This window comes from Hyperolius riggenbachi, chromosome 6 (assembly GCF_040937935.1).
Source record: "Hyperolius riggenbachi isolate aHypRig1 chromosome 6, aHypRig1.pri, whole genome shotgun sequence".
In the NCBI taxonomy this organism is placed as follows: Eukaryota; Metazoa; Chordata; class Amphibia; order Anura; family Hyperoliidae; genus Hyperolius; species Hyperolius riggenbachi.
This window is the reverse complement of record NC_090651.1, coordinates 316,825,392-316,897,480: the sequence shown is the minus strand read 5'-3', so window position 1 is coordinate 316,897,480 and position 72,089 is coordinate 316,825,392. Positions and strand designations below refer to the sequence as shown.

General features: G+C 44.6%; 1 protein-coding gene across 1 annotated transcript; it reads right to left on the bottom strand.

The window, feature by feature from the left end:
- Positions 1–17,429: 17,429 nt before the first annotated feature.
- BAX (BCL2 associated X, apoptosis regulator) lies at positions 17,430–70,965 on the bottom strand. Its single transcript, XM_068241347.1, has 6 exons — positions 70,785–70,965; positions 42,977–43,025; positions 40,827–40,988; positions 37,351–37,486; positions 25,008–25,112; positions 17,430–19,713 (listed from the first exon to the last, which is right to left on the bottom strand). The coding sequence occupies exons 1-6, from the start codon at positions 70,900–70,902 to the stop codon at positions 19,612–19,614; spliced, it is 672 nt and encodes a 223-aa protein (XP_068097448.1). The 5' UTR covers positions 70,903–70,965; the 3' UTR covers positions 17,430–19,611.
- Between the last annotated feature and the right edge of the window lie 1,124 nt (positions 70,966–72,089).

Here is a 72,089-nt window from a genome sequence, read left to right as displayed (position 1 = left end):
GCCCTGCACCCAGCTCATTGGCGTCATACTTATACATACACAGCAACCCCTGCGACTGCAGGGAGGGCCCTGAGCTGTAAGAGGGCACCAACTGCTACTTCACTCCCTCTGATAAAAGGGATCCATCCTTCAATCCAGGTGTTTTTGTGGCTGCATTTGTTATGGGTGGAGGTGGGAAGATTACAATACACACTTGTTTTATGACCCTTGCAAGATGGGCCCCAGGCTGTGGTTCACAAGCCAGGGATAGGCAAGGAAAAGGGTGGGAACATTGGGGGCCTCCATGATTTGCAGTTATGCCATTGATAAGTACACACAACTAGACCACACATTACCCAACCCACATATTAGCCAAGTCCTCCGCTGTGTACATAGACCAGAAGACACCAACACCATTTAATGCAATATTCCTGATTTTATTTCATTAGGACTGAAGAAACATTGAAATCACAATTGAAAGACAATTTTTTAAAAAGTGACATTGTCTTATAGAGTCCTCGTAACACAACTCAGTACAGATAACAGGCTTTGCATAGGCCCCTCCCCTTCTCAACACAAATGAATACATCACTTGCATCCAGGAAGTCTCATATGAAGTAAAGCTTCCTGCAACAGAAGTACAATGCCATACACAGGCTCTGATTGTAGCCATTAGAGTGTGACGCAGATGATGCTGGCTGAAGATTACCTATCACCCAACCTGCTTTTGTCATGTCACAAAATGCCAGTTACAGGCGGCATGTCTTCAGAACCCAGCAGTGATCATGTAGAGGAGGCAGAACAGGCTCAATTTGCTTCTGCTGTGTGATTTCTGCACTGCTCTATATCTAAAAGTGTGGTGATTTAGTTAGAAGTACAGTTCAGGCAGATTTTTCAAAGATCCTCATGAACCTACAACTGCCTGTTCACTTTTTCAGTTACACAGACATGCAAGAGGCAGAATGATTGTTCTTTTCAGTCAGGGGAACTACACCTCACCTAATAGCCTATTGTGGCATAATGCTGGGTACACACCATGCAATTTCCCATCCGATCTATGGCCTAGTGCACACCAGAGCGGTTCTGCTGCGGTTTGCGATCCGCTTGCGGGTGCAGATCCGCTAGGGTAATGTATTTCAATGGGCTGGTGCACACCAGAGCGGGAGGCGTTTTGCAGAAACGCATACTCCCGGGCTGCTGCAGATTTTGGATTGCGGATGCGTTTCTGCCTCAATGTTAAGTATAGGAAAACCGCAAACCGCTCTGAAAAATGGCACTTCAGAGCAGTTTGCCAGGCGTTTTTTGTTACAGTAGCTGTTCAGTAACACAATACATGAAATCTACTACACCAAAAACGCTTCCCAAAACCGCAAAATGCTAGCTGAAACGCTACAGAAAAAGAAGAAAAAGCGTTTCAAAATCTGCTAGCATTTTGCGGATCTGCTAGCGGTTTTTGGTGTGCACCAGGCCTATGAGTGTAATGATCCGCTCAGCGGTCTGCCTGTCTGCTTGACCATTCCTTAAGTCTGAGGGCTGCAGGTCTCTGGAATAGAGACCTGTCTTTACTTTGCAAGTTTCAGACTTGCTCTGTCACTGAGGAATTTGCATACACTTGTCATGCAAATTGCCTAGCAGCCTCCTTTGAAGGCTTGCAGTATAAATACCATGTTCTCCCAGGATCCTTTGCTGGTCATGATGGTTTGTTACTGCTAAAACATTCCTGGAGTGTCAGCCTTGCTATTGTTTGCTAAAGATTATCTTAGAGTATTCCTGGGGACTGCACTAGGCATCCCTCTAGTGCAGTTAGGTTGTATTATCTGTATTGCCTGTTCTGTCTTGTCTTGTCCTTGCGATTGCACTGTCGCCATCAGTTGGCAATGGTGAATCGTTTGGTCCAGAACCTGGATCGCACTTGACCTAGCGTTAGTGGCAGTGGATCTCTTTAGTCTATGTCTTAGAGTTTTACCGTAGCGGTGGTTGCTACTGGTTCCTCCTGTCTGTCTTGTCGTGTGGATCGCACTTGCTCTGGAGGAAAAGAGCAGTGGATCCTGCTAGCTCTGTTTTCTGTACTTGGATCACACTTGCTCTGGTGGAAAAGAGCAGTGGATCCTGCTAGCTCTGTTTCTGTACTTGGTTCACACTCGCTCTGGCGGAAAGAGTAGTGGATCCTTCCTGTCCTGTCCCTGAACCCGGATCGCACTCGCTCTGGCGGAAGGGCGGTGGATCTTATCTGACCTATTCCTGTTTTCCGTTCATCTGTCTGTCTGGAGCGAACGCTTGCGGTTGCCTGAGGTAAGACAGCCGTTTAGCAAGCGTTCCTGTTATTTGTTCATTTGTGTTCATTCGTTAGTCAGAATGGCGTGCTTGTCTGTAGCGCTTATCGTGCGGAGACCGCGCCGTAAACGCGCGGTGACCGCGTTTAGGTATTGCGTTTATTTTCATAGACATTCTCATTGCATGATTTGCTGTGCCTTTCTCTCTGCTTCTGTGTTTAACCTTTACTCTGTCTTGTGTCACTGTTGGCAATCGCCACTATTGCGATTGCAGTCACACTTTGGTCTTCACTGTTGTATGTTGACCGTCGCCGGGCGGCGACTAGATTGGTATACATACAGACATTCTGTCTCTGTGCTCTCTCCGACGAGAGAAATTATCCTGCTCTGTATTGCCCCATTACGTACAATCCTTAACTGGCATCTGTGGCTGGGCAGAGGATCTGTTCCTCTGCACTCTACAGCTCCATCTGCCGGTTGGAATTCCTCTCTACGGGTGCATCTGCACCTTAGCTGGGTTCTCTTATCCATACGCTTGTGGAGGATTTCCGTGGTGTCGGTGCACAGGTTGTGCGCTGACCACGGAGATAGTTCCATAATTGTTACAATGTGCTAATGAATAATTAACAACATGTCTGATCTGCTCCCGATTGATAATGCCATCGACTTTGTGCTGTACTGACCTGAAAACCAATCCCACTATCAATTGAGAGCAGATCAGACATGTCAGAAATGATCGTTTTGACTCATCGATCAGACAGGAAACTGCATGGTGTATACCAGGGATAAACCTTTAGTAGAGATGCAAGTTTACACAAGGATTGGGAGTTTGGGGCGAAGGGAGAGAGAATTGTGCCTGAACATGTGATGCAAGCAGTCAAATCTGCATTTATTCTATACAATGAAGGCTGGGTTACAGAAACCTTCCTGCCACTTGCAACACAACCATCAACATAACATATTTGAAATTGCTGTCAGAGAGGTTACTGTAGGTCAGGGGCGTCAAACTCAAATACTAAGTGGGCCGAAATTGAGCTCTGGGACCAAGTCGCAGGCCAACCTCAATGACTAGTGGCCACCTCCCCTCCCTTATAAAGTTCCCTTGTGTCTAATAGCCTCCATCCCCTATCCAGTTCCCTTGTGTCTAGTGCCCCCCTCCTTTCCCTATACAGTTCCCTGGTGTCTAGTGGCCCTCATCTATATAGTTCCCTGGTATACCATTCCCATATAGCTTCCCTGGTGATCTCGAGCTTACCCTCCCATATAGCTTCTCTGGTGGTCCTATGTGGGCCAAACATAATGCAAAGTGGGGAAACCACCTGAGGGCCAAATTTGATGGCTCCAGGGGCCAGATTTGGCCTACGGGCCGGAGTTTGACATGTATGCTGTAGGTGAAGTGTCTTCTAGAGGAGTCCATGTTATCTTGCTTGTTATAATTATACTTCTAAGTAAGCCAAACTAGCATGCTGACTGGGAAACATATTTTTGGATACCACCTTTTTATTTTTTGTTTTTCTTAAAGTACCCCTGAATTGGGGGGGGGGGGGGGGAATAATTACTGAATGAAGCCCTTAATGCGTCTTGCCACCTCATCCAGATGCTGCTCGTTGTCCTTGGAGTCCCACTCAGTCCTCATACCCAGTTCTCTTACCTCCCGAGCCTTCCGGAAATTCCTCTAAGTGGCATAGAGCGATTCTGAAATGCGCATGCAGTGAAAGAAAGCACCTGTGGATAACCTGAACCGTTCTGAATCACACAGCACCGATTCAGGGGAACTTCCGCAAAAGTATTCAGCGGAAGGATCAGCAGGCCGGGCACAACAGGAGGATTTCAGCCAAAATCAGGCAAATTTGGGCACAGAGTAAAACCAATAGACGGCTCACACTGCTTTACCCAAATACTATTGTCACTCTGAGTTGAAGCAACTTAGGGGAGACATAAATCAGGCACCAGCTAGTCAAATTACCTAGCTAATTTGAGCTCTGGCTATTGCTGGTACCCAAATTAGCCACAGAGCTGCTATTGCTGTAACTCCCATTACTGCCTATGGCGGTGCCCAAATCATCAGCCCAGCGTTGCGCCAATATTAGCCATCTCGAATGGGAGGAACACCAAGCACAACGATGCAGGACTTTAAAGCAGCCCCCCAACAGCTACAGGGGAACTTTCAGGCATCCTCCAACAGTTGCTGTGTAATTTTAAAAGATGTTAACTAAAAAAAAAAAAAATCTGGGCAGCCGCTCCACAACTGTTCCCTGATCAATACTGGAACAGCCAATTAGAGTACCCCTCTGACCCCCCCCCCCCCCTCCCCTTTTCACTGCCTCTCAACTGCTTGTGGAAAAGGGCCCTTAAAGGGAAGGTTCAGGGACTAACTAAAAAAAATAAAAATCCATTTCCACTTACCTGGGGCTTCCTCCAGCCCGTGGCAGGCAGGAGGTGCCCTCGGCGCCGCTCCGCAGGCTCCCGGTGGTCTCCGGTGGCCGACCCGACCTAGCCAGGCCGGCGGCCAGGTCGGGCTTCTTCTGCGCTCCATGGTGCGTTTCACGCCGGCGCGATGACGTCATCGGACGTCCTCCGGGCAGTACTGCGCAGGCTCAGAACTACTGAGCCTGCGCAGTACAGCTCGGAGGACGTCCGATGACGTCAGCGCGCCGGCGTGAAACGCACCATGGAGCGCAGAAGAAGCCCGACCTGGCCGCCGGCCTGGCTAGGTCGGGTCGGCCACCGGAGACCACCGGGAGCCTGCGGAGCGGCGCCGAGGGCACCTCCTGCCTGCCACGGGCTGGAGGAAGCCCCAGGTAAGTGGAAATGGATTTTTATTTTTTTTAGTTAGTCCCTGAACCTTACCTTTAAAGGATTCCTGAGGTGACATGAGGAGATAGGCACTGTACATCCACATATCTAGCACACATAAGTATGCTTGCTCCTTTTTTTTCTTTCCCAGCTTGAAAGAATTAATCATCAGGTAAGCAAGTGGCAGTTCCCGTCAGGACTGGTTAAGACTAAATTTAGGCCCCGTACTGATAAAGAGATTACAACTATAAAACACTCTCAGCAGAAAATGGCTTCTGAGAGCAGGAAAGAGATAAAGAGTAAATAGTTTATAGATTTTAGCTCTAGCAACAAATATCTCCTTGAGGGGAAAGAAAAAAAAAAAAAAAGTAGATTTAAATATAACTTAAGATAGTCCACAGTTTTATTTTATATTTAGGAGAAGGAGGATAGATACAATTGTTTATTTTCCCCACGGGTGTCCCTTAACCTCCCTGGCGGTAAGCCCGTGCTGAGCACGGGCTATGCCGCCGGGAGGCACCGCTCAGGCCCCGCTGGGCCGATTTGCAGCAGCCGCCCCCCCGTGCGCTGCCTGGCCAATCAGTGCCAGGCAGCGCTGTGGGGTGGATCGGAGTCCCCTTTGACGTCACGACGTCGGTGACGTCATCCCGCCCCGTCGCCCCGTCGCGGCTATCATGTAGCGAGACCTCGTCTCGCTACATGAAAAAAAAAAAAATTAAAAAAACGTATTTGCTGCCCCCTGGCGGATTTTGACAAACCGCCAGGAGGGTTAAGCAGCCTGCGAAGTTTTAGTAGCGGTTAGCATACAAAAGAAAAAAAGTAATTGTTACAACATTCTAATCACAGCCATGTCACAAACATAAAACTGGGGACATTAGAGTCAGGGCCGGTTCACACTCGGGTGCTCTTCAGCGCTTCGCTGATCGCTGGCTGCTGCTATGTATCCCTATGGTAACATTCTCACTGCAGCGTTTGCGATTTTCATAAAATGTAAACTTGCTGCATGCAGCGATTTCGATGAGATTCTCATTCTACTAAATGGGAATCCTTAGCAAATTGCAGCAAAATCGCAATGCAGAAATCACTATTTGCTTTAGGAGGGTGAACTGGCCCTCCCAAGATTGTCTGTTCTTCAAATGACAACTCTAGAAAGAGTCAATGAATTGAGCAAACAAAAAATGAATATATGCAATGTAACCCTTTATTAAATGTTTGTCCTTCAAAGGTTATGAGCTACAATCTCTATAACCAGCTAGCAGACCCATCTACTGGGAGAGAATCTGAGGGTCCAGTTATTTGCATTACAGCTTCAAGGACAATAGTGTAATGTTTAAAAGGAACCTAAACTGAAAAGTACATAAGATTTTTCCTTTTAAAATAATACCAGTTGCCCACCTCTCCTGCTGATCCTGTGTACTTTTAATCACAGCCCCTGAACAAGCATGCAGATCAGGTGCTCTGACTGAAGTCAGACTGGATTAGCTTCATGCTCGTTTCAGGTGTGTGATTCAACCACTACTGCAGCCAAAGAGATCAGCAGGACTGCCGGGTGACTGGCATGGTTTAAATGGAAACATCCATATACCTCTAAGTTAAGGTTCCCTTTAAATGCCTGGGGTCTATCTAAATAAATACTCCAATTGATTATTGGCTCAGAATGTGCATAAAAGAGCTTATTGTAATTTAAACTAACCCCGTGATACAGTTTTCAGTAACAGGAATGTTGCTCTCAGCAATATGCAGCAAGAGAAAATATTATTCAGCAATTACAATAACTGACAAGTATGGATATACCCTCATTCAGCACATCCCGTAGCTCTCCTTTAAAACAGTTATAAAAAGACCAATACACAAGACCAAAGCTGCTATACAGGCACGGAAGTAAAAAAAAATAAAAAAGCCCATAGCTGTAAGTAAAACGTCGGCAGAAGGTGTGGCTGAGGTATTGTGGTGTCAAGTATCTGTCCAGTATAAATTCATCATTGCACAGAAACCTCCATCTACATCTCAAATGCAATAAATTAAACAATACACAAATTCCTAAGAAACTATGCAATGCCACAAAAGAAAGACGGGTGGCATCGGACCTTCACAAAACTGGAGCTTTGCACAAATCAGTCCAATTTAAAATCTAAATGTGATGAGGGAATTTTCTCCAGCCTTTATTTTTTTCACCAACTCAGGTTTGCTTTAGATACTTGCATAGGAAGAGAGAAGCTTCTGGATTCTGCCATACCCTCAAATCAGCACCACTGCTAAGTACCCATTTAGGGCTCAGACACACTATAAGCTCTTTTCTGAGCGCTTTTTGGCCATCGGAGCTTTGAGAGCTTTTTTAAAAAAATGCTCACATTGACTTGCATTAAACTCGCGCAATTTTAATATACGTATATTTTGGCGTATAAGACTACTTTTTAACACTTAATCTTCAGAAAAGTCAGGGGTCGTCTTATACGCCGGGTGTCATTGATGCCGGGTGATACGCCTTATCCTGTTACCGCCTCTCAGATCTCGCTGCTGAGGACTGTAGTGAAGTGACGCAGGCACACATGTGCAAGATCTGAGAGGCAGAGAAGGAGGTAAATAGGATAAAAGGGTGGGCCAAAAGGTTAAAGAGTCGAGTTTTATGGGCACAGCGTAATCTATTCTTCCATATCGCTGATAAACGGGGAGAGCTGACCAATCCAACCAGTCAACCACCTATATACTGTTATATACTGGGTACCACATACAGTACAGCACCAGTATCTGTTCATACTTAGCACCAGCATATATTTTTTTTTTTTAATCTGTATTTTGTGAGCATTGGAAGAGGGGTAGTCTTATACGACGATTATATCTCAAACTCTATATTGTAACTGGAAAAGTTGGCGGGGGGGGGGGGGGGGGTGGCGCGTCGTCTTTTAGGCCGGAATATACGGTAAGTCAATGGGAGTGTTTTTTAAAAAGCTCTCAGAAAACTCAGAATCCAAAAAGCGCCCAGAAAAGCGCTTGTAGTGTGTCAGAGCCCTTACAGATTGCGGCCGCACTCTGCTCACAAGCGCAGCGGTGCTTGTGAGGTAGCAGTGAGCCGCTGGACGACTAGCGGCTTTGTCTTACTGCACAGACACGGCCATTTTCATGCAGGCACATGGCAATATCAGACAAGCTCCTGTTGGATATGTTCAGAGGGTCCGTGCATGGCAACGGTGGGGTTGAGGAGATGGGAAGCTTCTGGACTATTCAGAGGCTTCCCTCAGTATGTAACTTTTTTTAGGCTGCCTCCAGTTCATGTTAAAGGGAGTGAAATCTAACTGAAATCGGTGTGCAGTGTGTGGGCAGGTAATAGATCCCTCTATGATAAGATTTGCGGGATCTGATAATCGGTCTGGTAGCCATCACGCAATGTATGGCCACCTTTATACTGCTTTATACTCCGACAAAAGTGTACATTTTATATGCATGTACAATAGTGCTCCTTTAACTCTGTAGAACATTTACCTGACGGCAAATCACTTTCTTAAATATATTTACTCTGGGATAAGCTAACCCCACATTTTACCCTCCAGAACTGTGGGAAAGGCAAGGACACTCTCAAAGTTTGTGTATTCAACTATGAATTGGAAGGTATCTGGATCATAGCTTTATCCATCCATCCTGCTATACATGAAAATTGACAAGAATCTTATTTTTAAGCAATTACTATAGATGTGTATTTGCTATAGCAAAACCATGAAATCTCTGCAGATTGAGTAATTAAAGGGAACCTAAACTGAGAAGGATATGGATTTTTCCTTTTAAAATAATGCCAGTTGCCTGACTTTCCTGCTGATCCAGTGTCTCTAATACTTTTAGCCACAGCCCCTGAACAAGCATGCAGATCAGGTGCTCTGACTGAAGTCAGACTGGATTAGCTGCATGCTTGTTTCAGGTGTGTGATTCAGCCACTACTACAACCAAAGAGATCAGCAGGGCTGCCAAGCAACTGGTATTAACCCTATTTTGGTTCCTGGACGTAGAAACTATGCCCAGGAACCATGCGCACTACCGCGCATGCACGCGCACTCCCGGCCACGGATTCGGTAGCCACGGAATCAATGTATCGGGCTATGGTGCCCGATCACTGATTCCTCTCCCCCGCTGAAAAAGCGACAGCTTCTCTCGGAAGCTGTGCTTTTTCTGGCCGTTGCCTCCCCCTGCGTCACTTTAAGCGTGTGTTACGCTTAGAGTGACGTCATGTAAACAAACTCATGGCTGCCATCTTGTGGCCAAAAAGTAAAACTACAACTAAAAGTAAAAAAAATTAAAAACACACAATTACATTATAAAACTATAGTTTACATCCCACCCTCCCAAAAATACCCAAATAAAATGTTTAATATAAAAAAAAAAATTACAATAAAAAAATGTAAATATTTACCTAAGGGTCTAAACTTTTTAAATATCAATGTAAAGATGAAATATTTCTATTTTTTTTATTTTAAACTTGTAAATAGTGATAGATGCAAAACGGAAAAAATGCACCTTTATTTCCAAATAACATATTGTCGCCATACATTGTGATAGGGACATAAATTTAATGGTGTAATAACCGGGACATATGGACAAATACAATACAAGAGTTTTAATTATGGAGGCATGTATTATTTTAAAACTATAATGGCTGAAGACTGAGAAATAATGATTTTTTCAGTTTTTTTCTTATTCTTCCTGTTAAAATGCATTTACAGTAAAGTGGCTCTTAGCAAAATGTACCCCCCAAAGAAAGCCTAATTGGTGGCGGAAAAAACAAGATATAGATCAGTTCATTGTGATAAGTAGTGATAAAGTTATAGGCTAATGAATGGGAGGTGAACATTTCTCAAGTGAAAACGACAGAACGCGAATGGGTTAAGGAAACCTCCATATCCCTCTCAGTTTAGGTTCCCTTTAAAGGGACTCCAAGCACCTATCATGGGTATGCCTTTAAGACTCCGACCAGTACTGCAAAGTACTTAAAGAGACATACCTTTCTGTAGCTTGTGCTCGCCCCCTTTCATTTGATGCCTGAATCACCGTTCTACACCAAATAGTTTGATTTCAATTTAAAAATCACGGCTACCATCTTGGCTATGTTATAACTTCCGGGTCACCCGTCTTCTCTGTTAGAGAAGTGCATCACTAAATGAAGCAGGAAGAGGAAGTGACACACATGGCCATGGCAAGAGGCTCCTCCAGAGGGGTCATAGCACGACTTTGTTGGAAGTTGTCTGGCTTAAAGGCATGCCCATGAGAGGTGCTCGGAGTCCCTTTAAATGACTTGGTAGTTTGCAGACTTCTGTCCCATACAATAGAGAGACTTCTAAGAAGTAGATCTTAAAGAAAAACAAATGTCCTTGCATGCGCAAGATGTATAGAAACAAATAAAGGCACAAGTACAGCTGAAAAATCAACTGTCCAAAGAAAAAAAAAATGGCGTGGTAGTAAATAATCTTTAACAAGCAAAGCAGCGGGTCAGCGAGATGTAAATTCCATATTGCACTCAAATTACATGAAAAAAAAAGTTTAAAAAACAGTTATTTTGATTGATCCAGTTTCTAGCTTTAAATTGGTAAAATTAAAAATACAACAGCTCCCCCTACAGGTAATTTGGGCACCACCATGTGAATTACAGCTCTAGTAGCACTCAGAGTAATTTGGGAGGCAGTAATAGCATTTGGGTAAGCCAACATTGCCATATAAACTGTAATTCAGCCACTAGCAATGCATACATGCAAAAACGGTGCTGGGAAATGAGTGCAGGGCAAAGCCATAAAAACAGCTCTTACAAAAGTCCTGACAGTGTTAAAGGGAACCAGAGAGGATGATATACATACCTGGGGCTTCTTCCAGCCCCATAAGCCACCGGGTCCCGTCACTGCCGCAAGTCGGCCAGTCGGCCGCGGCCAATTCTCCGCATCACGGGGTGCTCTCCCCATACAGATACGCATGTGGCTGCCTACTGCGCAGCCGCATGCGTACATGTATGGAGGGAGCCCCTGTGATGCGGACAATTGGCCGCATCGCCGGAAGTGACGGGCCCGGTACCGGCGGATCCAGGAAGCGGAGGACGGCGGCGTGGGAGCGATTCAGGCTTATGGAGCTGGAAGAAGCCCCAGGTATGTATAAAATCCTTTCCTTTTTTCACCCCCCATTCCTCTCTGGTTCCCTTTAATTACCATTCCCCCTCCAAGCCACCATGGACTCCGAGGGTAAGATGAAAGGTGTTGGCAGCTGAATTATAGTAATTCGGGCTCAGTCTTTTGACAGCACCCAAATTACTGACAGAGCTACAGTATAGCTGTAATTCACATTACGGCCTATAGCGGTGCATGATGCACCCAAATTTCCCTGCACTATTTGTGCCTGTCACAATAGCTGGAGCCCGAAGTATCGCTCCCTCTAATCAATGAGATTATCCGTAGGGGAATGGTTTTAAAAATAGCTGGGAAATTTGCAAGAGCAGGGGGAGGTGTCTTTCAGCTGCACCCATATTCCTCAGCGCCTTTTGTACATGCACACATCTTCCCTCATATGAACAGCCGATGCGCTGTAGCCTTGCATGAAGGGCCTGCAGATATGTGCCACTGATCTGTTTTAAGTTCTGTCTAGAGCTGGGTTACCGGTTACATTTTCTGAAGATAACTGAATCATATAAAATTCTGGGTGGGACTATGCAGCACAAACTCTTCCACTTTAGTAATTCTCCATGTGCTTCTGACATTTACATGATATCTCAGGCGTGAAGGTACAGAAGCCCCAGAGCCTCCCCCCCTTCACCGACCCAGAGGCCAGTATATCTTGTCAACAGGGAGGGAAATTTGTGATGTGAAGCGCCACACATTAAGTATCCTCCCCCATTTTATTTAAAACTATTGCAGATTTCCTTTAAAAGCTATATTTAAAATGTATTTTCATATTAGTTTAGTTGCTTTATTAGGTTTAGTAGTTAAAGTGGGCTTAAAGGGAACCAGAGACGAAGCACCCTTGTGTATTTTACCATGTATATCAGTAAGAACATTAGAGAAAACACTTACCATGCTCTCTGTTTCACCCTCACTGCTAAAAGTGTCTGTTATCAGAAGTCACAAGAATCCCAGACTGAGCAATTAAATCTGGCTTTGCTGGGAATGATTATTGCTGAGTCATTATAGCAAAGCCACAAGGGGGCAGGCTTGGGCTTGAAATAACACCACAGAAGACAGACTTAGCTATAATCTTTCTGTAGCAAAGCTAGACGGAGCAGCCTGACTTCTCAGTCGAGGATTCTTATCAGAGGTGATAACAGTCAGATTACACAGAGAACAATGAAACAAAGGGCAGATTAGGTGTTTACTGTCATGTTCCCACTGATTTATAAGGTAAAATACAAGAGGGTGCTTCATCTCTGGTTCTCTTTAAGCATTTCTGTTCTGAAAATAAAAATCACAAGTTAAAAATGTAATATAGGTTTACAGCCCCACCTACTGGTCTGACTTCCAATCTGCAAGAACAAGAAAGGCCAGAACGGTTTTACAGTACAGATAAAGACCAGGGAAGTCATTACCAAATCTAGGGAGTTTGCTTGTAATGTTAGAGACGTGTTAAATGGAACAATGCTCTCCTCCAGTCAAACATTACCAGGTGGGACACCAAACAATATTGAATTGTAATATTTTGTTTCCAGAATTAATATATAAATAGCTAAATAAGTCTCCTAAAAAATTGAATTCTGTTATACCAGATCTCACCAGCAGGTGGCACTGCATGACGTATGATGGAAGCCTGTGTCCTCAGATGACCCAGCATGAGGGAAGCCTCTATCCCAAGATGACCCAGTATATAGTATGACGGAAGCCTATGTCCTCAGATGACCCAGCATGAGGGAAGCCTCTGTCCTCAGATGACCCAGTATATAGTATGACAGAAGCCTATGTCCTCAGATGACCCTGAGATGACCCAATATATAGTATGACGGAAGCCTATGCCCTCAGATGACTCATTATGAGGGAAGCCTGTGTCCTGAGATGACCCAGTGTATAGTATGACGGAAGCCTATGTCCTCAGATGACCCAGTATATAGTATGACGGAAGCCTATGTCCTCAGATGACCCAGCATGAGAGAAGCCTCCATCCCGAGATGACCCAGTATATAGTATGACAGAAGCCTATGTCCTCAGATGACCCAGCATGAGGGAAGCCTCTGTCCTCAGATGACCCAGTATATAGTATGACGGAAGCCTATGTCCTCAGATGACCCAGCATGAGAGAAGCCTCTGTCCCGAGATGACCCATTATATAGTATGACAGAAGCCTATGTCCTCAGATGACCCAGCATGAGGGAAGCCTATGTCCTCAGATGACCCAGTATATAGTATGACAGAAGCCTTTGTCCTCAGATGACTCAGCATGAGGGAAGCCTATGTCTTGAGATGACCCAGTAAATAGTATGACGGAAGCCTATGTCCTCAGATGACTCAGTATGAGGGAAGCCTGTGTCCTGAGATGACCTAGTATATAGTATGACAGAAGCCTATGTCCTCAGATGACCCAGCATGAGGGAAGCCTGTGTCCTGAGATGACGCATTGCCTTCACTGGGGGAGGCATTGTATACAATACAATAGCTGCACACAGATGGTACCTATTCAGCATCTTGGAAATTCCCTTTATAAACTCAAGTTTTAAGTTCACACAATTTAAAGCCATATAAAAAGGTGCAATATATTCCAGCCTACATAAACCCATAACACATAAAACCAAGCTCTTACAAAGACTGCAGGCCAATGTGGCCATTTGATGGATGAGAAGAAAGTTAACATACAGAAATAAAAAAAACAAGTTCCCCACAAGGGTACTTACCTCTGAGGGATAATCCAGAAGGCTCCCCCATGCCTCCAACAGTCCAGCTCTCAGACACCCTAAACCGCTTGGACAAGGTCTGTGAACGAGCTTGGCCGCACTGCCTAAGACATCGCTCACCTGCACAGCAGCACGGAACCGATGGAGCTCTACTTTTTCTGCCGAGTGTTCTCAGTGTTACTGTGCAGGACCACGCCCATTCAAAGACAGCAGTGCAGCCATCCAGTGGTTGTTGGGAGGGCGGGGGAACCCTTTAGAGGATCCAGAGGCTTCCCTCTACCGCAGGGGTGTCAAACGCAAATACAAAGTGGGCCAAATTTAAACACAGGGACCTAATCACAGGCCAACCTCAATGTCTACTGACCACCTTCCTCCCTACAAAGTTCCCTGGTGTCTTATAGCTCCCCTCCAACCCCTATACAGTCCCCTGGTGTCTAGAGGCCGTACCCTCCCCTATACAGTTCCATTGTGACAAGTGGTCCTTGCCTATACAGTTCCCTAGTGCTTTCCCCCTACCTCCCCCATATTGCTTCCCGGGTGTTCTAGAGCTTACCCTCCAATATAGCTTCCCAGGTGGTCCTGAGTGGGCCACACAATGCAAAATGCGAAACCACTTGGGGGCCAAATTTAAGGTCTCTGAGGGCCAGAGTTTGATATATATGCTCTACCGAGTTAAGTATCTGACTTTTTCTCCTAATGATCTGACGGATCTTCACATAGGTCAATATGCTCCTTCTTGCATGATAGAAGGAACAAAGCAAAACACTATTAAAGAATATCTCCAGCTAAACTGCCGGTAGTTTGAGGGAAAGATTAGACTCGCTCAGGTTTTCAGGCTGTGTGTCACCACTGGGCAACTGTCTGTTCATTTCCAGTGTCATCAGGACACAAAACAAGGGAAATCTCAAGTGGAACACCGACAATACAAACCTAATCACGGTTTATCATGTTCCCCTGATGGACAGTTCTTGCTGCCTGTGCCCCAACTTCCTTCTCTTACTGGAGCAGAGAACTATGGGAAATATTACTAATCAGTAACCACAATCTGACCTGCTCAAACCAGCTTCCACTATCAAAAACTGAAATTTGCTAGACTCCGGTACACCCAAATCCTAACCACTGTCACTCTCCTCCTCTCCATTCTGTTAGATTTCCTGTCCCTGTGACCACCGAATTCCCAGTCTTTCAGTGTTCTCTTTTTAGGGCAGGTTCACACATGGCAAAGTACCATTTTCAGGATAGGAGAGATACAGATAAATGAAAATGGTTCATGGTAATGCAGGAAATCTTTTCTAAAACAGGGCTGTGAAAGATCCGTTCCAGCGAACGCAAAGTCCCGACCTGTAACATTTTCCCAACTTAAACACTATCCAGATACCAGCGTATGTAGTGCATTTCAGTGGAAACTGACAGTAGCCGTTCCCACTATCCATTTTGCAAGTGAAATATCTGCAATTTTACTTCTATTCCACTACTGACGTTCCCCATCACCTTTTTAAAAAAAAATGTACACGCATACAGCAGGTAACATCTGACAGATGTTCTAGTCCTTCATAATCATGAGACGAAAAATGTAACAGTTGTAGGAATGTCACACAGCACTACCTTTAAGACGCTCCAGTTCGCATTGATCTTTACAGCAAAATACAACACGATCCCTGCAGAACAAAGCATTCTACTGAACAGGATAATCACAGGATCGCATTTTCAGTGGCTCACATGTACAACACTGGGAGGATCTGGAAAATGATTTAGGCATTCCCTGTATTTGTGTAGAGCTGTGCTGTAGTGGCCGTGTCTGCCTGTCTTTACACAGATGTCTGCATTCCCTCTGAGGCCTAGTTGTAATATGCCTTGTGTTCTGAAGTACGGCTACTGCCTGCCACACTCTGCTGTGCATCTCTGGAGCAATTATATGCGTCTTCTTGACAACTTCCCTCCACGGAGTGCACCTGAGCACTGGATGCAGTATAGAACATTTAAAAAAAAAAAAAAAAAAAAAAAGTTATCTGCATGTTCTCCTTTCATGCAAGATTCTCTACATACCTTCACTTTGCCTCTGCAAAATTCTTTGGGAATTCTAGGCGATCCCAAAACACTGCTAAAAATCCCTCTAGTGGGTCATTGCGCTTAAATCAGAACCACAGCATGGTTACCACCCCAGAGCAGTATGGACAGATTTCCATATCCAAGTTATAGAGCAAAAGATATGCATTCACAAGGGAAGGATATACAGTCAAAGGACTTCTAGAGGCATCACGAAATATTGTGGTGCTGATATTTGGGACTGAATATAAAACAAGTCTGAAAATTATGAACAACAACTATTAAAGGAAACCTCTGCAGAATAAGGGGTTGCCATGGTGACATCTGAAGCCGCAAATCCCAGGTGTTTCAGCTGTGTCCTGATTACTCTGCGATTGGCTGACCAGGAGCAACTACAAAGCGACTGAGGACACAGCATGGCTGCTCCAGATCAGCCAATCTCTCTGTAGTACTGTAGGAGAACCCTGGAACTTGTATTCCACAGAAAAAAAAATAAAATGGAAGCTCCTATTTTGCCATCTTGGAAAGGTGTCAAAGCAAATCTGAAGCAAAAATTTTTTTAATATAATGAACTGTATGTGCAGTACGGATAACGAAAAGAACATTAGTAGCAAAAAACAGTCATTTTTATTTTCAATTATACAGCTATTTTTTTACATTGCATCATTGTCATATTTGCAGTTTAGAAACCACACAGTCTTTAGCTATAATACAAAGCAGAAATAATGACCCTTTGAACTTTCTTGCAGTAAAACCTTATCTCAAGCTGTTTTACCGTTTCTTGGCTGTTTAACCCCCATGACGTTCAATTTCCCCAGGATTTCTGTGCAAAATTGATCCAAATATAAAACTTTTTTTCCTGTAACTTGCCAAAATGTGTCAAGCAAGGGTCTAGTATGCAGTGCAGGAGAGTATTGTTGTGTATGCATGTCGATACTGTTCACAGCAGGCTTTGTATGGACATGTATAACCGTCAATACCGCCAGGGGGGTTAGAGTGGACCTGAATTCTGGCACAGGACAGCAGGAAAATCTAGAGAAAAGCACCCTGTATGTATTTAGAGTTCAGCCTAATACCCCCTCATCTGTCACTAGTCACAAGTTGTAACCTTTCAGCTCTGTCAGCTGGCTGCCATGGCAGAGCAGCTAATTGGTTAACACAGGACGTTAACATATCTGCTTCCATGAAATCAGGAAGTAGACACTGCAGATTTAGATCAGCTGTGTCTTTATGTTTATCTTGGAGCACAAAAAATTCTGAGCTCAGATCCGCTTTAAGTGCTTCAGAAAACAGGATTGTAGCTCAGAGAAGATCTTGCATAAACTGAAAAACAATGAGACTCCTTTCTTTGCTACTAATGTTCTATTTCTTAGCTGCACTACACACAATGTATTATCTCATAAGTTCATATAGCTTCAGGTTGGCTTCAAAATGTTTGTGGGAAAAACAATGAAAAGAAAATCACACACAAGACACGTTAGGAAGCACACAAAGAGCCATTTTGTTTTAAACCAGTCTCTATATAAATAGGTTTATATACATTGGCCACATTCACAGTTGAAGACAGCCTACCTGGAAAGCAGCAGGTCATGTTTCCAGCCAGTATTTAGTGGTTTTCCATAGAAATTCAAACCCACCTCCTACAGGTGAAATCATGAAGGCTGAAACTCTGAAGCAGAGAAGGCACATGACCAAAGGACCGACTAATACGTCCGACTAGCCAGTCACAAGAACGTAACCCCAAACATGCAAATTCCCACTGGCCGAGGAAATGGAAGCAGCTTTGGGGAAAATTCCATGAAAAATATATGAAATGATAATATTTGTATAGCACTCTACTCCTGTCATACTCCCAAGTTTTGCCTAAGGACTCCTTACTGGTTAGATAAGAGTATCATCGGATTGTTTCAATATGAATTACTGCACCAAAAAATGAAATAAATGTTATAAACAGCGTCCAAGCCGCTGGTTAATCTAGTTAAAGCCCTAGCCTAGTTCTACCCCCATGGTTATTCCAAAACTAGATAGAGGACTATACCATTACTCAGATAATTCTGATGCACCTGTTCCAGAGAAGTTTACTTTGCAGAAGTCAGTCACATGACAGGTTTGCGTACAAAGTGTAGAACTGCCAGTAATGTGGGAGATCTTTCCTCTGCTGTGAGCAGTCAGCAGATTCCATAGACCCTTTTACACCTTCCTGTGGATCACAAGGAGGTGGGCGGGGGTCAGCTCTGTGGTCAAAAGGAAGAGACTGCCTGGAACCCCCTCTCTACCTCTCCCTGACTATCTCATGTGGGGGGGGGGGATGATGGGACAGCAGGAGGAGTTTGGGCACCACAGAAACTGTTGCTTAGTACTGCCAAGGAGCACAAATCATTAACACTGGAGTCTGGCATGGCAAGCATCCCACCTGCAAGATTAGGGGGGGGACGGCTAGTGAACTTGTAGTTCCACCACGGCTGGAGTGCCACGGTTAGCTATCACTGGACTAGGGAAAAAACGTATTTGCATTACAGCTCACAAGAGCCATAGCATTATTATCAGACACACCGCAATGCCCAATAGAGAATTCTCACGATTTACTGAGCAGAGATCTGGGGAAAAAAAACCTTCTAAAAACAATTTAAACTCACTTCATTATACGGTGTTTTAAATGACAAATGTCTCCAGCAATATTCTAAAGAGTTTTATAAAAAAAAGGGAAAAACCGTATTCAAAAATTACTATAACGAATATAACCAAGGAGATACTTTTATTTAGAATATCCTGCAGTTTTTATAAAATCTAACACCACTGTAAGCCAACCGATCAGCAGCTAGTGGCTATCATTTGCTAGTGCAGCTTCAGCTTCCTGGGTCAGTAGAAATTTGCATATTAGAATGTCTGGTTTATCCCTGGTGAGCACTGGTTGTGTACGCTTACAGCCTACATGATTTTCCCTGCAGTACAAATTGATAGTCTCTAGTTCCCAATCAATTAATAAGACCTATTGGACTACAGTATAAAATCGTAACCTAAAACAGCAGTGACAAAAAAAAAAATAAAAAAATGGATTGACTACTTTCGGAGACTGGCTTTCCTGCAGCACCCATCGTCGTCCACCTGCAATGCTGCCGCTTCACAGAATCACCCCTTTATTTAAATAACGGAACTTTTTGCCCCCAAGGTGCAAACTCTGCATTGCTGTCGTATTGTGCATAAAGCAAAAAAAAAAAAAAAGTTAAAAATCTAACATAGCCAACCACAAAACCCACATCCATGGCATAGCATGGAGGGCAAGATGCTTTTCATGGTCTCCTTGCCTTTCAACAGTTCATGATAAAAAACAAAAAACACATTATAAAGGTCTAAGGGGAAGAAAAAAATATACATAAATTCAAGTATGAAATTAAAAAAAAAAAAAAAAAGCCTCTTTAAAACCATTTCACTGTGTATATTAAAAAGGCACGACTGCTGAAAAAAACAAAACAAAAAGTAGCATGAAAAATAAAACAAGTGACCCCCCAATGACAGGCTGGCCGTTGCAGCTAGCCGTAATGCTGAGAGGCAGAGTTCTTTCTCAGTGGAAGCACTTGTTCTGTAGCTTCGCTGTCAGTGCTGGAGTGAATCGGGGCAAGTTTGTGCTTCCGGAAGGGAGGGCGGCCTGCGACGGCCATCTTCAGGACCGCACCAGAAGACTTAAGAGTATTTCCAGATGGCGACAGTGGCAGTGAGCACTCCAGCTAAGAAGACTCCGACGGTTTGCCAGGTAGGTGTGCCAAAGTAAGACAGAAGACCCTCCTGTGGGTGGAGAAAGTAAAATCGTAAGGCCTCACCAACAAATACAACCAGCTATCGTTTTCTTGCAATAAAAAAAAAATAAAAAATACTTGATCTACTAACATAACATGTATTGTACTGTCCACGTTTTGATTTCAGCGAATTGTATATAGTAAATGAAGAGAATTCTGTTCCTGGTGGGAACCATGTCTTTTGCCCACAGTTTGAGGCTAAATACTGATGTCATTTCTTCCCTTAACTTTTTTTTCTTTTCTCCTCCAAATCGCTGAGTCACCTCAGCCTTGCTTGTAAACACAAGTGAGCAGAGGAACATGTTTCAGCTAGGCAGGGAAATAAAGGGAAGAGGAGGAATATATTATAGATAAAAAAGTATCACCAGCATGCAACTGTTTGGCAATGGCTATTAAAGGGCCAGTTCTCCTAAAGTATATGATAACACTAAACCATAAAGGAAAAAAAAAAAAAAAAAAGTTGAATGCAGGATTAGCACCTTTATCACTCAATACACTCAGACCAGTTGCTGTTGAAATTTGATATTTATGGTGACAATCCCACTTTAACAACTGAAATGAAAACAAGGAAGCTGCCATATTTATCTCCTTTTAAACAATGCAGAATGCCTGGCAGCCCTGCTGACCTATTTGGCTGCAGTAGTGTCTGAATCACACCAGAAACAAGCATGCAGCTAATCTTTCCAGATCGGACTATAAATGTCAAACACCAGATCTGCTGCACGCTTATTCAGGGACTGTGGCTGAAAGTATTAGATGCAGAGGATCAGCAGGGCTGTCAGGCAACTCTCGCTACAGTTGCCCTTTAACAGTAACCCTAAGCATACCTGTTATGATGGTTCTATAGATAAGAGTCAGAGCCAAGTCTTATCAAATATTTGGCTTTGAACCTAATGCTCTGGCTAGAATGTCTTCAAAAACCACTGCTCTGAACAGAGTATGTAGATTTTTTCTTCTTTTTGAACTCTGTGTACATAATTTGCATATACAACGGCAAACTGGATCAGAACAGCACATTTGAAAAATCATTGCAGGCTGAGTGATTATGCAAGAATTAGGCCCAGTCGAGTGTTGCGTACTGCCACACCCAGATGCATTGGCCAACGCCCATGAAAAGAACTAGCAAGTGCCCTGCAGGCTTACATTACACTGACATGACTTACATTTACAGTTCAGACTGAAAATGCAAGCCTTTATAATGAAAATAGTAGGAAGTAGGAAACTCCTGTAAAATTTTATTTAGCATTCCTACTACACATACATTTATCTCATACATTTATTTTTAGTTCAGGTTTGCTGCCTCAGTTCACTAAGCAGTTTAGACTAGACTAGTCTGCAGGTGGTTTTTAGTCTACTGATGGTTTGGTGTAATGTTTTAGGCAACGTTTCCACTGTAGCTTGACATTTTTGCCTACCAAAAAAAATCGTATAAGATTTTTCTGATTGGGGAAAATTTGCATGTAAAATTGTACGAGTTTATGCGAATTTTCGTACGCGTAAAATTCGCATTAGTTAAATATGCATAATCTGCCTAGTAACCGCTTAGTCATGACTGCTGACAACTTCCTGTAACCATGGATCTAATGCAAATTTTCAGGCAAGTAACGTGAAAATTCGTATTGCCTATACAAAGCATTGTATGCAAATCGTACGCAATGTCCGAAAAAAATGATACAGGACCTCAGATTTTTTTCACGCGTACGAACGCTAACGAAAATTCGCATTGAACGGAAACCGCACCATTCACCACCATTAGTTGGAAATCAATGCGAATTTTCTGAGAGAAAAATCTGACAAAACGCACAAGTAGAAACCTAGCCTTAGACATGTTTTTAGACATTCAGTAATTACGCAATTCACAAAGGCAAAGGAGTAACCACGCCCACTTTTTTTTGACAGATTAGACCAGCTGATGTCTGCCGGTAAAGTAATTCTGTGAGGTATTTTAGATGTGAGGATGGAACCTTTTGAATTAATTATGCAGGAGTTTAATTGTATGCAGAGGAGAAGGATGTCAGTCATAGCTACTGGTTTGTGAATTGCATCTTTTGATCATTTCCCCTGCTTTACCGACCTAATTACCAAATGGTTTAGACCATGTCTAAAAACAGATCTAAAACATTTCGTAATAGTGAATTCCCCTTTGATGCAACTGACCAAACCATCAGTAGACTTCTGCTGGGGTCTGGGACTACACGGTTTGTTTTTGCCGCTCGATTTCAGCTCTAAGTTCAGCTCTCCATTCTCATCTTCCTCTCGTTCTTATCTTTTTCCTTTCACTTCTAGCAGAAATCGAGTGGCAAAACAATGGAGAGGGAGGTCGGACATGTCTGATATTATTTATTGAACCATCTAATCAGCTGCAAAACGAACCATGTATTCCCAGCATAAAACCAACAGTAGACTAGTCTAAACTGCTTAGTGAATTGAGGCCAATGTGATGTAGAAGTACACCAGACTTTACAACGACAGCTCACAAACTCTTGTAGCACCATCTACCCAGCCAGCAAAGTATGTGGCTATATGCCAAGAGCATTAGAGAACCCGAGGTGGGTTTGTGAAATCATATCAGGACACAGAGGCATATTCTGTACACAATGACCAGCCTCGGTGTCCTTCTATAGTGCGTCCAGCTCCGCCCTTTCCTTTTATAGAACATAATTCTCTAATATTTGTAGTTTACAAACTAAACTCTGTATTTTAAATTATGGAGCAGGGCTAATGACCCTTTGAACTTCCCTGCAGTAAAACCTTAAAAAAGAAACAGTGAGACCAGTTGAGATAAGTGCTTCAGAAAACCGTGCAGTCTTCTCAGAGCGCTCTGACTCATGCTGTGTACACACGATACGTTTCTCTGCTCGACTTTCCACCCGATCGTTTTGTCCACTCGATTCTGCACTCAATTCTCTTCCGCTCGCTTTTTGTTATCTTTTTCCATTAACTTTTATGAGAAATCGAGCTCAGAATTGATCAGAAAGAATATCGGACATGTCGGGAATTATCTGTCAAATCCGTCCATCTCGCCGGGTAACAGCTGCATACACGCTAGCAGCGCACAGCGTGTGACGTCAGACGCTATGCGCCGCTGGCATGTATGCGGAAACAGGCAAGATGGACGGAAACCGTGTGGAGGCTGACACCGGACAGGTAATGTATAAATGCACACACTACATACATTTATACATTGCGGCGGCGGTTTAGTAGCCTCGTCGCTCATACGCAAGTCGGCCGCCGCACACCTGACCAACCAACTTCAGCCCGACATTTTCCAACATGCACGCTCGACCGTGCGGCCAATTTCTGTCCCGAAATTGGTCACTTTGTCAGTCGAGCATGCACTTGGCAGCACCAATTTTCATCCAATTCGATTATAATAATCGAATTGTATGGTCGATTGGTTGGCTAATGTATGGCCACCGTTAGCTGTATTACACATACAATTCAATATCTCAAGTTCATTTTCACTTCATATTCCATTTAAATATCACTATGATTAGTAATGGAAACGCACAAAACAAATACAAGTGTGTAATTTCTGGAAAAAAACAAATGAGTACACATTTTATGAGAAGAGCCTTGCTTTAGGCTGCAGTCACACAGTGTGCATTGCTGCATGTGAACAAACAGCCTGTACAATCGTATGGGCATGTATAGAGCTCTGTGTTGAAGGGGCCATGTTATGCAGCACAATGTATATAGTGCGTTTCTGTACAATGTGTGCAATGAGCATCTTACCATAGCAATTTTATATGCCATGAAGCAAAATGTGCATTGCATTATGCTCACGTTGTGACACGGGCCCTACACAATGCACACAGTATAAAACTTAGCCTGAGGCCTGGAACCCACTACAAATCGCAATCACTAGTGTTTTTAATGAGCGTTTTGTAAGCAATTTCATGAGCTTTTTCTGGCGATTTTGGTAGGGTTTTTAAAAAGTGTAAACTTTTGCTAGCGATTTGCGATTAGCAATTTTAATTCTGATTGGTCCTATTAATTTTTTTTTTACAGTCTGCAGTAATGTAAAAACACTAGCAAAATCGCTGTGTAGGTTTTGACGAGCGATTATGCCAGCGAGCAAAGTCCACTACACTGCAGGAAACCGAGACCTTTGAGGGCCACTAGTGCAAAAAAATTGTTCAATTTTAAATGTATGTGTATGCATATGTAAAAAAAAAAACTGCACTATGTAGAAAAAAGCACTATAAATTCCGCTGTCATTTACAATAGGCATTACAAAATTTGTTTGGACTTGTCCATCTCTTCATGGGGGATTCTAAGGGATTTCTTTATTTTAAAAAGCACTTAATGGTAATTGCTCAGTCCAACTGTTAAAATAGCGTGCAAGCGAGTAGGGAGACCGGCCAGAGCGTACGAGAGAAATCGCCGCCAGGAGACATCGGATATATGGCTTATCCTGCTGCTGCACAAGTCCCGGCGACATTAATGACTATTCCCCCTCCACACCTCCATGGATAGTGGGGAATGATGTAATTCGGCTTGCAGCTATTGCTGGCAGACGAATTACAGGGTTTTAAGAGTAACTTCAGCTCCGTCTACTGACGGCCCTGAAGTTACTCTCTGTGCGCTGCTATAGCCGTAATTCCTATTACGGTCTATGGTGGCGCCGGCTGCACCCAAATCTCTTGCGCTGGATTCCTAATGTTTGCAGCCAGGATCCTTTTATAGAGTGCTTTAGTAACGAATAAAGCAAATGCTGAAACCTCCTTGGGGAGATAGACTAGTACAAAACCTGTCACTTTTTACTGCTTCTGTAAGCAACATACAAGTAAAGCGTTGTATAGTGCATGTTTCTTAGGGAGCTTAGGCATATGCATTTTAAGTTTTATAGTAGTGGTCCTTTCATGAACTTGGAAAGTTTACCTGTCAGATGGATCTCTATACAAATTACATTTTTATTTGTGATATGCAATACCTTCCTGATTAGAAATCAAAATGTTGGTACTAAAGTAAAAACAAAAATTGCTACAGAATCCCTACAGCTCAGAATCAGCACATAGACAATATTCTGATCTGAATGCCCACTATAAAAACTTGTCACAGTGTGAATATAACACACACACATTATTAATATATATATATATATACACACACACACACACACACACACACACACACACACACACACACACACACACACACCTTTGAGCAGATTGTTTAGTTAAGCTCTCATACTACATGAAAGTGGTACAATGGGTCAATGATTTGCCAATCACACTTGAAGGTGTGTTCCAGGCTTAAGTTGCGTGTAAGGGGACTTACCCATCCTCCTTGATCCCGTATCCACTGCACAACATATTCCCTCAAGTAATCCATGGTCCAATCAATGATAGTTCGGATCATCTGTGGCACACGCGTACAAAGAGCCTGGAAAAAGACAAAACTCGTCACAAAGCATTACCAGTAAGCACACTGCTCTGCTCAAAAACAACCAGGGCTCGTTTCCACTATTGCAGGGCGGAATCGCCTGGATTCCACCGCTGATGAAATCGCATGCAGATGGGATTCCGCATGCGTTTTTTGCAGCGAATTCGCATAGGTGAGGGTATATGCGATTTTAACCATGTCACTGCCTGTGAGAAGTTACATTGGTACCTATGCGAATTCGCGGCAAAAAACGCATGGGGAAAATGCATGCGATTTCCCTATTAAATACATTGTGTGCGATTCGCCTGCATGCAGACGCATGTGGATTCGCGATAGTGGAAACGGGGCCTCAATGCTGGGATAAATTCCAAGGATAAAACAAACATTTCTCTGTACTTTCAGGCCTTGCTGTACACAATACAAAACCAATATATCTTTGTTGCGACAATTCCATTATCATCATTTAGTATTTGTATAGCGCTGACAACTTCCAGCACTCTACAGAGAACAGTCTTGTCTCCTTTCAACCCATCTGTATTGCAAGTGGCTGCTGTTATCTGGGTTTTTATGTTCATTACAGATATACCACCTGCAAAAAAGAAAAAAAGAATCCAGCTTTGCAATACTGTTTTCTTAGCAACCTCAGAGATAACCAATGCCACAGATTGTCACTTAAAGGGACCCTGAACACAGAAAAAAGAATCTGTACTTACCTGGGGCTTCCTCCAGCCTCCCGTAGCATGTGAGGTCCCTTGGCGTACTCAATTAAACCCTTGGTAACTGTAAGGGTAGGGTCACACTTGAGGCCACGGGAAAACCGGCAGCGCTTACTACTGTCAAATTTGCAATTCTCAGCCAGCAACCAGTCGAGAATAGCTGACTACAGCAAAGGGGAATTGCGCGCAGCGGAGGAACCACACAATGTTCCCAGTGTATGGAGATTGTGCACAGGGAAGAATTGTGCGTTTTTCACGTGGCGTAAAAATGCAGATTTTTGCCATATGTGACCGTAGCCAAAGAATAAAATGACAGCGCATACCATCCCCACCCCCTTCTTCCACCAAACCTTATGCATGCTGTTAGAAAACAGCCTGCCACAACTCAGCTTATGTAATCATTTGAATATTTCCTAACTAAGGGCCCTTGCACACTGTGCGCCTTGCATAACGCATGCGTTGTAATGAGTGTGAGCTGCAATGCAGACTGGACATACAGACAATGCAAAGCCTGCATGCAGCGAGTTAGAATAACGCTATCTGTTCCCAGCGTTGCAATGCACAGTAACTACAGCTAGTCTAGACAATCACATAAACGTAGCATAGCGAAAAGTAGATACAGCACTCTAGTTCTAAAGTTTACTAATCCGGTGTCAAGGGAGATTTAAATGTCTCAAAATCACAAGATTTCAAATGAAAAACTCCCTCAATTAAAGCCGTTCCTTAGTGCTGCAGCAAATAATTCTGGAATGGGCTATACCAATGAAACCTTGAAGTGACATATACATGAAAGTCCCAATCCTACCATTAACCCAAAACAAATACCTATGGAGTGGGAAGGCTCAGTCCTATAGAGCCTTCCCACCACTCTCATGGTCTTCTTGTTCCAGCGCTGGCTCCCCCAGTAGCAGTAGTTGACGCATTGGTCAAATACTGCTCCATGCAGCCACAGAAGCCCAAGTGCACCTGAAGACAGTTTGCTTCACACTGCGCATGCGTGAGCGTGCTTGTCTCAATCCCTACACTAAGAAAAACACTTTCACTTTGGCTTTTGGCCATCAACATATGGCTGATTGATAATTACAGATTAGTTTAATGTCCCAGGTTCAAGCAAGGAGTTTTGAATCAGGATGATACCAGGGGAGTAGCAATAGCGGTTGCAGAGGTTGCGACCGCATCGGGGCCCTTGGGCCAGAGGGGCCCCGAAGGGCCATCCTTCAACTGTAGTATTATTGGTCCTGTGCTCATAATAATCATTTCTATAGATACTTTGAATAGTGGTAATCGTTAACAAGCTGTTCCCCACCCCCTTCTAGCACCCCTGACACTGTAGTTGCCATTGGCAGGTTTTGGTGTGCAGTATCAATTGTTATTTATAGATTGCTTGGGGGCCCCATTGTAAAACTTGTATCGGGGCCCACAGCTGCTTAGCTACGCCACTGGATGATACCATTTATTGGCTAACTTAGAGATGAATAAACAGTCAGCTTTCGGCTTATAAAAAGCCTTTATAGGACTTGTTCCTGACCAAAACTAATGAACACAGCTTATATACACTGACATACAAAGGAGAAACATTCTTTAGCAGACAAATGTAATTAGATGCCTTAACTGTCACTTCAGGAGGCTTTCCCAGGCATCCTGGCTAATTGATAAGATCAACAGTTTCCTCAACATAACATAAAGCAGACTGTGGTGATGGGGCGACATGTAAGGGCCCTTTTCCACTACAGCGTTTGCGATTGCTTAATCGCAAAACCGCAAACCGCTAGTGATTTGTCAAATCGCTACAGTTTGCTTTTAACATAGGAATCGCGGTAGGTCATTTCCACTACCGCGATTCGTTTTTGACCGGATCGCGATCGCGCGGCGGAGCGATTATTGCCGCGATTTTGCTGTGCATAGCATAGCAAAATCGCGGCCGCGAACGTCGGGGAATCGCCGGTAATTGCGATTCAGCAATCGCTAGCGTTCAGCGTGAACGCTAGCGATTGCTAGTGGAAAAGGGCCCTAAATTCCGTGTTCAAATTGTAACTGGGCTGGTTACATGCACCATTAATTCTAAGCTAAAGAGAAATGTGGCATTTAAAACCATTTTCCCAGCACATGAAAGCAAATAAAATGAATAGTGACAAACACCATCTTACCAGCATTTGACACACACAAAAAAAAAAAATGAACGTAAATATATAAAAAAAAAAAAAAAAAAAAAAAAAAAGAGAATTGTGGCATTTCAAACCCATCGTACCAGCACAGGAAGTTAGAGTCCAAGGTTCAAAACCAGACTAGGATACTACCTGGCTGGAGATTGTATGCTCTCCACATGTTTGTATGGGTTTCCTCCCACATCCCAACAACATACAGCAGTTGATTGCTTCCCTCCACTCAGAATGTAGTACAAATATTAGACTAATTCTGGACATAGACGGTACTTTTTTTTTTTTCTTATCAATCGAGCCACTGATGGCTCGATAATTTCCGACGTGTCCGATCACCGCGTGGGTTGATTCCCGGCTCTATTCCCGCGGGCGGACAATGGGCAAAACGAAGCGCTGATAAGGAAGTGCCCGGGGGGGGACGACGGGGGGACGAACGGGACTAAAATTCTAAAAATTTGAGGTAAGTATTGAATAAGCATAAGCGCACTTTAAGGCATACATTTGGATACTAACCTCGGGAGAGGGAAGCTTCTGGACACTAGAAAGGCTCCCCCCCCTTCTTCGTATGTCAGCCTGTGCCTGCACTGAGACCCCCGAAGAGTGACCTCCATGCGCATGTCCACTAGCACCATCCCGCACAAGCATTGGTGGCAATAGAGCCCGATCAGGTCTGTGCGGCTGCGCAGTTGTGCAGACCAAATCCAGTCCTGCTAATGGACTGCTTCTAAAGAAAGCAGAGCGGGACGGTGCTAGTGCACCTGCATGAGTTGACAAGCTCTTTTTCGAGGGATCTGAGCACTGAACGGGCCTGCGGAGGAGGGAAGCCTTTAGTGGCTTCCACTTCCTAATGTACCCACCCCCAGGGGCACTTTTTCACTTCAGGTTCCCTTTAACAACCTCTTGTAATAACAAAACAAAACAAATTAAAAAAAAAAAGCACACACAATGTACAATTTATACAAAGTATTTTGCGGTCATGCCTTACTATTATTTTTTAGTATTTAAATAGCGCCGACATCTTCCGCAGCGCTGTACAGAGTATATATAGTCTTGTCACTAACTGTCCCTCACAGGAGCTCACAATCTAGTAGTCCCTAGTCCTATATTGTGTAATGTATGTACTGTAGTCTAGGGACAATTTAGGGGGAGCCAATTAACTTATCTGTATGTTTTTGGGATGTAGGAGGAAAACGGAGTGCCCGGAGGAACCCCACGCAGACACAGGGAGAACATACAAACTCCTTGCAGATGTTGATCTGACTGGGATACGAACCGGGGACCCAGCGCTGCAAGGCAAGAGACTACGCCACCGTGCTGCTCAATATTAAAATGTGTCAAAGAGGTAACTGTGCTTAACTCCTATTCGACCACGTCACTCCGATGGGCGCGATTGTGGCGGCAGCCCCAGGACCGCGTAAAGTCCTGGGGTGGGGATTTGCAGGAGATCGCGCACATCGCCACTTGGCTGATGGAGCTCCACTATAAGTCTCCCAGCAGTGATTGCCACTAGGAGACTGTTAGACGGCGAACCTGCAGTCGATCTATGGTGGCGATGTACTGGGGACAGCTGTGTGATACGGCTGTCCCCGTCGGCGGCAAGGAACGATTTGCGGTCATAGGCTGAAGCCTATGACAGCCGATCGTGCTTATTGGCTGGCAAGGGAGGGTATAAAAAAAATAAAATAAAGATATATTTAAAAAAAAAAAAAAATTATATATATATAAAATATATAATAATAATAAATAATAATAATAATAATAGGGGGAAAATGTACAGCCCACCAACAGAAAGCTCGCAATATCTTCCTCTGTGCACAGAACTCTCAGTAACAAACATTCCTTACCTCCTGGCAGACCAAAAGATGTCACTACTAGTGATACATTTCAGAACGTAAATCAGGGAGAGGAACAATTTTACAATGGGCAAACACTCACTAATTCTATAAATATTGTAAAAATTAATTTTATCATTTTCACTTCAATTCCTCTATAAGTAGGCTGCCCATCCTTTTAAAAAGAAAGTAAAGGGAAAGAGGATCAACTGTACTAAAACTGCAGTCTCAGAGCAGCCAATCAATTTCTAGGTTTGAGAGAGCATTTCTGATTGGCTGCTATGAGGTGCTGCTCTTTGCACAATGGACCATCAAAGTGGTACTGGTAAACACCATGCAATTGTCTCTTCACATCCTACTTCCAATCGAGCAAATGATCAGATCAGGCAAAAACATACAGGCCATTATTGCTTGCCAGCGAAATGGCCACAGATTCCAAACTCAATCCCTTCCTCCATCGGAAACAGATTGGACACATTATCCATTGTTCTGTGTGTATGTTTGACTCTAGCAGCATTTTCCCCTTGATCTATTTTTCTTTTAAGGATATCCAATTGGAATAATGATCAAAATTTGAAAGAAAAAAACTAAAAACAGAACTCATGTGAGTTAGCTTTCTTCTGATTATCGATTGGATCGGTTGATAGAGCAGGATCTGAAGTGAAGATTGCACGGCGTATACCAGGCCTTAGGGCCTGTCACCTACATCGACAAATAGAGGAACAGTCTTTTACCTTTTCACCGCAATCAACATGTTCACAAGGAGTTGGAAGATTGAGTATGGTGAGCATAAGGTAGTTTGTACAGCATAATTTTAATTCATGTGTTTTATTGCATTCCTGAAAAATAAAGTTAAGTTGGTAAACAGACAATTTACACCTACAGTATAATCTCGTTATAATAAACTCTGGTATAGTAAACATTTGGGTATAGTAAACTACCTCTCCAGGTCACGGCCAATCTCCATCGTAAGTCTATGGGAGCAACACTTGGTATAGCAAACCCAGATATAAAACTGTTATAGTAAACAGGTTTTTGGCCCCTACGTAATGCTAACTCTAGATATAGTAAACAGTGGGTGACGCATGCATTATATACAAGTGTGAATCCCACGGTCGGCAGCTGTCAGGTGAGTTGATGCCCAATAACATTTGTAAGAAGAATTGCACCAGCGCTGGATACAGTACTATACAAAAAAAGCAGCCTGGAGAAAAATGAGGAATAACGTAAACATAAACAAAGAGGATGCAGCGTTGCCACTATCACTTTGCAATCACCGGTAAAAGTATTGTCACAGCCCTCCCACAAGATTGAACTGACTCCCAGGTATCTCTTCCCTGGTTTGTGATGATGCTAATGTGGAGCGCAGTACAGGCTACTTTCACTTGTAGTGCAGAACAGAGCGGGTCTCCTTGCAGCAAAACTAAGGAGAGTGGAGAGTAGAGTGCTAAGCCCCACCTGCAGAGGTATCGGAGCCACTCGCAGTACAGAGGATTGGCTGCATTTTGAAGAGAGGCTTCATGATTGGCTCAAGTGTGAGCAGAATGTTTTGAAAGTCTCGACCACGGAGGTATCCGAGACACTCACAAGAAGAGAGTGGCTACCTCTATTCAGTGAAGGCTGCAATTTTAAAAAGGAGCCCTGGATACTGTACTAATGATTTGTCCAGCCTGGCTATGCAGCCTTAAGGTATACTTATCCTGTGGTCCACTAAATGTAGAGTGCTTGTACTGTACCTCTAATCGGAGGACAGTGTTGCTCCTTTGTAGCAGAGGATGTACCAGGGCATGCTGGGCCATTTCTAGGACAATTTCTGATATACAGGTCCTTCTCAAAAAATTAGCATATTGTGATAAAGTTCATTATTTTCTGTAATGTACTGATAAACAGACTTTCATATATTTTAGATTGATTACACACAACTGAAGTAGTTCAAGCCTTTTGTTTTAATATTGATGGATTTTGGCATACAGCTCATGAAAACCCAAAAATTCCTATCAAAAAAATAGCATATCATGAAAAGGTTCTCTAAACGAGCTATTGACCTAATCATCTGAATCAACTAATTAACTCTAAACACCTGCAAAAGATTACTGAGGCTTTTAAAAACTCCCAGCCTGGTTCATTACTCAAAACCGCAATCATTGGTAAGACTGCCAACCTGACTGCTGTCCAGAAGGCCATCATTGAACACCCTCAAGCAAGAGGGTAAGACACAAAGAAATTTCTGAACGAATAGGCTGTTCCCAGAGTGCTGCATCAAGGCACCTCACTGGGAAGTCTGTGGGAAGGAAAAAGTGTGGCAGAAAACGCTGCACAACGAGAAGAGGTGACCGGACCCTGAGGAAGATTGTGGAAAAGGACTGATTCCAGACCTTGGGGGACCTGCGGAAGCAGTGGACTGAGTCTGGAGTAGAAACATCCAGAGCCACAGTGTACAGGCGTGTGCAGGAAATGGGCTACAGGTGCCGCATTCCCAGCGGCAGAAGCGCCTAACCTGGGCTACAGGGAAGCAGCACTGGACTGTTGCTCAGTGGTCCAAAGTACTTTTTTCAGATGAAAGCAACTTTTGCATGTCATTCTGAAATTAAGGTGCCAGAGTCTGGAGGAAGACTGGGGAGAGGGAAATGCCAAAATGCCTGAAGGCCAGTGTCAAGTACCCACAGTCAGTGATGGTATGGGGTGCCATGTCAGCTGCTGGTGTTGGTCCACTGTGTTTCATCAAGGGCAGAGTCAATGCAGCTAGCTATCAGGAGATTTGGGAGCACTTCATGCTTCCATCTTCTGAAAAGCTTTATGGAGATGAAGACTTCACTTTTCAGCACGACCTGGCACCTGCTCTCAGTAACAAAAGCACTGGTAATTGGTTTACTGACCATGGTATTACTGTGCTCAATTGGCCTGCCAACTCTCCTGACCTGAACCCCATAGAGAATCTGTGGGATATTGTGAAGAGAAAGTTGAGAGACGCAAGACCCAACACTCTGGATGAGCTTAAGGCTGCTATCGAAGCATCCTGGTCCTCCATAACACCTGAGCAGTGCCACAGGCTGATTGCCTCCATGCCACGCCGCATTGAAGCAGTAATTTCTGCAAAAGGATTCCTGACCAAGTATTGAGTGCATAACTGAACATAATTATTTGAAGGTTGACTTTTTTTGTTTTAAAAACACTTTTCTTTTATTGGTCGGATGAAATACCGTATATACTCGGATACAAGTCGACCCCGTGTATAAGTCGACCCCCAAAATTTGACCGTCACAAGGTGGATTTTTCCAATTATTCAAGTATAAGTCTATAGGTAAGTCTATAGAGTCTATAGGTAAGCCAGCCAGGTATCTGCCTCCAGTATAGGTAGCCAGCATAGGTAGGCAGCCAGGTATAGTTGCCCCCAGTATAGGTAGGTAGCCAGTATAGTTGCCAGTAGCATAGGTAGGTAGCCAGTATAGTTGCCAGTAGCATAGGTAGGTAGCCAGTATAGTTGCCATTAGCATAGGTAGGTAGCCAGTATAGTTGCCAGTAGCATAGGTAGGTAGCCAGTATAGTTGCCAGTAGCATAGGTAGGTAGCCAGTATAGTTGCCAGTAGCATAGGTAGGTAGCCAGTATAGTTGCCATTAGTATAGGTAGGTAGCCAGTATAGTTGCCAGTAGCATAGGTAGGTAGCCAGTATAGTTGCCATTAGTATAGGTAGGTAGCCAGTATAGTTGCCAATAGCATAGGTAGGTAGCCAGTATAGTTGCCATTAGTATAGGTAGGTAGCCAGTATAGTTGCCAGTAGCATAGGTAGGTAGCCAGTATAGTTGCCAGTAGTATAGGTAGGTAGCCAGTATAGTTGCCAGCAGCATAGGTAGGTAGCCAGTACAGTTGCCCCCATGTATAGGCTGCAGCGGTGGGGAGAGTGGGCATGGAGGCAAACATCTCACCTTCTATCCTCCATCTACTTCCTCTCCCAGGCATCCCATGCGTTGATACCAGCGTTTCCTGTGATGACATCATCACAGGAGACGCTGGTATCAGCACAAGGGGATGCGTGGGAGAGGAAGTAGATGGAGGATAGAGGCTGTGGAAGGTGGGATGTTTGCCTCCATGCCCGCTTTCCCCGCCGCTGCAGCAGTCTCCTCTCACCATCCACCGCTGAGCGCAGTCTCCTCTCTTCTGCTCGCTTCTCCTCCACTCGCGCGGTAACTTCCGGTCCCGACGTCATGTGACATCGGGAGCCGGACCATCTCTCTTAAGGGGGCAGACGCGCGAGTGAGGGAGAAGAGAGGAAAAGAGGACACTGCGCCCAGCGATGGATGGTGAGTAACCCCTCCACACACCCCACATCCATAACACACCCTCACCCCACTCAGGCTGTAAGTCGCAAAATTTAGGACTATGCGACTATAAGTCGACCCCCCCACTTTTTTACTTTGAATCAGTCCTAAATTTTGCGACTTATACCCGAGTATATACGGTATGCAAATTTTTTTGAGATAGGAATTTTGGGTTTCATGAGCTGTATGCCAAAATCAGCAATATTAAAACAATAAAAGGCTTGAACTACTTCAGTTGTGTGTAATTAATCTAAACTATATGAAAGGCTAATGTTTATCAGTACATTACAGAAATAATGAACTTTATCACAATATGCTAATTTTTTGAGAAGGACCTGTAGTAACCCACTTTTCCTGGTCCTTAGGAATTTACTATAACGAGATTATACTGTATTTAGAAGGAAAGGTTTAATCTGCATGATTGATATGATATTACCCTTCATTTTTGGATTACTGTGTGTGCAGACGTGTTTTGGTTAGATTCTGTGCTCATCCTGTGCAAAAGGACAACTGAAGTGAAGACTATGAAGGCTGCCATATTTATTTCCTTTTAAAAAGAATATCAGTCGCCTGGCAGCCCTGCTGATCTATTTGGCATCAGTAGTATCTGGATCACCCATCTGAAACCAGCATGCTGCTAATCCAGTCAGAACATGATTGTTCCAGGTCTATGGGTAAAAGTATTAGAGGCAGAGGATTAGGACAGCCAGGCAAATTGCATTGTTTAAAAAGGAAATAAATAGCTGACCCTCCATCCCCTCATTTCAGGTATGCTGGAACCTAACGTTAAAGAGGAACTGTAACGACAAAACGTCCCCTGGGGGGTACTCACCTCGGGTGGGGGAAGCCTCAGGATCCTAATGCGGCTTCCCACGCCGTCCTCCGTCCCTCGGGGGTCTCGCTGCAGCCCTCCGTGCAGCCGTGACGTAATATTTACCTTCCTGGCTCCTGCGCAGGCGCTCTGACGGCTGTCGGCTCCGAAGTAGGCGGAAATACCCGATCGCCGTCGGGTCTGCTCTACTGCGCAGGCGCAAGTTTCCGGCGCCTGCGCAGTAGAGCGGACCCAACGGAGATCGGGTATTTCCGTCTATTTCCGTGCCGAAAGCCGCCACAGTGCCCCCGCTGGAGCCAGCAAAGGTAAATATTGAAGCTACAGTCTGCTCTGTCGCCGGCTGTTCGGAGGGCTGCAGCGAGACCCCCGTGGGACGGAGGACGGCGTGGGAAGCCTCATTAGGATCCGGAGGCTTCCCCCACCCGAGGTGAGTACCCCCCAGGGGAGGTTTTTGTTGTTACAGAGTCTCTTTAAGTGTGATCTGGAGGCTGCCATATTTCCATTTAAACAATGCACACTGCCTGGCTGTCCCATTGATCCTCTGCTAAGAAGTGTAGCCACAAAGAACATCCGAAAGGTCCAGAACAGCATCATCACTGAGCAACCAAACTAAAACCAATTTTAGCTTTCCGAAAATGCTGGAAGCGGATTTAATTGGCGGCAGTGCAGCTATAGTGCCATAATAAGCAGAAAGGAGTGCTTTTGTTTAAGGGATAAAAGCCCACTGATCTTTGAGAGTGAACAGATTTGGCCTAGCTGGATTTGTCCTGCACCACTGACATTAAGTGATCCACTGTAGCCTGTAAATCAGATCCTCTGTAGCCTCTGTAGTACATTTTATCCGTAGAAACCAGCTATGCAGGAGTCTTATGGTGGCCACTAATGATCCAGTCTTGTCCAATTTTTCTAAATCTATGTAGTAAAAGGGTAAATCAAGTGAATATATTGAATGGATAATTTAGGTAGTTCCCTTGTATTACATAGAAATGGTAACATTGGATAAAAAAAAAAAAAAAATCATTAGTGGCCTCCATAACACATCTTGTTTTTTCCGCCACCAATTAGGCTTTTTTTGGGTGGTACATTTTGCTAAGAATTATTTTTTTTTATAAATGCATTTTAACAGGATTAATAAGGAAAAAATGCATTATTTCTCAGTTTTCGTCCATTATAGCTTTAAAATAATCCACACTACCATAATTAAAACCTATGCATTTTATTTGCCCGTTTGTCTCGGTTATGACACCATTTAAATGTTGTCCCTATCACAATGTATGGCGCCAATATTTTATTTGGAAATAAAGGTGCATTTTTTCTATTTTGCATCATCACCATTTACAAGCTTATAATTTAAAAAAATGTTCGTAGTATACCCCCTTCAAATGCATATTTAAAAAGTTCAGAGCCTTCGGTAACTTTTTTTTTTTTTTTTTTTTATAGTAAGTTTTTTTCTTTCATTAAAAATGTTATTTGGGTAATATTTTGGTGTGGGAAATAAACAGTTAATTTTTAATGTTATTATATGTGTAAATTGTAATGTAAAAAATATGTAGAGGTAGTTTTACTATTTGGCCACAAGACGACCACCTTGAGTATTTTTTTCTCCTTGTGCTTCTCGATCACCGGAAGCACAAGGAGGACAGGGAAACTTTTTTTCTACAGAAAGACTGAAAGCCTCTAGTAAGAGCGCTTCGGTTTTTCTGCTGGGGACACAGATCGGTGATCGGGAACCATGTTCCCGTTAACTGATACCAGGGCTACCGGGAACAGCACGGGGACGCGATCGCACGCGGGAGCGTGCCACCGCAGCAGAGCAGCCGCCTGGAGGGAAGGAAATGGTTAAACTACAAAGGACAAAAAAAGCTTTAGGAGGCCTCACTGATCCTTGAAAAAATATAAAGCTTTATTGGTCACAAAAACAAAAAAAAAAAAAAACCACAGTATTCAAAGTTAAAAGCAATCAAAACGTCCCGTTCTCTCCCCCCCCCCCCCCCCCCGACACACACACTGGAATAAATTGGAGATCAGTTTGACACGAAACTGCCATCACTTGTCCACCGCTTTCACCCGCCACCCACCTCCTCCACCACCACACTGGTCTATGCCACACCAAGACCATGATAAAGGGTATTCACTGTAATGGATGTGATCCACTGCCAATGAATGACCACAGCAAGAGACAGAGGGTGCACATGCTTTTTCTTTTACAATATTAATTGGAGATAAACCTTAAAAATTTAAATGTGGTACGTCAACTTAGGCGATGTTGAGTTCACTCAACAGCTAGCACCATGCTTTTAAAATATTGCCTAGAGTTCAACTATAAAATTCAGCCAACAAATATTAGCAATTTAGTTCAGTTTTAGGATCCAAGCAACTCACCTTTAGCACTAATTTGCAAGCAAAGTAAAACAAAGCTACCACTCGCCCCCAGTTAAAGTTACCATCAGCAAACATTTCTGTTGCCACACGGAAGAAGACCTCTTTGGGAGGGTTGCTTTGAACCTGCTCGATCATCCTGAAAGGTAAAAAGAAGAAAATGGCATGAAAGGGAGCTGGACAAAAAAAAGGGAGCTGAACAAAATGGGAAGGGGGGGGGGGGGGGGGGGGGAGGAGGAGGGAGGAGCTTATAATACAAACGTGCATAGAAAATTAAAAAAAAAAAAAAAATGTTGTAAATGTTAACAGATCTTCATGTCTTTTAGTTGTTCTTCAGTTTACATTATGAAAGAACTGAGTGTCTGGCTCGTCAGGATGATGCATAAAAGACTGGACCCCAGTAAGCAGTGCAGAGATGAAGGTTTGAGACAAGGGTCATTGATCCTCCTTTACACTCTTAAAGGGAATCTGAAGCAAGAAGTATATGGAGGCGGCCATATTTAGTTCCGTTTAAACAATACAGGTTGCCTGGCAGCCCTGCTGATCTATCCGGTTGCAGGGCTGCCAGGCAACCAGAAACAAGCATGCAGTTCATCTCATCAGATCTGACAACGTCAGAAACACCTGATCTGCTGCATGCTTGTTTAGGGTCAATGGCTAAAAGCATTAGAGGCAGAGGATCAGCAGGATAGCCAGGCAACTGGTATCGCTTAAAAAAAGGAAATAAATATGGCAAGCCTCCATATCCCTCTCACTTCAGGTTCCCTTTAAAGCCTTGTAAACATGCTAGAGCAGGGCTGTCCAACTTCATGCACATAGAGGGCCTGGTGCAACAAATTGGGTTACTCCCCAAAAAAATTGCTTAACCACTTCAGCCCTCAGTCGTTTTCACTTTATGCATCCAAGCAATGTTTACCTCCCATTCATTAGCCTATAACTATCACTACTTATCACAATGAACTGATCTATATCTTGTTTTCTCCGCCACCAATTAGGCTTTCTTTAGGTGGTACATTTTGCTAAGAGCCACTTTACTGTAAATGCATTTTAACAGGAAGAATAAGAAGAAAAAAAAACACACAAAAAAAATATTTCTCAGTTTTCAGCCATTATAGTTTTAAAAAAGAATACATGCCTCCATAATTAAAACTCACGTATTGTATTTGCCCATTTGTTCCGGTTACTACACCATTTAAATTTTGTCTCTATCACAATGTACGGCAACAATATTTTATTTGGAAATAAAAAGGTGCATTTTTTCCGTTTTGCATCCATCACTATTTACAAGCTTATAATAAAAAAATAAAAATTTCATCTTTAAATTGATATTTAAAAAAGTTTAGACCCTTAAGTAAATATTTACTTTATTGTATTTTTTTTCTTCAATTAAACATTTTATTTTTTGGTAAATGTTGATTTTTATTTTTATTTGCATTTAGATGTAGTTTTACTTTTTGGCCACAAGATGGCAGCCATGAGTTGGTTTACATGACGTCACTCTAAGCGTAACAATGTACGCTTAGAGGGACATAGGGGACACAAGAGACAGAAAAAGCGAGGCTTCCGAGAGAAGCAGTCGCTTTTTCTGCAGGGGAGAGGAATCAATCACCGGGCACCATGGCCCGATTGATGGATTCCTGGGCTAACGATCCGCGGACCGGGAGCAAGCGATGCTACGTCCAGGAGGCTTAAATAGCTAATTAGGCAGCAATTCTCCAATAAGGGAAGGGGAAAAAAAAAAAAAAAAGGCAGCATAGGCTTCAAACCTCACACCTGGCACTGTGCCAAAGGTAATGCAGTTCCGGGTGATGGGGTTGATTCACCTCCATCACCTGGGCGTTCATTATAGCTGACTGGCTATGCACTCCGAGACTTCTAGTGCAGGCTGGACAGAGCAGGCAAGCCACAACATGTGCAGTGGCGAGCCGGACGCAGGTCTCGAGCCAGTTGGAAAGGGCTGCGCTAGAGGATCTTCTACAGCAAAGAATCGATCAGAGCGGTCTCGGTTAAGAATACAGTGTGTGCACAGTTGTGCACCTCCCGAATCTATAGATTGTACATAGCCAAGCAGCATGTCTGTACAGCACTTGTTCCCTGCAGTGTCCTTCAAACATCTGAGTAACTATCATTAAAGGGCGTGTCCCAGGCTTTATATTACAAGTTCTCATACCTCTAACCAGGTCTACAAAGATCTTTGGATGCTGGCCAAGGCTTCTAATGGCTTTACTGCACAGAAGTAACCTGATGCACAGCACGCAAAACGTATGTTTCACAATAAATGGAAAGGTAGTTCCTTTCAGTGCTATTCAGTTAAACTATATCCCTGTTTTAACCCTTTGGCAGCCACATATAGTAAAACTGTGTGCTGCGGGACCACATTTCTTTTTCTGCTGCCGGGGGAAGTGTGCGTTTCCTAGCCTGGCAAGCTATGCAGAGAACATCAGGGAGCTGTCATATTTACCTGTCCAGACAATGGTTCCTGATCCCATGATACGACAGGATCGCGACCCAGAGGATGGTGTCAGCATTGCAGCCCCACCCCCATCCTCTTGGATTCCATCACGTCATATCATGTGATCAGGAACCAGAAAAGGATGTCGGGATTACATCGACTCAGGTGGAGGAAGAGGAGTAGCGGATCATGCGTCCGGATCATCATTCAGTTCAGAGGCAGTGAGGGCGATTCCCCTGGTGGTGAGAGGTCCAGGGCTCACCTGTATCTCCCTCTGGGTATCGCATGGTAGTTTATGGGTCCCGGTCTGTGGCAGATTCCGGGACACCTGTGGTGTGAACCAGTGTTTTGTGGTTTTAAAATTTCTCTTTTTGCAGCTTCCAGGATGCGGTTGATAGGCAAGTGGTTAGGGAGGGGACCAAGTGGGGCGTTACCTGCACTTTGTGTCCCTGCTGAGTGACAATCTACGATTACGTCCGACCGAAGCCTCCCACCTGAATGCTGCTAAATTTATGCAATTCATGCAATATTTGATACGGCAGACAAAGGGTGTATGCCATTACACCTGATTGGCCGACAGGCATCTGCTGATCAGATATAAGGTAGGAATATGCTAAGCTGGGAGTGTGCATTTGCTTTTTGGGTTTTGCAATCCGGAACAGGCAACTATGACCGCTCCCTGCCCCGCTCTGTGTGGCTGGCTGCATTAGGCAGGAAATTAATTTAGCCGGCAGAGAATACCCAGCGGTCTCATACAAGACAGTGGGAATGCTAAAATCCATCAATGTTCTCGGTTCTAAAATACACCTGCATGCACTGTAAAGGTGTGGGAATGTGTGAACCTTAAATATATAACATTTATGGATCGTTCATTAAGGGGATTAGGCCACCCCAGGGTCCACTATGGTGCACATTGCCATTATAAACCAATCTTGCAACCGTTTTCTGAAATGCAACCTATCATGCTGCATCCCAGGGAATGTATGCGCCTTGAACTGCCTGACTGTATATTGTACCGGGTTCTCACCTCTGCAGCTCCATGTTCCCATCCAATTCATCACCGATTTTCCGTAAACAGTCGCTCAGTTTCTTGGTAGATGGGTTCACCTGCAGCTGTTCTGCCCCTCTGAGCTCTGGGACTTCCTCACCAGACACTTGTGGGTTCCGCTGCACCCGATCCACTATAAACCTGAAGAAGATTTCAAAACATATCCATTACAAATGCTGTATATAAGGCAACAGGCATCCTTTCTGCAATCATCTGTGCAGTTATCCAACACGGGATGTACAAAATGTTGGTGGCTTAGAGCCTGTTTCCACTACATGTAGATTGGATGCAGAATGGATGCAGAAAAACTGACTCCAATGAATGCCTATGGGAAAATCTGCATCAGAAAAATCGAGTTTAGTGGAAACAGGCCCATAGACATTCATTGGGGTCAGTTTTTATGCATCCAATCTGCGTGTAGTGGAAACAGGCCTTAAAACAATTCTTGCGATAGTCAAGACAGTCAATCTGATGTCTCATACTAGGTACACACTATACAATTTTCTGGCAGATTTATCTGCCAGATCGACTATTTCCAACACGTACGATCTGATTTCCGATTGATTTCCGTAGAAGTGAAGAGAAAAAGCGATAGGACCTGTTGGAAATAGTCAATCTGGCAGGTAAATCTGCCAGAAAATTGTATCGTGTGTACCTAGTATTATAGAGGCTCTCACCAATTGTGATTGGCCAATGACTGGCAAATTTCACCACCTCCATGTAAGTAGGAGAGCTTATGTACACAATCCGTTTCATAGTATTCAACATTGGTTGGCCCTCGTACTATATTGGAGTGTTAAAATTGGCCAATCACAATTGGATGCATGTACGCACCCCAGGTGTCCATCAATGCACTTGCAACAAGCAATCAGGAGCAGGAGGCCTTTTTAGCGAAGTGCTCGGTCCCAGTAATCGTGGCAGGAGGTCACGTGACCCCATAGGCTAAAAACTGGATAAACACTGGTGTCTCTATAAGACTAAAAAGAGGGTAATATTTAAAAACAAGTATTCACTGGAAGAAAAAAGACAAATAACTAGTATAAAGCCCCAAACTCATGCTTAATGTCGCCTGATGGGGATCAACAACCAAAACCTCTGGCAACATTGCAGGCATGGCTGAGCAGTCAAGAGGGATCAGGGGCTGCCATAGAAACACTGGATTCCCGGGAGAGGCAGTCATCGGCCATCTACCATCTGGCGTGAGTACGGAGCTTCAGCAGAGAAGAGTCAAGCAACAGCGGGCAAAAGATTGGAAGAGCCAGATGGAGGTTATCTCCTATGATATTCTAGTCAGGTTGCGGTCTACTCGAAGCCTACCGGCTCTGCACTGAAAGAACGCGGGGTCACCTGCTGTCCACTTAGGGGAGCCACCCTCAGTCAGCTAAGAGCTGCAGCAGGCCTTATGCTCAGTTCCCGCTAGAAAGCGTCCGTTCAGCACAGAGCGTTGTAGCCAGTTTTAATGTCCGCTCTGTTTTAAACGCCACGTCCAGATGCATTGCGCCATAGATGGATATGGACAACGTATCTGTTCAACCGAAAAATTTACCCGCTCGGGAAGCTGTGTTTCATTCGCCGCAATGCTTTGGATTCATTTTTTTTTTTTTAAGTGGATCCTATTTTAAACGATAAGTTCTTCTTTCTGTGTTCCTCTGAGCTGCAAAAACGGGTATGGTTTTTGCAGTATGTGGGAAAAGGACCTTATGCTGGGAATACAAGAAGAGATTTTACAGCAGATTTATCGGCCGATAGATTTTCATTCACCCCTATGAGAAATCAATCAGAAGAGTCGAAAATCAGATGTTGGAAAATTAGCTAACAAACCATCCATCTGCCAAAAAAATCTCATGGTGTATTCCCAGCATTAGATCTTTGTGCATGGTTTGCATTAGTGTGTAGAGTGTGGATTCCTGTTGTGTTGGATAAGATTAGACATAGAAAATCCCTGTTGTGTTGGTTGTTGGAGATCTGTGGTTGTAAAATAATTGCTGCACCCTCTCCGCTGACTGTACTGGTGCATGGTCTGTGGATCAATGTTGTGGCGATTGTTGCAGATAATGAGTTAAGTTATAATATAACATAATGACGGCACCCTATCCACTCGTAGTTGACCTGCTCATTACAATACTCACCCCCGCAATAGCAAGCTTCCTGTCTGCAAGATTTGGTCGGTTGAGATTCCTGCAAGACAAAAAACAAAAAAGTAAAAATATGAAGCAGACACATTGGGGCAGCATTACACTATTGCACATGTTGCAGAAACGTAAAGGCTGACAGCCATCCAGTGTGTTATTTCAGCTAACAGGTATGTACAGATCTAATCCTTCACAGCTTGATAAATGGTATGCAATAGTTTCCCCGTCTTCTGCACTTGTGAATTAGGGTCGCCTCACAGTTCCACTCAAATGCTTTTCTGCTAGCGACCAGCACTTGCCACCTTTCAGTAACTTTTGTCGCAATTTTGATCCCTACAGGGGACACACGAAAAGGAGGTGCTTAGCAGTCCTAAAAGCTACATGTAAACGTGGCATGTGCACAAACTACGCTAACCGCTGGTATCAGCGCTGTGGAGTCGTTACAAAAATCATCTGACTCCCAACTCCTTAGTTTATGAAACCTGACTCCAGGTACTCAAAATTACTCTGACTCCACAGCTCTTGCAGGGCTAAGGAGTGGGTAAAGAAAAAAAAAAAAAAAAAAATCTGACTCAGTTGAAGTAACCACAGACAGACTCCAGGTACCCAAAAATTGCTCCGACTCCACAGCCTTGTCCATTCATTTGACAACATGCTTAGCAACAAGCACTGCATCCATCGTTTAACGCCTGTGTTAACGCGGTGACAAGCAGTCAGCCAAAGTGGAATGTTTCAGCAGATTGCAGTGGGGGGAGTCTCCTCTGCTTCTCTCCCTGCAGCACTAACATGCCTCTAGGCCAAACATGCATGAACTGGCCCTGACTGCAGCTGCACAAAGAGGGTCAGCAGAGTGATCGCAATCTGGCCATTTACCTTCAGCAGCTCAGTGTAACAGAGAATCACTGAAGGCAAAATAGAAGATTAAACTTGCAAAGAACTTTGATACATCAAAACTGCAATTTAAAAGAGAGGCAAATAAAGTTAAAAAAGTTCTACAGATCTTGATCCATTTAGGCCCCCTTTCATATCAGAGCCTTTTCCTTTCAGCATCTATTATAGAGCAACAGGCCTAGCATTTCTGCAGAGTGCTGTACCCTACCCTGATACAGAATGCCAAGCATCTGACCAGGACAGCGAACTGAAAACAAAATACTTGTGTGACTGGTCTGCATTCAGCAGCTGCCTCACAGCACAGCCTGCTCCTCTCTGGAGCTCGCCTGTTCTGTCCTACTACTCTGCAAACTGAATGAAGCCTCCAGCAAATCTGCCTCTCCAACCATTTCAACTTTCATTCATGCTGTCTAACAGTACTCTGCTTGCACATGGTTCAGTATAATCACGCTAATGTCTCCATATCCAACAGATGGCTGCTAAGTGCTGAACTCCATACAGTGCTACCCAGATATTGGGGTAACACCAGGGCTGTGGAGTCGGTACAAAAATCCACCGACTCCTCTAATTTCCATATTACAATCTTGTTGATTGAAAGTATGTAACATGAAATGCATCTCTTAACTGCCAACGCTTATGAATTTTAAAAGACAACTGAAGTGAGAGGGATATGGAGGCTGCCATATTTATTCCCTTTTAACCATTTCAGCCCGCGGGGATTTTTCGCCTTATGCATCAGAGCAATTTTCACCTCACATTCATTCGCTAATAACTTTATCACTACTTATCACAATTTATTGATCTATATCTTGGTTTTTTTTTTGCCACTAATTAGGCTTTCTTTGGGTGGTACATTTTGCTAAGAGCCACTTTACCGTAAATGCATTTTAACAAGAATAAGAAAAAAATGGAAAAAATTCATTATTTCTCAGTTTTCGCCCATTATAGCTTTAAAATAATCCACGCTACCATAATTAAAACCTATGTATTTTATTTGCCCGTATGTCTCGATTATTATACCATTTAAATTTTGTCCCTATCACAATGTATGGCGCCAATATTTTATTTGTAAATAAAGGTGCATCGTTTCTGTTTTGCGTCCATCACTATTTACAAGCTTATAATTTTAAAAATGTTTGTAGTATACACCCTTCAAATGCATATTTTAAAAGTTCAGACCCTTAGGTAACTATTTATGTCTTTTTTTTTTTTCTAATTGTAATTTTTTTTTTTTTTTTACTATTAAAACTTTTATTTGGGTAATATTTTGGTGTGGGACATAAACTGTTAATTTTTAATATTGTTAGCTGTGTAAATAGTAATGTAAAAAATGTGTAGCTGTAGTTTTACTATTTGGCCACAAGATGGCCACCTTCATTTTTTGTTTCCCTCCTTGTACTTCTCTCTAAGCGGAAGTACAAGGGGGATGCGGAAATCTCTCCGGGCAGAAGAGCCGGAGCCTCACAGGTGAGCGCTTCGGTTTTTCTGCAGGGGAAAGGGATCGGTGATCGGGAACCATGTTCCCTTTCACTGATCCCAGGGCTACCAGGCGGCACCGCGGGGATGCGCCCGCGATCGCGGGCGGGAGCGCGCCCAAGCGCGGGAGCGCTGCAGAGCTGCCGCCCGGACGTGAGCTTTACGTCCGGGCGGCGGAAATGGTTAAACAATACCAGTTACCTGGCTAGCTGGCTGATCTTCTGCCTCTAATACTTTTAGTCAGACTAAATCTAGTCCTTGGTAAGAGTACTTGTAGAAGGTACAGACAGGAACAAAGAACATCAGGCCCTAGGCAATGATGTGCAGGTACTCTGCAGGGGAATGAGGCTATTCTTCCTCTATTACACATTCTTCATGTACAATCTGAACAAGGTTTATAGGTGATAAGACAACACCTCTGTGTTCAATGTGCACAACATTGACAATTAAAGTTTTATACATACCTGGGGCTTCCTCCGGCCGCTTCAGGCTAATCAGTCCCTCGCTGTCCTCCTCTGCCACCTGCCATGTACTGATGAGGGCCAAAAGGCCGAAGCAGGCTGTCTACATGTGGGTTTGATGTGGCTGTGTAATATTTAAAGCTATAGGCTTGCTATAAACCAGCGGTTCTGGATGCTTGCCTTGCTTACAGAGGCAAAGAGATAATTTGCATATTTAGTAGTGGTGCATTGTGGGTAACCACAAATGTTCACTTACAGCTGAATTATTGCAAATTTCCTTCTGTTTTAAGAAGGCAAATTTCACTGAGCATTTTTTATTAGTAGGAGGGCTTTTTGGTCTCTTTTATCCCCCTATACATTCCTAGTAGTTTGGGTCACCCTGAGCTGCTTGGTTACTCTGATAATATGTAAGTGAACCAAATGGGGGAAGAAAAAAAAAAAAAAAAAAAAACCACCACAGTTTACCCTCTATAGCACACATGTCAAAGTCTGGCCTGGAGTGCCTTCAAATTTAAGTCGTTTCACCACTTTGCATTAGTTGGCCCACGAACACCTGAGCACTAAGCCGATATGGATCTATAGGAGAGGAGGACCACTAGACACCAAAGAACAGTATAGGGGAAGGAGGATCACTAGACATCACAGAACTGTACAGGCAAGGCTGTGGAGTCAGAGCAATTTTGGGTATCTGGAGTTGGAGTCGTGGTTTCATAAACTGAGAAGTCGGAGTTGGATGATTTTAGTACTAAATCCACAACCCTGTGTACAGAGGAGGGAGGATGACTAGACACCACCACAGAGCCTAGGGAACTGTATAGGGGAGGGAGGGAAGACAATTGGACACCAGGGAACTGTTTAAGGAAGGGAGACAGCTAATGGGTATGGAATAAGGAAGCTTGGGTGTGTGGTTTTTTTTCTCCCTTTTAAACTAGTTTCCAGTCACCTGCATCCTGAAGAAGCAAATTTTTTTTACAGGTCTGTTTAGATCTCCTGTTACAGCTAGTGACAGGTAAATGTTAACCAAGGACAGACCAGCACATGACCTGCCCTCACAAAAACCAGGGGGAAAAAAAAACAAGACAGATGGCGGCTGATTGCTTGTCATTGCTGTTGAGTCACCTACCATGTCTGTATGTTGACATGTATGCCTCGTCTCCTAGACCACAGACAGCTCATCTACCTGAAACTACACTGCACGTGGTCCCTCTTGCGCTGAGCCTTCCACCAGCTCAGAGCTCAGGTTACAAAAATAAAAATCAGCAAGACTCTGGAGGAGAAGCACCGGGCGACCCCACAGCATCGCAGATCATTGTTGCCAAGTCATGTATTATGTGTTGTGGTTTCTGGTGAGGTCACAGACAGCTCGGAGTCACACATGCAAACTGTAAGCATCAAAAACTGATACATTCCTCGGTGACTACAATCTTCAGAACTTCCCATGAATGAACATGCCTTTCTAGCGCTGACTAAACCCAATTAGCTCAGTGACTGCTCAGAAATTCAACAGTTACTGTACATAAGAACTAACTGCACATTTGTAGCCACCCTAGCTAAAGAGCAGCCATGTTAAGGGACCACACTCCAGTACTGTATATATATTTTCACCTAGGGCAGTGATCTGCAAACTTGGCTTTCCAGCTGTTAAGGAACTACAAGTCCCACAATGCATTGCAGGGGTCTGACAGCCACAGTCCTGATTCATAAAGGCAAATGCATTGTTGGACTTGTAGTTCCTTAACAGCTGGAGAGTCTAGTCTGCAGATCACCGACCTAGGGTGAAAGTTTTTGTTCACAACATTGAAATATGGTACAGAATGTGGCTTACCTATGAATACGCCACTGGGAGACTTGGGCACAGGATACAGCCGAAATGCATCTTAACCTGCTCCTGCACAAGTCCCGGCGGCGTAAATTACTATTCCCCCTCCGGGTCCACGTGGATGGTGGGGAATGATGTAATTAGGCTTCCAGCTATTGCTGGCGGCAGAATTATAGCGTTTTAAAAGTAACTAAAGCTCAGTCTTCTGACGGCGCCGAAGTTACTCACTGAGCGCCGCTATAGCGGTGGCCAAGTCTCCTGCGCTGTTTTAACAGCGCTCGCTGAAAGTGGGCGTATCTTTGCATTCAACAGCACTAAAGGTATCAGTTTGTAATTTCACACTCAAATTTTTATTTAAAGGACCCCTGTCGCAAAAATCTTAAAATTTATGTAAACATATACAATGAAGAAGAACGTTTGTTCCAGAGTAAAATGAGCCATAAGTTACTTTTCTCCTATGTTGCTGTCACTTACAATAGGTAGTAGAAATCTGACAGAACTGACAGGTTTTGGACTAGCCCATCTTCTCATCTGGGAGTTCACAGGGACTACTTTATTTTCAAAATGCTCTTAGTGAATGGCAGTTGCTTCGTTCGACGGCCAAAAAAAGTGTACGGTGAGCAGGGAGACTGGCCAGCATCTTTGTATAAATCTTTTTCAGGGAGTGTCTTTATAAAGAATTAAGGCCTTGCTGAGAATCCTGCATGAAGAGATGGACTAACCCAAAACCTGTCAGTAATGTCAGATTTCTACTACTTACTGTAAGTGACAGCAACATAGGAGAAAAGTAATTTATGGCTCGTTTTACTCAGGAAGAAACTTACTTATTTGTATGTGTTTTACATTCTTAAGATTTTCGCAACAGTTCCTCTTTAATGCTTTCACCTGCGCACGTTGGGATCCTGGGCCACCCACGGAGCCGGTCAGTAGCCGCTTTCATAGAAAGACAGGGCCAGGAGCCAATGAAATAGTCTCCTGACCCGCTCACAGGGCTCTGCAGGCAGAGACAGGCAGAGCAAGTGAGCTGCGACGACAGACAGCGGGGATTAAGCGGTGAGATCGGCGGGAGTGACGGAAACGGCAGAAGCGCGCAGCGGCGGCTAAATAAAATCTGCGCCCTGCCAGCCAAGTGACCACCAAAACAGGGTGTAGATTTCAATTAGCTTTGTCCTTAACCAAATGAAGCGTCAGGACGTTAAAATAAAGGGGCCCATACACTCGATTTTCTGGCCGACCGATCGCAAATCGGTTGGCCAATCGATCGATGGCCGATTTCGATGGATTTCCATCGAACTGGCAGGGTGGAAAATTTAGGTCGATCTGATGAGATTGCTTATCAGTTTGCATTGGCCTTAATGGAAATCTGATGGCAAAAAAATGCCATCAGATCGAATTTCAATAGATTTCAAACTGAAATCTATTGGAATTCTATCCTGGTAAAAAATGTTCTAAAAACGCATCAGATAGATCATCAGATGCATTTCTTATCTATCTGCTGCCAATCTGATGAGTGTATGGGCACCTTTATGCTGGGAATACACGGTTCGTTTTTGCCTTCGTTTAAACCTTCGATTCGTTCGGTAAACGAATCGAGTGTTGAAAACGTATGTGAAAATAGTCATAATCTCATTATAGTTTCGATTAATAGACCCCAAAAACGAACGACTAGTGATCGAACATGTTTGATATTATCTCTCTTTATCCATCTAATCGAGCCATTGGTAGGCTTGATGGCTGTTCAGATCGATTATACATTCGTTTATGCTAGTCCGTCCCTGTAAAAAGGGATTTTCGTTTCGTTTCTTTGCAGCCTTCGATCATTGGAAAAACGAAACCATCAGAATCGGAAAAAAAAACTAAACCGTGGGTGGTGATATTAACCGTATGACTGATTATTTCGGGATCGAAAAGGACAAAAGGCACAATCGAAACGAAGGTTTAAACGAAGGCAAAAACGAACCGTGTATTCCCAGCATTAGTCTCTGCACTCTCTTCCCTACAAAATCTTAGATAACACTGTTTAGTTATCTCTAAAGCTGATAAAAATGCTATACAGTTGTGACAGAATGAAAACTAAAAAGGTGCGTACACACGCACTACTAAAGAGAACAATGGGTCCGTCAGACTCTCCTACTGGGCGGTCGTTCTGACAGTTGTGCGTGTGTACAGTCTATCTGCAGACTGAAAAGGCTGTTTCTGAACGATCCGCTCAGCGGATCGTTCAGAAACAGCCTTATCAGTTTGCAGACAAACTGTACACACACACACTACTGTCAGGAGAAGGACTGTCCCGCGGGAGGGTCTGACGGACCTGTTCTCTTTAGTAGTGCGCGTGTACGCACCTAAAGCACTCTCCTTACCCTAGGAACTCAATGGGAAGCCTAATGAATTAACAAGTGAAAAAAAACATTTTAGGAGCAGAGAAATGTAACAATTAGGCGGTGTATACGATGTGTTACTAATACATTATCAAAAAAAAACAACTGTTTAAAGGGATACTGTAGGGGGGGGGGGCGGAGGAAAATGAGTTGAAGTTACCCAGGGCTTGTAATGGTCCCCCGCAGGCATCCTGTGCCCGTGCAGCCACTCACCGATGCTCCGGCCCCGCCTCCAGTTCACTGCTGGAATTTCAGACTTTAAAGTCTGAAAACCACTGCGCCTGCGTTGCAGTGTCCTCGTTTCCCCTGATGTCACCAGGAGCGCACGGTGCAGGTACAAACCATACTGGCATTGCGCAGTACACTCCTGGTGACATCAGGGGAAACGAGGACACGGCAGCGCAGGCGCAGTGGTTTTCAGACTTTAAAGTCTGAAATTCCAGAAGTGAACCGGAGGCGGGGCCGGAGCATCGGTGAGTGGCTGCGCAGGCACAGGATGTCTGCGGGGGACCATTAGAAGCCCCGGGTAACTTCAACTCATTTTCCCCCGACCCCCGTACAGTATTCCTTTAAATAAACAGGAGAGATGGAGAAATAAAATGTGTGGGTTTAATGTATAATAGGACTGTTTACATTAAAAAGTTATAATGTATTAAAGTGGATAAACTTTTTCCCTATTTTCATTTTAAAATGCATAGAAAATAAGGTAATTTCTGAAAACTATAAGCCACAAAAAGCCTAATTTGTCCTGAAAAAACAATATATAGATCATTTAGTTGTGATAGTTAATTTATAAAGTTATTTCAAAAGTAATCAGAACTGAGCTAAACTGAAAATGACCGGTGAAGACGCGAGTGGTCCAAGCTAAAAGAAAATCCACTTACCTGAGGCTTCCTCCAGCCCCTGGCAGCAGTCCTGTGGCCTCGTCGCTGCTCCGGTGGCTCCCGGTGTCCTTCGCTGCAGAAGCCGACCTCGCCAGGTTGAGGCGCCTGCGCAGTACATAAATGACGATGTCGGCTACATCATGTGATCCGCGCCATTGAGCGCACAAGAAGCCGACCTGGCGAGGTCAGGTTCTGCAACGAAGGCCACTGTGAGGGCACATGATGGCTGCTAGGGGCTGAAGCCCCAGGTAAGTGGGTTTTCATTTTGCTTTTAGCTTGGATGTGTACTTTTAGTTAAAAACTGAAGACAAGCTTTGTGAAAACAAATATAAAAAGTACATTTCTCCCAGAGTACAATGTGCCATAAATTACTTGTCTTCTACTTTGCTGTCGTAGGTAGTAGAAATCTGACAGGTTTTGGACTAGCCAATCTTCTTATGGGGGATGCTCAGGCTTTTCTTTATTTTCAAAAGTACTTACTGAATGCCAGTTGCTCGGTCCAACTGCCAGAATAGAGTGCAAAGAGGGGGGGCTGGAATTTATATAAAATTCTTTCCAGAGTTTTTCTAAAGAATGAAATATTAAGAAACCCTCATTAAGAGATGGACTAGCCAAAAACTTGTCAGCTCCGTCAGATTTCTACTACTTTAAGGGGTACCTAAACTGAGAAGGATATGGATTTTTCATTTTAAAATACCAGTTGTCTGACTCTCCTGCTGATCCTGTGTCTCTAATACTTTTAGCCACAGCCCCTCAACAAGCATGCAGGTCAGCTGCTCTGACTGAAGCCAGACTGGATTAGCTGCATGCTTGTTTCAGGTCTGTGATTCAGCCACTACTGCAGTCAAAGATCAGCAGGACTGCCAGGTAACTGGTATTATTTAAAAGGAAACCTCCATATCCCTCTCAATTTAGGTTCCCTTTAAAGCCCAATCCACACGATGCGATTCTTTGTGCGATTTGATTACATTACGATTCTATTTACGATCCGATTAAATCCGACATGTCCGATCAGGATTCGATTGCTTTTGATTTGCCATTGCAAAACAATGGCAAATCGAATGGAATCCTGATCAGACATGTTGGATTTAATCGGATCGTAAATAGAATCGTAATCGAATCGCACAAAGAATCGCATCGTGTAGATGGGGCTCAAGTGGCAACCACATGGGAGAAGTAATTTACTGCTCATTTTAGTCTGGAGGAAACAAACTTATTTGTATGTTTACATGTACTTTAAATTTTAAATGTTTTTGCGATAGTGGTCTGTTAAAGTGACAAGCCACGATGAGATAGATGTGCATATGCAACGCCTGGAACATGAATAACTTTTTTCCGTTGTTTATCAATTTTCATTATTGACCCAGGGCCACTGTGTTATGCTGGGAATACACAGTTCAGTTTTGAGGTGATTAGATGTGAGAGGTCCAGAGCCTAGGTGTGAGAGGTCCAAGCCCACCTGCACTCCCCTCCAGGTATCGCATGTTGGCCTTGGGGCCCCGGCCAGTGAGAGAGGTCCGGGGCCCCTGGCCATAGTGCGAACCAATCATGTGTTTTTAAACGTTTTCTTTCAGCTCTAGGACATGGCGGACAGGTGAGCGGTTAGGGAGGGACCCCTGTGGGAGGGATGCCTGCACGGGGCGGTCCTGCTAGCGACGCAATCTTGCGATGGCGTCCAACTGAAGCCTCCCACCTGAATGCTAATGGCTGCTAGATGTGGTATGGCAGGTAAAGGGTGTATGATAGTGCATCCTGATTGGCTGACGAGCACCTGCTGACCACTTTAAATGTACCTGGATGCATGTACTGCTGTGTTCTATTGCTTGTGTGTGTTGAATTTAGCAGGGCTGTGGAGTCGGTCCAAAAATCCACCGACTCCTCAGTTTAGGATTCCACCGACTCCGACTCCACGACTCCGACTCCTCTAATTTGCATATTACAATTTTGTTGATTAAAAGTATGTAGCATGAAATTCGTCTCTTAACTGCCAACGCTTAGGAATTTTACAAGACAACTGAAGTGAGAAGGATATGCAGACTACTATATTTATTCTCTTTAGACTAAAACTAGTCCTTGGTAGGAGTACTTGTAAAAGGTGCAAACCGGAACAAAGAACATCTATCAGGCCCTAGGCAATGTAAGTGTGGGTACATGTAAGAATGATGTGCAGGTACTCTGCAGGGGAATGAGGAGATTGTAAACAGACAACACCTCTGTGTTCAATGTGCACAGCATTTTCAGTGGATTCCCTGAAGCTCTGTGGGGAGTGCATATGTTGAGTATAGTACTACTGTGTAACAAAGTAAACCTGAGACAGATGAAATTCAAGTTTTATACATACCTGGGGCTTCCTCCAGCCGCCTTCAGGATAATCAGTCCCTCATTGTCCTCCACCACCTGGATCTTCTGCTATGAGTCCAGGTACTTGAGCCAGTCAGGCGTAGTGCGCATGCACACACTCCGCCGCCAGGAGCATACTACACCTGTGCAGCACTATTGCGCAGGTGCAGAATGTTCCTGGCTGTGGGAGCGGCATGCGGCCGGACAGCGCTGACTGGCTGAATTACCAGGACTCATAGCAGAAGATCCGGGTGGTGGAGGACAGCGAGGGACTGATTAGCCTGAAGGGGGCTGGAGGAAGCCCCAGGTATGTATAAAACTTTACTTTTCATCCGTCTTAGTTACCCTTTAATTTGTAGTCACCAAACCAAATTTTAATAACATATCACATTATTTGATTTCATCAGCAAAGGGAGTGCATACATTTGCATAAATCAGCATCAATGCAGAATTATTTCCATCTCATTGACCATCTCTATTAGTGACACAGCTACACATCAGGCTTTATTCTTACAGCATAGATGTTATTTAGTATATATAAGAGATTCCTGTGTACACATCATATATACAGTCACAATCAGATATGTATATCTGACCTTAAAAATACGGGGACTGCTTTATTGAAGCAGCACAAGCAACTAATTTTGATTGGTTTATTTCATTTTTGTGGACTAAACACAGCTATTACTGTATATATACATTATTTTTAATGACTATTATCCGAGAAATAGAACATTTTATCATATTTTCTATTTTAATTACAGTTACAAATTCATTAGGAGTCGGTGCATTTTTTTCCGACTCCAGGCACCCAAAATTGCCCGACTCCACGACTCCACAGCCCTGGAATTTAGCATTCAGTATGGAGGCAGTGTTGGTGGGTTTTCTAGATGTGAGAGGTCCAGAGCCTGGGTGTGAGAGGTCCAGGCCCACCTGTACTCCCCTCCAGGTATCGCATGTTGGCCTTGGGGCCCCGGCCAGTGAGAGAGGTCCGGGGCCCCTGGCCATAGTGCGAACCAATCATATGTTTTTAAGTGATTAGATGTTAGATAGATAATTTCCGACACATCCGATCTCCTGTTCGTTCGTATTGCCACTCCATTCTTGATAGACGTGAATGGGAGGGAAAAAAAAAAAAAAAAAGAGAAGATGAGCGAATTTATCGACAAACTGGATCGAGCGGATAGTCGAGCAGAAAAAAACGAACCGTGTATGCCCACCATTACTTCAGAAGGGTATAATGAGGACCTCACATGCATCCTAAATAACAACCACCCATCTCCATCCATGTCCTCATATGGGATTGGATGGAGTTATTGAGCATTTCCACAGCTGTCAACAAAAACAAGATCATGGGGGAAATCCAGCCTAGACAGCATTAGTCACCACATGAGATACACAGATACAAAAACAGAAGCAGCATGCTTTATATACTGCCATACTGAGGTAATGAGGATGTAAATATCACTTGGTTTTACCACATAAAGGCAACGAATGCTTTCACGCCCTGTTCCAACAAGGTCACATTAATTCCAGAGGGTGGAGATGGTCAGTGGGATGCTAATACTTCCATCTGGCATACACACCATATGCAGCGGGCCAACCAGCACTCACAGGAAACTCAATTGACTGCTACAATTCCAAAGTGCACACAGTGTGAATGTAAAATGGGATTACTAACATCTCACGGATTATCTGCAGTGGAGGGATCAGTGAGATCCTGGTGATGTGATCTGCAGATGGATTAAGGGACTCATACACCAGTCGATGTATGGGCAGATAAACAATGAGATTCATCCCTACCTTAGCACTATACACACACACACACACACACACACACACACACACACACACACACACACACACACACACACACACACACACACACACACACACACACACACACACACACACACACACACACTTCAGGTTGCTCCTGTTTACCCTGCCTGAGGAAGCGGGCTGTAGACCCTCGAAATGCATTGCTAAATTATTAGAGTATGAATGTGACATTTTTTTGACACACTGTTGTGATGTTTTCTATGGGGAAGCAAGTCCTTTAGTAATCCCTTTTAAACTGTTTTTAATCATTTTATCCTGCCTTGGCGCCTCTAATTTACATATCAATATATATTCACTTAGTGGAAGGGTGTGACTACCCTTTTCTGTCTATGGAGAGCGACATCTTAACCTGAGTGGGGGCAGGTCTATTCTCCCCACTGGCGCATATAGTGGTTACCTGTGGTGGCAACCCACATTTGTGAGTTTAATACTACTTCTTCGGCTTTACCCATCGTACCACCAGTAATACACGATTGGGGCTCTCCGTTTCCTTTTATTCTATACCCTGATGCACATGCTCAGTATAGTCTCCCCTGTCCACTGGTGCGGTTTCTTTGGGGTTCAGCGTCGCCATGAGTACCTGTACAATTTGGCAACAGGCGCGTGATGTTGCATGCATCAGTGCCAGGTGGTACAAACACTTGCAGTGACGGTGGACACCGGAGGGGAGGTAGTGCACCGGCTCACAGGGGAGACTTGCTTACACAGGGGTCCGTCAGTCGCCGTTACCACCGCGTACCTGATCAAGCACTTGCGACCAAGATTCAGCACATTCGATCAAAATTGTGTCCGGAAATCGATCGGACGGCCATGTTGCAGCACCGATTATCTTCCGATTGGTGTCAATACAGAGTCATGTATAGGCACGTTTTTTCAGTTAACAAAATCTCACAAATCAATCAATGTAGTGCAGCGGGTTAACACCGACCTGTAAGTATTAACTTGGGAATTAAAAAAACTTTTCAAATGGAGAAAAAAAATAAGATAGTTTAGCTGGGTACCTAGCCACACAAGCTTATTACCCTTTACAAGTAATATCTTACAAATGTCTAATGCTGGGTACACATGGCACAATTTTCCGCTCGATTTTTTTGCTTTCCTGCTCGATTCTCTTATATTCCGCTTGTTTTTCCAGGGCTGTGGAGTCTGAGTCGAGGAGTCGGAGCAATTTTGGGTACCTGGAGTCGGAGTACGAGTTTGAGTCGGTGGTTTCATAAACTGAGGAGTCGGGAGTTGGATGATTTTTGTACCAAATCCACAGCCCTGGTGTGTATCAAAATAAGTCAGAGTTGAGGAGTCGGAGCCATTTTGGGTACTTGGGAGTCGTAAGTTTCATAAATTGAGGAGTCGGAGTTGGATGATTTATGTACCGACTCCACAGCCCTGCGTTTTTCTTATCTTTTTCCATTCACTTCTATGAAAAAAATTGAGCACAGAATCGATCGGAAGGAATATCAGACTTGTTGGAAATGATCTATCGAATCCATCTATCGAAAGGAAAAACTTATGGTGTGTACCCAGCATTACAAATGTCCACAAATACTTCCGGTGAACCGCAATTATAAGTTATGTATTAAAAAAAAAAAAAAGTTAAAGCAATGTACAACTAAGACAGTGCAAGAAAGGAGATACACAAAAGTCAGCATTTCCTGCCTTACTCATAACAGAAGAGAACATGAAACTGAGTACAGAAGTCCATTCTCATAAAAAGACACCATAGCAAGTGAATGTTACAATGCTTTCCTGCCAGTACAAATCTGAAAAGCCTTGCCGTAGTATGGAGAGCTTAGCACGATATGCTCAGAGAACCTCAATACGACCAGTTTCTGGCTGATCGCAATCCAAACACGTTGCAGGAAATGAATCTATAAAAGGAGAGTTAATCAGTGGTGTAAAGACCTGCGGACAGATGAAACTGAATGCATCACACACCTAACCCAATCACCACCATCAATTTACTGCCAGCCTGAGTTTCCAGTACTGCCATAAAAGACACCAGGAAGAAAACTGGGAGATTGTAAATGGAAAACACATTTTTATAAGTGTAAATAAGACAAACAAATAAGATAAAACATACAGTTGCATTTACAGTAAATATGGGAATTTTAACCCAATGTATTCAATGCACAACTGAACACCCACACAGAGGTAACATGTAAAGTAATTTATAGCTTTAGATAAGGGACAGTTTCCACTCACTACAAATATGCAGCCACGCTGTGGGGCCGGAGTAATTTTTGGGTAACTGGAGTCGGTGATGTCATAAGCTGAGAAGTCGGATGATTTTTCAATTTCACAGTACTAGGCCTAGTGCACACCAAAAACCGCTAGCAGATCCACAAAACGCTAGCGGTTTTTGAAGCGTTTTTTTCTTATTATGAAGTGTTTTTTTTTGTGTAGCAGATTACAGATATTGTTACAGTGAAGCTGTTACTGAACTACTTAACAAAAACGCCTGGAAAACTGATCTGATCTAGCGTTTTATCAAGCGTTTTGCGTTTTTCCTATACTTAACATTGGAGGCAGAAACGCCTCCAAAATCCAAAAAATGCTGCAGCCCGGGAGTTTGCGTTTCAGCTAAGACCGACCCGCTCTGGTATGCACCAGCCCATTGAAATACATTACCTTAGCTTTTCCTCAGCCGCAAGCGTTCCTAAAAACGCGACCAAACCGCTCTGGTGTAAATGTTAGACTAATGCTGGGAATACACGGCTTGATTCTGAGCCGATAATATGGCTCAATAGATAATTTCCGACATGTCCGATCACCGTTCGATTTCTCATTGAAGTAAATTGGGAAAAAAAACAAACAAAAAAAAACAAAAAACACATGAGCGGTATAAGAGATTCAAGCGGGCAAAACGATCGGGCGCAGAACCGAGCACCAAATCCACCTGTGTATTCCCAGGATAAGGAGCAGGAGTTGGGGAGTCGGAGAAATTTTGGGTACCTGGAGTGGTTTCATAAACTGAGGAGTTGATTTTTGTACAGACTTCAAAGCTCTGTACACCGAATTTCCGCACAATCAAGTCCCATGGGGAAACAATTCTGATACCAGTAAGCAACCTGAATTGCATTCTGGTATGATTCTGGACGGCATGCAGTAGTTTTTCATAGCACACATCCGTATCCCTATAGCCATGCAAGCCACGGCTATAGTGACTTGGTTTTGCAGCAGCACACGTGCCAGGTCCATTTCTGAAACTGACAGCTATCAAGGGAAATAAGCCCAGACAGTAGAATACTACATTGTATAATTTCCACACGATTAGTATAAGCAATCCCAATTGTCAGAAGCACTTGTAATACTAGACAGATTACCCCAAGTGTTGTCAGAATCATAAAGTTACGTTGCACTGGGTCATAGTGCAGCACTGTGTACAGAGTTGGCAGGCACTGCACACCATCCTCAGTATTTAAATGAACCTAAGGTGAGAGGGATGTGGAGGCTGTCATATTTATTTCCTCTTAAACAATACCAACTGCCTGGCAGTCCTGTTGATTTTCTAGCAGTGTCACAACCCTGAAACAAGCATGTGGCTAATCATGTCAGATGCGAGTCCTGGCACCTGATCTGCATGTTTGTTCAGGGTCTATGGCCAAATCTATTAGAGGCAGAGGATCAAAGGGACAGGCAGGCAACCTGCATTGTCTAAAAGGAAATACATATGGCAGCCTCCATATCCCCTCATCTCAGCTTTCATATAGGACATCAGCTGTTCAAGGAGTGCATACAGACATAGAACAAGCTGTGTTGTATAATGGCCCATACTCACGAGGGACTTTTGTCGCCTCAACACGCGGCGCGCGCGTGTTGCGGCGACAGGTCGCCCGTGAGTATGGGCCGTTGCACACGCGCGCACCCCGAACTGTCGCCCGTCGCTCATGTCGCCATGCGATTGAAAGTTTCAATCGCATGGCGACAGTCGCCGCCGCACCTCCGCCGCAACTGTCGCTAGTCCGCGTGAGTACGCGGACTAGCGACAGCAACCTCCATTAAAGTATATGGAGCTTCCGGCGGAGGGAGGAGGAACGTCGGCGACAGCTTCCGCCTCGCTGCTGGTCCCTCTTCCGCGTGTGTACGCGGAGGGACCTGGCGAGGAGCTGTCGCCGGCCTGTCGCCCACACGCTCACGTGTGCTGGCGACAGGCAACATTTGCAGCCCGTGAGTACGGGCCATAAGATATGTCTGGAGGAAGCAACCCCCCCCCCCCCACACACACACACACACACACACACACACACACACACACACACACACACACACGCTGTTCTCTACCACCTGGATCATCAGCAATTCACCCCGGAAAGTCCTCCAGTTGCAGTCTGGCCCCAGATGCTCCCCTGTCGACAGAGCACGGGCACAGCCGTGCATGCACAGAAAGCCCCAGACAAGAGGATTTCTTGGGCTAATCGCAGACAATCCTGACAGCAGCCGAGGACGGCAAGGGAGCAATCAGCCTGGAGGGGGCTGGAGGAAGCCGCAGGTATGTATATATTTTTTTCCCCCAATCTTAGGTCTACAAAACAATCATTTGTGGCATTTTCCCATGACACTAATGACTTTACAGGCATCTCATTTGACCAAATTCTTCTGAATTTTCCCATAACACTACTAACTTCTAGACAGAGCCAAGCAACTATACAACTGTATGCAGGAATCGCTGGTAAACTATTGGGGGGGGGGGGGAATGTTACGAGGCTGACTGACAGCCTCACATAAAGCCAGCTAGCAACAAGCAGATTGTCGCTAGGCTGCCGATCTTTTAAGGGGGTGCAGCGGCGATACAATGACCCAGAGGCATGTGATTGTGCACAGAGGCAGATGATCAGCAGGACAGCCAGGCAATGTGCATTATTTAAGGAAACAAACATGCCAGCCTCCATATCCCTCCCCTCAGGCTTCCTTTAGAATCTTTTCTAATGCTTGATCAAGAAGAGTTTACAAAGTCAGCACCAAATGCACTGTACAGAGGAAGGCAGGGGCGCTTAATGTGGTGTGCACTCAATACAAATAGTCCGTTACAGCAATAGGAAGACAAGCGAGGCACTATGCACAATGCTCACAATTATTTATTGCCCACCATCACCAGCACAAACAGAATACAAATAGCAAAGATGTGACGGCCTAACAGCCGTTTCGCGGCAATCCGCTTTGTCAGAGACCAGTAGTCACAATGTGCATTACAATCACTATCCTTTACATACCTTATATCTTTTCTAATGTTGGAAGACTGAATGTGTAAGGCCTGGTTCACATTTGCGTTTTTTTGTGGATCCAGCCATCTGGGAAAACGGTCCGTTTTTACAGCCAGTGTGTTGTAAAACGTCCGTTTCCATAAGTTCCTATTGAGCTGCATATCCTTCGATTCCGTTCCGCTGGACAAAACGGTCCGTAAAAGTAGGGCCTGCAGCATTTTTGTCCATTCAGCGGAAAGGAAACCGGAACCATATGGCCGGATCCGCAGCTAAAAGCTGATGTGAACCAGGTCTACGTCGTATTATACCCTTGAGCTCTTATCTAGAAAAATAATAATGCTTATGGGAGAACTACAGTAGAATCCCTTCACAGTAACCCCCCACGGGACCAGGCTTACTATATCAGAAATAGTCATACTCAAGCACAAAGTACACTAAAGTCCTTGATCTTACTTCAGTCGATAATTGGGAGTGTTTTTCTTCTCAATGCTTCAGCAAGCGAGCACAGGCAACGTCTAATGGCCCATACTCACGGGCAGCTAAAGTGGCCATTCGCCAGCACACGTGAGCGTGTGGGCGACAGCTCCTCGCCAGGTCCCTCCGCGTACACACGCAGAAGAGGGACCAGCGGCGGGACGGAAGCTGTCGCCGACGTTCCTCCCCCCCCACCGGAAGCTCCGCATACCTCAATGGAGGTTGCTGTCGCTAGTCCGCGTACTCACGCGGACTAGCAACAGTTGCGGCGGAGGTGCGGCGGCGACTGTCGCCAGGCGATTTAAACTTTCAATCGCCTGGCGACATCAGCGACGGGCGACAGTTCAGGGTGCGCGCCCGTGTGACGGCCCATACTCACGGGCGACCTGTCGCCGCAACACGCGCGCGCCGCGTGTTGCGGCGACAATTGTAGCCCGTGAGTATGGGCCATAAGCCAGGGGTCTCAAACTCAATTTACCTGGGGGCCGCAGGAGGCAAAGTCAGGATGAGGCTGGGCCGCATAAGGAATTTCACAATCGCCGCCTCTGCCCGTCCCTCTCACTCTTCCTTCAGAGAGAGGGGCGGGGAGAGGAGGCGATTGACGTCAGGAGGGGCAGAGCTGAAGCTGAAAGCTCTGCCCCTTCCAGGAAATGGCAGCGGATTGCCCCCCGGGCGATTTGGGGGCTCTGCAGCCCTCGTTTAGCGGTGGGGAAGCGGCGGATTACTTGGGAGCACTGAAGCGAACTATAAGGAAGCTTTTGCCAGCGAGGGCCACAAAATATTGTATCGAGGGCCGCGAGTTTGAGACCCCTGGTCTAAGCTAAATCAAAATGCACAGTGCTCAATATGCAGGGATTTGCATGCAATAGTTTGCATAGGATGCATATGTTTCACCAGTTAATGCAGGTACAGTACGGTGTGCGGCTGCGCCTCTGCTCACATTTCTGTGCAGCCTTGTAGACACTGTAGTGTTGCAGCCTTGCACAAGCATGTCACACGACAGGCAATTCCCTCAGTAACCAGAAAATGCTTTTTAGCCCTTGTACCGGCCCGTACACAGTAAAGTTCAGATAGCAAGTTTAACCCCCTTGCCGTTCCAATTCTGACGGCAAAGGGGGCAGCGCAGCACTTTAAAAAAAAAAAAAAAATTATCTTTTTTTAATCATGTAGCAGGCCCAGGGCTCACTACATAATAGCCGCTGCTCAGCGGCATCCCCCTACCCACTCCGATCACCTTCGGCGATCAGAGTAAGCAGGAAATCCCGTTCAGAACGGGATTTCCTGCTGGGCTACCCCAGTCGCCATGGCGGGATGACGTCATGGACGTCGGGACGTCACAGGGAATCACTGATTGGCCAGGCTGCGCAATAGGTCTGGAGGGGGGTGTCGCGGCGGGTAGCGGCAAATCGGCGGCGAGCGGAACATGCACGCAGCTAGCAAAGTGCTAGCTGCGTGCAGTAGATTAAAAAAAAAAATTGAAAAATCGGTGCAGCGGGGCCGGAGAAATCCTTCTGCGCAGGCTACCCCGAGCTGAGCTCGGGATAATCGGCAAGAAGGTTAAATAGCTGCCAGACTGCCCACCAACCATGGCCCATGGGTCTCCGACTGACATATGAAGCACGCACCTGCCCACAAATACAAAAAATACCGCAGGGTGTGTGTCGCTAGCCTGGCGCTTTTTTTAATGGGGGACAGCAGAGCCCGGGGGGCGTAGGCACGATGGAAGGACACATTGGCAGGTCATTGTATACAGAACATGCCTCTGTAACCCAACATGACTTGACAAACCCACCTCAGGTTCTCTTTAAGTAGGGCGGGGGGAGCAGTCACAGTTTACCTTACCTGGGCTTCTTGCAGCCCCCTTAACTCATCCTGTGCCCACGCTGTCCTTCCAAGACTCTCCAGCAGCAGCTGTGACCCCATCAAACCTGGCCAGTCAGAGGCTACTGCACATGACCAGCCCCGAGCACTCTGATCGTGCTCCCATTGCCGGAAGCGTTCCCTGCGCATGCACAGTAGCGATTTTCCCATACTGCATGCACGAATCGCTGCTGTGCACAGAGTAAGGAGGCACACAGCCGGCCAGCTTCCAGGGGGTCGCTGCTGCTGGCTGGCGGGTGGTGGAAGGACAGAGCTGGCACAGGATGACTGCGGGGGGCGGCAAGAAGCCCCAGGCAAGTTAAACTGCTTTTTTCTCCTCTATAGATTTCTTTTAATAGGAAACTCAATATCTCACTCAAACATGTACCTCCGACTACAGGAGATAGTTCTGTCTCAGTGACAGTCATTATATACTAAGACACTGTATGCTGTCATAAGGGACAGGCCATAGGGTGAGATTGCCTTAAAATGGGCGCAAACAGCAATAAAAACTATACAGTGGTTGTAGCCCTCTCCAACACTATCCCAAACAATATCAATCAAAATGACAGAATATACAATTGGCTGGTGCATGTGACTGATTTGTACAGGCCTAATGCTGGGAGCACACGATGCGTTTTTTTCCGCTCGATCGATCTTCCACTCGAGTCTCTTATCTTTTTCCATTCACTTCTATGAGAAAATCAAGCGGTAAAACGAACATGTTGGAAATTATCCATCGAACCATCTACCTGCTGGAAAACCGCATGGTGTATTCCCAGCATACAAGTATATAGGATTATCTTCAAAAGACAGATCTGAATGTCACTGCAGTTTTCCTGCCTCTCTGATTAGTGAGATAACAGACACAAAGGGCATTGTTTTCAGTGAGTCAGTCCTGTCCACTCACACACTTTCCTTTCAGCACTATAAACTGCTGCTAAAGCACTGGGTGAAATCTTTATTGTTATTTATAACTTGCATTGTACTTCCTGTATAACTGCACTTGTAAAGCCTCCTACACACCAAGGAGGACTGTCACCTGGGAGGGATTAGGATTCCCTCCCTTGTGAGAAAGTACGGGGCAAAGGCTAGTGACGCATTCTGTTGCTGTGTGTGTGTGTGTGTGTGTGTGTGTGTGTGTGTGTGTGTGTGTGTGTGTGTGTGTGTGTGTGTGTGTGTGTGTGTGTGTGTGTGTGTGTGTGTGTGTGTGGTGTGGTGTGGGGGGGGGAAGGCCTAACAGAGCATCACACAGAGCTTGGCGTGGAGAAAACCAATGACCCCAGCCAAGTGATTCGCCCACTGACATGCCAAGAGGGATCAGGGGCTGCTGTACACATGCTAGATCAGTGTTCTCCCCAGACTCTTTTAGCCGGGTGCTCCACCCGGCTAGTTTTAGTGAGCACCCGGCTGTCATCGGCTCACCGCCTCCTATGCTGTAAGCAGAGTTGCGCACAGAAGCACCGGCCCTGCATTCTCTCATCCTGCCCCACCCGGCTACTTTATCATGCCACCCGGCTAGAAAAAATTTCTGGGGAGAACACTGTAGATTCTCACCTCAGTCTGTCTTTATGAGCCACCTTGGCCAAATTTAATCCAGCATTGTTATATAACGTTATACTGTTCATTAACCACTTCACCACTGATGGGTTTTACCCCTTGAGCACCAGAGCAATTTTCACCTTTCAGTGATCCTTCCAGTCATTCGTCTATAACTTTATCATTACTTATCACAATAAAATGAACTATAGCTTGTTTTTTTTCGCCACCGATTAGGCTTTCTTTAGGTGGGACATTATGCCAAGATTTTATTCTAAATGTGTTTTAATAGGAAAAAAAAATCATTTTTCAGTTTTCGGCCATTATATTTTTTAAATAATGCATGCTACTGTAATTAAAATCCATTAATTTGCCCATTTGTCCCGGTTATTACAACGTTTAAAGGGATACTGTAGGGGGTCGGGGGAAAAATGAGTTGAACTTACCCGGGGCTTCTAATCGTCCCCCGCAGACATCCTGTGCCCGCGCAGCCACTTACTGATGCTCTGGCCCGCCTCCGGTTCACTTCTAGAATTTCAGACTTTAAAGTCTGAAAACCACTGCGTCTGCGTTACCATGTCCTCGATCTTGCTGATGTCACCAGGAGTGTACTGCGCAGACACAGACCATACTGGGCCTGCGCAATACACTCCTGGTGACATCTTCGGGACCGTGGACATGGCAACGCAGGCGCAGTGGTTTCAGACTTTAAAGTCTGAAATTCTAGAAGTGAACTGGAGGCAGGGCCAGAGCATCGGTGAGTGGCTGCACGGGCACAGGATGTCTGCGGGGGACGATTAGAAGCCCCGGGTAAGTTCAGCTTATTTTTCCCAGACCCCCCTACAGTGTCCCTTTAAATTATGTCCCTATCGCAATGTTTGGCGCCAATATTTTATTTGGAAATAAAGGTGCATTTTTCAGTTTTGCGTCCATCCCCAATTACAAGCCTATAGTTTATAAAGTAACAGTGTTGTACCCTCTTGACATAAATATTTAAAAAGAGTTCAGTCCCTAAGGTAACTTTTTTTTTTTTTAATGTAATTTTTTTTCTTTTTATTACAAAAAATTAAATTGGGGAGTGTGGGAGGTAAGGAGTTAATTTATAGTGTAAAAGTATGTATTTGTATATGAAAAATGTTTTGGATGTAGTTTTACTATTTGGCCACAGTAATTTTTTGTTCATGCGACCTGTAAGCGTCGGAAGTACGCTTACAGGACGTTCAATGAGGCTGGGAAACTTTTTTCCACAATGATCGCGCTGCTTCTCATAGAAGCAGCTGATCATTGCTGGGGGGCTGAGATCAACGAACGGGAACAGTTTTTCCCGTTCATTGATCTCCGGTCGAGCGGCCGGCGGCGTGCACAAGCGCGGAAGCGCACGAGGGAGCGCAGACAGCGTCGGGAGGTGCGAATAACTACACTCCTGGTGGGGAAAGGGTGTAAAAAGGAACGTAGATATACGCACCGCTGGTGGTAAAGTGGTTAAAGTGACTCCGAACTCAGAGTAAAAATAAAATTTGAACTTACCCTGGGCTCTCTCCATCCCAGCCCTGGTCGGGACGTCCCACGCCGGCCTCCTGGCTCTTCTCCCGGCGGCTGTCCGCATAGCGCGTACAGGCCGGTCCCCCCGGGCGACACTGGCGAGTGTCAGGCCTTCTCCTTCCGTATACGCCACGAATGACGTCACACGCCGGCCGCCGCGCGTCATGACGGCGGCCGGCGTGACAGCAAGGCCCATGCGCGGTTTAATCGCACATGCGCCGTGCTGTCACGCCGGCCGCCGTCATTACGCGCGGCGGCCGGCGTGTGACGTCATTCGTGACGTATACGGAAGGAGAAGGCCCGACACTCGCCAGTGTCGCCCGGGGGACCGACCTGTACGCGCTATGCGGACAGCCGCCGGGAGAAGAGCCAGGAGGCCGGCGTGGGACGTCCCGACCAGGGCTGGGATGGAGAAAGCCCAGGGTAAGTTCAAATTTTATTTTTACTCTGAGCTCGGAGTCACTTTAAGGTCTTAAAACTGGATCCTGATCTATAGCGCATTAATAATTTTACCACAAACAAAATATATTAGAGAAGATCTTCCCTCTTTCACACTACATGGTGAAACACTGTTGCGTTTCAACTTTCCATAGCAGTGTAGGGTGAAAAAGCTTTCAGTTAAAATGCATATAATGGGAACTAAAGCCATAGGGAAACATGGACATTACCTTGCACATCAGTTATCCTTTAAAGTGGATCCGAGAAACTTTTACTCATTGCATAATTGTGTTCCTTTCATATAGTTTATAGGGCATTCCTCAAGCCAAATACTTTTGTTTTAATACTCTAATTCCCTATAAAAACTAAACAAGCCTCGCCCACAGCTCCTTTTGTGCCTTGGCACTGTAGCAAGGGCTTATAGCAGGGCTGTGGAGTCGGTACAAAAATCTTCCTACTCCGACTCCTCAGTTTCTGAAACCACGACTCCGACTCCAGGTACCCAAAATTGCTCAGACTCCGACTCCAACTCCTTAGTCTAATACTTAACAGGGCTGTGGATTTTGTACAAAAATCATGCAACACCGAAGTTTCTGAAACCACGACTCAGACTCCAACTCCGGGTGCCCAAAATTGTACCGACTCCGACTCCTCGACTCCACAGCCCTGGCTTATAGGAGCTCAGTCTGGGCAGGAGGAGGCGGTTACTAGCCATTGATTTCAGAGGCAGAGGGGACCTAATTTTACACAGAGGCAAGCTGATTGCATCTCCAGCCCTCAGCCTGTGAAAATGTGACAAACAGAACATGGCTGCCCTCGTATCACAGGAATGAATAAATAAATGTTTGAAGCTATTTGCAGCTAGATATGCTGTGTAAACTATCTAAACTTTAGATTAAGCTATATAGACAAGTTACTTGTTCTAGTTAGTTTTTCATCTCGGATCCACTTTAAGTATAAATGACAGCAATTGATATAGTGGGAATCAGTTTCAGACATAAACCAATTAAAATTACGATCAGGTGGCCATGTTGAGACATCTATCTCTAGCAGGTTTACCAGTGGGTACACAATGGCTTGAAATACAAATGGGCTTACAATTAGAAAAGGTGCAATTCCACTTTCCGAACATATTGGGACAGCCGCTTGTCATCGAAAATCAGGGCTGTAGAGTCAGAAAACCAAAAAACCCCCCCCCCCCCCCCCCCCCAAAAAAAAAAAACAGAAGGACCAAACCAGTATATGCTACTCAAAACTGCAAAAAATGTATTGAAAATTACTAACACCATCACCCATTATAGCTACAAAATGTCTGTTATTAGCCGTGTTCTCCCCAGGCTCTTTTAGCCGGGTGCTCCACCCGGCTAGATTTGGTGACCACCCGGCTGTCATCGGCTCACCTCCTCACCACCTCCTATGCTGTAAGCAGAGTTGCCCTGCATTTTCATCTCGACCCACCCGGCTACTTTTTCATGCCACCCGGCTGGGAAAAAATTCTGGGGAGAACACTGAAACTATTAGCAAAGATTGCATATATTTTTTGTCGATATGCAAGTTGCAAAAGTAGAGCACAAAATCTCACTATGAATACCATACTATACATAAAAAACAAAAACAGGAGTATATGGTATTACGACTGCATTGTCGGAGCAATTTTGGGTACCTGGAGTCTGGTTTTAATAGAAGAGTCTGATGATTTTTTTAACCAAATCCATAGCCTTTGTAAAAATTAGACTAAGGAGTCAGTCGAGGATCAGCTGGCGACCAGCGATCAGCAAAGCGCTGAAGAATAACCCCAGTGTGAACCAGCCCTAACTGCTTTACACAACTCATGATACGTGTGAGCTAGGCAAGTATACAAACGATGTCACCACCTGTGCCCTTTCAAAGCAAACCTTGGCGCTAGTATAGTTTAGGGGATGCAGCAAGAAACCTCATAGGTAAATTCGGCAAACGTGATTGGGTGGACAGCGCTACACTAGCACCCCAACATGCCTTCTATGTGTGTTAATAAAGTTACTTTTTTTGCCTAAATGGAAGCTGCCATTTTGCTGGTGTTGTCACCAATAGGAACATAATCGGGGGAAATCACAGCATTTTCTCCTGCTATGAGACTCGGGCCAGAGTATTACCGTAAATTGTGCCCACTCCTTTATTAAAGTACTGTACTCCCATTGGCCAACAATCAGTGTGATAGCACCTGTAGTGACCAGGGAACTTCCTGCAGTAATTTACCTGATAACAGTGAGTAGCTCAGATGTTCATAATAAACAATGCAGCAAATAATCAACATCCTCACTACTGCACCACCACCAAGAGGAGAACACAGATACTGATGGCAGACAAGAGGGTAGCATCTCTAGTTTAACTTTTCAGGAACAGAAATTTGTGAAGGCTGAATTAGAACTTTGCATAGGACCAATAAGAATGAACGATAACGACATTATCAATTAAAAATTCACACCTGAAAACAGATCAGACCAGTACAAATTTCCAGTTCGCATCTGCTAATTCTGGTTCCTGTACAAACACTCAAAAATACTAATTCCCAATGTCAATTAAGAACTTACATCTCATCTAATGTAAATGTACATATAAAAAAGGCATAGGGTATTAGCCCAGGGTGCATGCTGCATAACATCAGCTATACGAGTAATGAGAAATTGAGGGGTGCAGTTTTACATTCCCCAAACAATTAGTGTACTAAGAACATGATCTGCATGGAGTTTGTATATTCACTTGTATGTTTTTTTCTTCCTAGTACACAAGTTCGCTTCTACACTCAGAATCATCATAGCATCTACCCAAAATGCCTATTGGGGGGGGGGGGGGGGGGAAGGGACACATCAGACCAGTACCAAGAAAACTACAGCAAAAGTAAGAGATTACCAGCCTATCAGGTTTCCACAGTCAAATTAAAGATATGTCTATTGTCTTTAATTTTCTTTTGAACAATACAGATTGCTTGGCCTGAGCCTCCATAAACCCTGAACAAGCATGCAGAGGTGTTTCTGACTGAAGTCTGACTGGATTAGCTGTATGCTTGTTTCAAATGTGTGATTCAGGCACTATTGCAGCCAAAGAGATCAGCATAATAGCCAGGCAACTGGTATGGTTTAAAAATCAATAAATATGGCCACCCTTATATCTCTCTCAGTTCAGGTGTACTTTACAGCAGACCCGAACTCAGAGCTTTCTCTCTGCTCTACAAGATAAGCAACAGCATAATAACCTTTCAAGAAAAAAAAAGTTTGTTACAGCTGATATTAATCCTGCAATAAATCTGCAGTGTTCCTGCTTTCATGGAACAGCTATAGGGTTAACATCCTGTGTTTACAAACTAACTGCTCCGCTAAGGCAGCCAGTTGACAAACCAAATTAGGGCTGCGATTAGTCAACGTTGAGAGAAAATTAGTCAGGCTAAACTAAATACATAGAAGGTGTATTTCTCTATGGATTCCTTCCATCCTGTGCAAGAGTTCAGGTCCACTTTAACTGTTCCTCAGGTGGGCACCCAATGCAATCCCCATCATAGTCATATGTCTATGTACTGCATGGTGTATGGATCAGTCTCGGGGCACATTTGTATGTATAGAGTAATGTATCATAGTTTAGAGCAGGCTTTCTCAACCAGGGTTTCCTGGAACTCCAAGGTTCCTTGAGGACTCTGCAGAGGTTCCTTGGCATTTTACCTCATCATGAGGGAAGTAAAATATGGCATATTATAATAGCAGGGTATTGAAAAAAGCAGCACTAAATCAGGGTATAAAGAGTGTCAGTAATGCTGGATACACATGGTGCGTTCACGCACTCGATTTTCCCATCAATTCGTTTATTTCCAACATGTCCGATTTGGATTTCGATGGATCGTTAGGTCGATTCACATGCAAAGTATGCCGAATCGACCTAACGATCCATCGAAATCCAAATCGGACATGTTGGAAATAAACGAATCGACAGGAAAATCGAGTGCGCGAACGCACCGTGTGTATCCAGCATAATAGGTGGTGAAATTAACAGCCTCAACCAACTTTTAAAGACCATGCCTCCTGAAAAATAAATGCAGGGGTTCCTCGAGATCCAAAAGTTATTTGCAGGGTTCCTCCAAGATAAAAAGTGTGAGAAAGGCTGCTCTAGAGTCAATATTAGGAGGAAGCCAATTTACTTATCTAGGTTTTTTAAGATGTGAGTAGAAACCAACACAGACATGAGGAGAAGTTGAATTAAACATTCAGCTGAACAATGACTGAGATCTGTTGCACTGGGCAGTGACATCACTTTTACTCCAGGTTCCTTTGCACTTGTCCAGGTAAAGCTGCTCTGCATGTGGGGACATTAGATGGAGGGGACCGTGGTAGTGATAACTATCAGCTTGTACAGTACAGCACAGATACACAGGAAACAAAGTAACTCAAAGTAAATACAACAAGAGGGTTTATGGCAGAGCTGAGCAATGAACACCAGGAAGGCTGCCAAGCAGATAACCCCAGACACGAAGCTAGAGCTGGGACTGTCCCGGGGAATAATAAGGGACACCATGGCACGCTGAGACATGTAGTGGTCCCCTCTCCGCAGAGAGAGGCCGCCATGTGTCCCGCCCAGTGACACCACATACATACCCCTATATATAGATGTACACAGCAGCCCCTATCCAGCTCCTCACCTGCCCCGCCGGCGTCCCCGCGCCCATTGTTCCCCGGAGCTCCAGATCCAGCACCTCCTTCCGCCCCTTCAGCCTTCCCGCGCCAGGGACCGTCTCCACCGGCCTCCTGCTCAGCCATCCTCAACTCACAGCAGCACACCGAGCTCTGCCGCCAAACTGCCTGCTGCTGTCCCTAGCTACCGATTCCGGCCCCGCCTAGTTCACAGCCCCGCCCCCGCTGCCATGGCCGGCGCCATCTTTCTTCCTGGCAGAGCTGCCTCGACTTGTTCCGTTCACAGGGAACCCCCAAGTGTCCGTTGTTGGGAGCCGAATCCTCCGGTACCTCTCTCCACATCACTGGGCCCTCTTTTAGGTTTTAATCTGAGCAGCCAAATGTGCTGTCTAATAATAGAGCCAAAACTTTATGCAAAACTAGAGATGGGAAGTCCGGATCTTTTCAATGATTCGGATGATTCGAATCGGATCATTGAAAAGATCCGGATCTTTGATCCGAATCTCGAATCATTTTACTAGGGAAGCACTGGGGGTGAAATGACTAGCAGGACAGGACTTTCCCTGTAGTGGACAGAGAAGGGGAGGGGGTGGACAGACAGAGAAGGGGAGATGGTGGACAAAGAAGGGCAGGGAGTGGACAGAGAAGGGAGAAGGTGGACGAAGAGGGGTGAGCAGAGTGCAGAATTTTTTTTTGCACACATTACCCACATGTTGCAATTATATGCTTTAAAAATATTTCACCTATATGTTCATCTGTATACTTTAAATACAAATGTCTCACAATGAAAGAAAGCATTTCCCGATGTGTCCTTTTCTCACCTCGAACACTCATCATACATTTAGGGAGAAGTTGAGTGTAGCTGTTTAGAGCAGAGTGCAGGAGGATCATATTGCACTGCAATCACAGTGCCTGCCCTGTCATTCTAGCCCAGCACGCTGTCTGCAAAGTTACTGAGCTGTGCTTCTGAGCCAAAACGTTCCCATTTGTTCACTATGCACAAGTATGGAACAGACAGCCTAAAATGAGCAGCACATTACAGCCAGTACATGTGCTCTACACATATCTGGCAGCAGTGCAGTTTCTAGGCTAAAATGCACCCAGGGCGAGGGTGTAAAAATTGCGCCCCCCCCCCCCCCCCCGCGAGCAAGGTATGGGTGCCCGCAGTATAGGTTAGCCAGGTCTAGTTGCACTTAGTATAGGTCCCCCCAGTATAGGTAGCCAAGAATAGGTACCCCAGTATAGGTAGCCAGGCATAGGTGAGCCAGTATAGTTGCCCCCGCTATAGGTTAGCCAGGTAGGTGCCTCCAGTA

Bases quoted from the DNA above. Each gene is read 5' to 3' on its own strand.
- BAX (XM_068241347.1), bottom strand. From the start codon at position 70,902: ATGGCTGAGCAGGAGGCCGGTGGAGACGGTCCCTGGCGCGGGAAGGCT. The intron at 43,026-70,784 runs GTGAGGAGCTGG...TTTGTCTTGCAG, and splicing joins CGGGGACGCCGGCGGGGCAG to GAATCTCAACCGACCAAATC. The intron at 40,989-42,976 runs GTGAGTATTGTA...AATCTTCTTCAG, and splicing joins GGAAGCTTGCTATTGCGGGG to GTTTATAGTGGATCGGGTGC.